The following is a 72089-nucleotide window of genomic DNA, read 5'->3' as shown; positions in this document are numbered from 1 at the left end:
GCTTCAGACTTCAAATACCAAAGGCAGGCCCAATATACCAGGCCCAAATGATCCTAGTAATTAAGCTAATGGATACCAATTAGCCTTTACGCATGGAGTAATTTAAACACTTAGTTTTCACCACTGAAAGAACTGCATTTTCAGCCAATATACATGGGCCATGCTAAGTTCAAAGGTGTCAAAGACACATACAAATAAGTAATTTCAGAAAAAACAAGATTAACTATGACAGGGTAGGATGACCTAAGTTAGCAAACTGCTACAAACAGCGTTTCAAAGTAGAATCAACCCAAAAAATTCCAAATAGTAGCTTAGAAGAATCACGGACAAGAAAAGGTAGGGTACAATCTTCATATGAGAATTTTGCACAACATACTAGTAGCACAGTTTGGTGAACATACTTAGTTGAATATGAAATATAATTGTAGCATAAGATTTTAAGGAACTCATAGTAGGTAGAAGAACATGTTAATTCTAGGTGGACAGGACAAGCAAACATTAGAATGCAACAAGATAGGTGATTATCTTAATGCCAATTGACCATATGCAAGAAGAGGCTAAACATTTGGATTCACCCTAGAAAGTCTTGGGCAACACTTAGAACCACATAATTGAGCAGGTCAAAGAGCACATATTAGAGTTACAGAAACCATGTCATACTCGTCTTAGAGGTTCAGGCAGTGATAACATTCAGAAATTACATGATCATTGAGGAAGTTAATGGTCTACACATGAATGACCTAGTAGAAGCAATGCATCTGAACACATTTAGGGCAACGAACTGGTTTCTCACAAGAATCTCAAGTAAGGCAGGGAAATAGGCGCAAGCAAATAGTAGGCGTAAGTAATCAGAAACACATAGAATAGTAAGATAAACACGATTAAGGAATCCAGGATCAGGGTTAGCAAACTAGGCGAGTTCTAGTGTTAGAAGAAGTTTAAAATCACAAAATAACTTTATAGAAATAGGACTATAAACAAAGATAGCATGGTAACATATTGGATGACAAAAGTTCATGAACACAAACAAAAGATGAAACTGCTAAGTTCAAAGGACTTACCAGTTACTAATTGACAAACAAGCAAATAAGAAGAACAATTTTAGCAGTATCTCAATCGTCAGTGGCAAAATGAGTAGTAGAACCCAAGAATCTTAGTTCGTCAGAGTTCCCAAGGGTTTCAGATGAACACCGGGCAGTGCTCACTATGGGCTGGTGCATTGGTCCGAAATTAACTCCAAAATTGGGCCATAGTTTAAATACACAAAATTATTAAAAAATAATTTATAAAGGTAATTAATAAATAATAAAAGTATTATTTATGTAGTAAGAATGTTTGAAAATAATAGCTTAACATTATAAAAAAAAATAAAAATGCTATTTTAGCATAAATAATGTAATAAATATAATTATCTATAGAATATAGGCTATTATTGCAAAAATTGTGTAAATAGCTCAAAATACAAATGTAATTATATGAAATGAAGTAAAATGTTATGAAACATACATGCGGGTGTAAATAATAAATTTGGATTATAAAGTCATCACGAAATAATTTGAAAAGATAATTAATAAATATTTGAACAATTTAAATTCAAGAAAATCAATTTAAAGCCATAAAAATTATGATAAATTAATGAAAGTCCTTATATGACTCTTATAAATTGGTTATGATGCAGAAATAATATTTTGAGAGTATATATGATATTCATAAAAATATGAGGGCAAAATTGGGTATCAACAGTTGCCCCTCTTTATCCAGGAATGATGAAAGAGCTATCGGGTAAAGCAAATGATGACCAATTTTGTCCGAAATGAGTGCAGATGATGCATTTATTTTTTTTTGGAAAAATAGGGGCCGAACCCTGGTTCTTGAGTTGCCTACATATCCCTGGTGTTATAAGAATCAAGCCATGTGTAGTTCTAGATCCAACGGCGAACAAAACCAATGGAGTTGTTATACGAGTGGTCGTGTGTTTCAAAAAGGATCTTTTGGATATGATAGTGTTCTGAATAACGGATAATTTCAGGTGGAGCTATGAATGCGAATTTTAATGTTACGGATGTATAAGTCAAATATTTGAGCGGTTACGGGATAAAGGGTAATCTATTGTTGATCATCGGCTACGTTTGAGATTATCGAAGGATGTGAATGTTGTGAACGGAAACCAGAGCGAGAATTGCTCCTGTTTGTAGGATGGTTACATCCTGAGTTACCTGCAAAACTTAGAACATGATACACACGAATATATGGGGTTATTGCGAAAATTTAATCATGATGCAAATTCCCTTCGGACCATGAGAGTTGTCTTTGGACGATGAGGATGATGTCCTTAGACCATGACATCTTGGGCCATGAAGCGCATGATAAGGGATTCGCAGGCCATGAAATGGTATCCTCGGGCCATGAGGATGGTGCCTCTAGACTATGACGCCTTTGAATAATGATGTGTAGTTTTGAGAGATCCCCATGCCATGGCATCATGTCTTCGAGATATGAGGATGATGCCTTCAGACTAAGACACCTTCAAACAATGTGGTGATGTTTCAGCCCATGAAATGCAAATATGCAAAAATATTGATCGTTCAATAGAGGGAATAGCTAATGCTTAGTTGCATGCAAGAACGAGACAAGGCAGCGCTTAGCCTTGTGTGTGATGAGGGCGGTGTTTAGCCATTTGTAGAGGAATGCAGCGTTTAGCCTTAATGATGGAGGCAATGCTTAGCCTCATGCAATGTAATGGAGACAATGCTTAGTCTCATGCAAGGAAAGGCAGTGCTTAGCCTTATGCAATGATGGAGGCAGTTCTTAGCCTCATGCAAAGAATGGAGACAATGCTTAGTCTCATGCAAGGAAAGACAGTGCTTAGACTGATGCAATGATGGAGGCAATGCTTAGCCTCATGCAGAGAATGGAGACAATGCTTAGTCTCATACAAGGAAAGGCAGTGCTTAGCCTTATGCAGTAATGGAGGCAATGCTTAACCTCATGCGGTGTAGTGGAGATAGTGCTTAGTCTCATTCAAGGGAAGGCAGTGCTTAGCCTTACGCAATAATGGAGGCAATGCTTAGCCTCATGCAATGTAGTAGAGACAATAATTAGTCTCATGCAAGGGAAGGTAGTGTTTAGCCTTATGCAATGATGAGGGCAGTGTTTAGCCCTATCCAGGAAGAGCAATGATTAAATATGAGAGGGAAAAGCGGTCCTTAGCTTCACACGTTCGTTCTTGGCAACTTATGTCGGTGTGAACATAATGATCTTATTGTATGTATATATTTGCAGATGCATTTATTATATCCCTCGTGCCTGTATTCAAAGAAAAATCATGAGTTTTGGGGGAAAGGTTGATTCGTGCCTTTTATTCTTCATTTCGCCTTTTCTCCTTGTCTTGATGCCTTGTTCGAATCACCCTGGGTAACACCTAGCTATTACAGAAAATGAAATTTTTGAAAACATGCATTTGTGACAAATCATTTATTTAAAAATGCAGCAGTCCAAAATATGTGATAATGCATAAAACAAATAAATTTTGAATCGGAGACTGTGACACGCTTTGAGACATTGCAACCTCCTCAACTCAAAATTTTGAGGACCTTCCTCAAAATTTTGCCCCTGTTTATATGCATACTTCTGGCGATACACTTCTTGGTAATCCTTGAAATAATGAGATTGACGAACTCGAAATCTTGCCCCAGTTTCTGACCATAGAAGCGAATGAAGATTTATTATGATGTGACTGAATTCACAGGGATGCCTACGTATCCCCTCTTAAACCGGAAATAGGTCAAGCATCAGGTTACATCAAATAGAAAGTGCAAATATAATCTCAAATGTAATATCTCTTGACTGCGTCTGAATTGATAGGTCTTGGCCATGTGTAAGGGCCTTTCCAGTTAGTGAGAATTTGCCTTTTGCTTCATCCTGATACGGGAAGATCTGTTTCAGCACCAATTGTCCCGGTGTGAATTACCTTGATCTAACCTTTTATTGAAAGCCCTTTCCATTATATTCTGGTAGAGTTGGTTGTGACACACTGCATTCATCCATTTACCATCAATGAGAGCTAGTTGTTCATACCAACCTCGTATCCATTCCGCGTTGCTGAGCTCGGCCTCTTGTATGATTCTTAAGGAAGGAATCTCCACTTCAGCGGGAATAATGGCTTCATACCGTAGACTAGTAGATAGGGGGTTGCCCCAGTTGAAGTACGAACTATGGTGCGGTACCCGAGTAAAGAAGATGGTAGCTTCTCATGCCATTGCTTGCAGTTGTCTACCATCTTCCTCAATATATTCTTGATGTTCTTGTTTGGCCGTTTCTATGGATCCATTCATTTGTGGTATGTATGCTATAGAGTTCCGATGCTTGATCTTGAATGTTTCACACATAGCTTTTATCAGACCACTGTTGATATTGGCATCATTGTCAGTAACGATTAACTTAGGTATCCAAATCGACAAACAATACGATCCCGGACAAAATCTGTTATGACCTTCTTAGTCACAGCCTTATATGAAGAGGCTTCAATCCATTTTGTGAAGTAATCTATAGCCACCAAGATGAACATGTGTCCGTTTGAAGTAGCGGGTTCGATTGGTCCAATGACATCCATGCCCCAAGTAGAGAAAGGCTAGGGTGAACTTGTTGTGTTGAGTTTGATGGGTGGTACTCATATCATATCATTATGTATTTGGCATTGGTGACACTTTTGAACATATTTGAGGCAGTCTGTTTCCATGGTCATCCATAAATACCTTGCTCTTAATATTTTCTTGGCCAGAACGAACCCGTTCATGTGAGGTCCACAAGTTCTGGCGTGTATTTCTTCAAGCAATTTAGATGCCTCCTTGGCATCAACGCATCGCAATAATCCCAAATTAGGAGACCTTCTATATAGAATTCCTCCGCTCTGAAATAAATGGTTGGCCAATATTCTAAGTGTGCGCTTCTAAGTGTGCGTGGCATTTTCTGGGTATTCCCCTTTCTCCAAATATTCCTTGATATCGTGGAACCATGGATTTCCGTCAAACTCTTCTTCAACATGAGCACAATAAACTGGCTGCTTATGAATCTCTATTGGGATAGGATCAATGAAATTCTTGTCCGGATGTTGTATCATAGAAGACAAGGTAGCTAATGCATCTGCGAACTCATTCTAGATCCTTGGAACATGCTTGAATTCTATCTTCATGAACCTCTTGATTAACTCTTGTACACAATGCAGGAATGTCAATATTTTAGTGTTCTTGGTAGCACATTCTCCTAGTACTGGTGAAGCAATAGATCAGAATCTCTGATTACCAGCAACTCCTGAACGTTCATGTCGATGGCCAATCTAAGTCCGAAGATACAGGCCTCATATTCTACCATATTGTTGGTGCATGGGAATCTGAGCTTTGCGGATACCGGATAATGTTGACCGATCTTTGATATAAAATAGTTCTGATGCCCACTCCCTTGAAGTTTGCTGCTCCGTCGAAAAACATCCTCCAACCATCATAAATTTCGGCAATATCTTTACCTATAAATGACACTTCCTCGTTGGGAAAATACGTCTTCAATGATTCGTATTATCCATCTACGGGGTTCTCTGCTATGTGATCAGCCAATGCTTGCCCCTTGACTGCCTTCTGAGTCATATAAATGATGTCAAACTCACTTAGCAATATCTGTCACTTTGCTAACTTACCTGTAGGCATGGGTTTCTGAAAGATGTATTTTAGAGGATCCATCCTTGATATGAGATATGTAGTGTATGCACAGAAATAATGTCTCAGCTTCTGGGCTATCCATGTCAATGCACAGTAGGTGCGCTCCAGTAAAGAATACCGGGCCGCGTAAGGTGTGAACTTCTTGCTCAGATAATATATCGCCTACTCCTTCCTCCCTGTTTCATCATGTTTCACCAGAACGCATCCAAAGGCTCCATCCAACACTAATAGATACAGCAGCAGAGGTCTTGCTGGTTCTGGCGGGACCAACATGGGTGGTTTAGATAAGTACTCCTTGATTTTGTCAAAAGCCTTTTGACATTCTTTGGTCCAGCTTGTTGCATCATCTTTCCTCATTATCTTGAAGATCAGTTCACATATCACCGTTGATTGTGCTATAAAATGGCTAATGTAATTGAGGCGTCCGAGAAAACTCATCACATCCTTCTTGTTCTTTGGCGGGGCAAGTCCTAAGTAGCTTTGATTTTTGACGGGTCTAGCTCAATGCCCCGGCGGCTGATGATGAAACCTACCAACTTTTTAGCAGGGACTCCGAAAGCATATTTTGTAGGATTTAGCTTCAAATTGAACTTTTGAAGTCCGTCGAAAAACTTCCTCGGGTCTGCTATATGATCTTAACCTTTCTTAGATTTGATGATAACATCATACACGTACACCTCTATCTTCTTGTGTATCATATCATGGAACGGGTCATCATGGCCCTCATGTAGGTGGCCCCAGTGTTCTTTAAGCCAAATGGCATCATTTTGTAACAATATACCTCCCATGGTGTGATAAAGGCTGTCTTTTCGGTGTCCACCTCATCCATCCACATCTGGTGGTATCTTGCGAAACAATCCATAAAGGATTGGAGTTCATGCTTGGCACAGTTGTTGATCAGTATGTGTATGTTAGGCAACGAAAAATCATCCTTAGGACTTGCTCTGTTCAGATCTCAATAGTCAACACACACTTTGACTTTCCCATCTTTCTTCAGAACCGGCACAATATTGGCTAACCAGGTCGGGTATTCAACTACTCGAAGGACCTGGGCTTTGATTTGCTTGGTAACCTTCTCTTTTATTTCAGATTTATATCTGGCTTGAATTTTCTGAGCTTCTGCTTTACCAGTGGATGCATGGTGTTGGTACGTAGCTTGTGAGCTATTATGGACATGCTTAACCCAATCATGTCGTCATAAGACCATGCGAAAATATCCTTGTATTCCTTCAGAAACTTGATATACTCTTCCTTCTCTAACGGTGATAGATGAATGCTTATGCGAGTTTCTGTTTCAGAATCCCCTAAGTTAACTGCCTCAGTTTCTTCCAAGTTGGATTTTGTTTTGTTCTTAAAATTCTCTATTACTTTGACAATTTCCTCAGGTATTATATCATCTTCCGAATCACTTTCCTGATGTTGTATTGTATCATTACACGTCACAGTCATAGTTCATCAGGATATGTAATAATTACGCTAAAAAAGAATGTAGAAAGATAATAATAAATACAAAAAGCAATAATGCATTAATAAAGCTTAAAATTGTCAACAAGTATGACTCGATGGCTCGAGTAATTATTTCAAAACAAAATACTGAAAATGTCTTAAATGCTCAAAAACAATTTAAAATAAGTCATGCTAATTTTGCCAGGCTACCCAGGTACTCGGCGAGCCCGGGATGGTGCAGTGGTCCAGTTCTTGAGAACAGCTCCTTCTCCCACTGTCTGAATGCTAAGGTCTTCCTCCTCCTCCTCCTCCTCTAAAATTGCACTGCAGCCCATGTCTTCCTTGTTCAGAAATAGCTTCCTCATACCAGCCAAAATCTCATCTTCCTCGAACATGTCAGTCTGGCGGAATGTTTGGTGTAACGGTGGTATGGGTTGTTCCAGCGGATAGTAATCGGTGCGCCATGGCGGTGTCCAATCCTGGTATTCTTGCACAGTATATTCATATCCGAGCCCAAAGGTCGTGCCATGATACTGCGATCGTATGGGTTCTGTGATCCCCTGAAGCTTTCGGTCAAGACCCTTACCTGGTTCATATCCCAACCATATCAATATGCTTTCTATCTTATTTCTCCACCGTCGATCTTTCTCAATTGCGTTTACTCACTCAATGCAGTGGTATGTTTCTCCTCCCAATTTCCTCCCATTTTCGATGACTGGCACGGTCTAGTTGGTGTAAATAGTGTTGCTTCCATCTCCATTAATGATCACCCCATGATGATTCCACTTGAACTTTACAACCTGGTGCAGAGTAGAAGCGACTGCCCCAGCTGCGTGTATCCATGGTCGTCCCAGCAACAGGTTGTAGGTGGCGGATATGTCTAGCACTTGGAATTCCACATCAAACTAGGTCGGGCCTATCTGTAGATTAAGGTTGATTTCTCCAATAGTGGCTCTCTGAGATCCATCGAATGCCTTCACATTCATGCTCCCCATCTGTATCTCATGCAGGCCTTTACCTAATCTTTTCAGAATGGTCAGCAAGCATATGTTCAGGATCGAACATCCATCTATCAGCATCCTGGCAATAAACTTGTCTTCAAATTGCACAGTAATGTGCAATGCCTTGTTGTGGATCAACCCTTCTGGCGGCAACTCATCTTCGTGGACAGTAATTTTATGACTCTCCAGTACCTATCTGACCATGTTAGCCATCTCCCCACTAGTGATACTGGTGGGTACATAAGCTTCACTCAACACTTTCATCAAGGCATTCTTGTGCGCGTTTGAATTTTCCAATAGCGACAAAATGGATATCTGGATGGGAGTCTTGTTTATATGATCAACAATAGAGTATTTCCTTGCATGTACCTTCCTCCAAAGATCGTCAGTGCTCATTTCAACGACAGATGGCTTAGATGCAGCTTCTTTACTTGTTCCTCCAAGATTCTTAGGTGTGTAAACTCTGCCAGTTCTAGTCATACCTTGCGCAACACTTGTCTCTTCCATCTTGTCTTTTCCCTTTCTTCTTGCCTCCGCAGCATAATCCCATGGGACGGCATCAAACTTATAATATGGTGTGGGAGCTACCATCACAGTGAAAGGTGTAGCACCTTGACCTCAAATGATGCCTGGGTTTGCACCACAATCGGCGAGAGGGTGACAGGAGATGTCTTGGGAGTACCACCCTCTCGAATAAGTCCAATGGATTCCTCCTGATCCCATTCTTCATCAGTTTCTATCACATTCACTCCCTCACCCCTATGATCTGGAAGAGGGTTATTACGGATATTTGGTACAGCTTCCTTTACTTGTATAACTTTAGTGTCAATTAGTGTCTGAATCTTGTCCTTTAACATACGGCATTCTTCAATGGTATGACCCTTCATGCCTGAGTGATAGGCACAAGCTTTGTTGGGGTTAACTCACTGGGAGGGGTTCTCAACATCATCAGCAGGAATAGGGGTGACGTTACCAGCGGCCTTTAGTCTCTCATACAGTTAGGCTATGGGTTCAGCAATTGGGGTGTATTGCCTGGGAGCTTTGCGGACAAAGATTGGTCTTGGCTTTGGGTAGTTTTGGCGGGCGGGTGGAGGTGAATGGTAATGTGCAGGTTGTGTATTATAGGTATGGTAGATGGTGGCAAGGTATTGGTATTTTGGAGGTGATGGTTGATATGTGGGTTGAGGTTTTTAGTATGTAAGGGGAGACTTAGGGCCCTGGGCCACCATTACGACACCCACTTCCTTCTTCTTCGAAATGCCCCTGATTGCAAGACTTCATTGGTGGCTTGCAGTGCCTCGAAATTAGTTACCATTCCGTTCTTAATTCCTTAGTTACCATTCCGTTCTTGATTCCTTCTTCTATCCTTTCTCCTAACTTGATGATGTTTGAGAACTTGTGATTCTCGATAACCATCAGCCTTTCATAGTACTGCAGATTTTGGGCTCTAACAAAAAACTTGTTCATCTGTTCTTCTTCAAGTGGTGGCCTCACCTTGGCGGCCGCTGATCTCCAATGAGTAGCATACTCGCGGAAGGTTGTCATTCAGCTTCTTCTTGAGATTTTGAACAATTCTCTATATTGAACTTGAATTTGTCCATTAAATCTGATGACATACTTACCCAATTCACCCACTTCTTCGGATTCCGGCTAATATACCAAGATAAGGCATCTCCTGGGACTTTGCATGAACAGTTTCATGTGGATTTACTCGATCTTACCCACTCCTACTAGCTTGTCACAGTAGGTTCTCAGATGCACCTTTGGATCACCAGTGCCATCAAACATCTCAAACTTGGGGGGTTTGTAACCCTCCGGTAGTTCTACATCTGGCTGGATACACAAATCTTCGTAGTTTAAACCTTCAACACCCTTACCACCTTCAACACTCTGGACCCTCTATGTCAGTTTCTTGACTTTTTCTACCATGTTTCAAATGAGCAGGTCCTTTTCACTCAACTCAGGTATGTACAGGGTTTGTTGTGAGGAATGGGGTAAGGTTTCTACGTATATCGGGTTGCCTTGATGGGTTCCTGGAACTTGGGTATATGGGTGATCATTGATTGAGGTTTGAGGGGGATTGGGTTGTGGTGCATTTTGAGGAGTGTGATAAGTGGTTGTTTGCGAATATTGGGTCGGGTGATGGTGGTGGTGTTAAGGGGTTTGCACTGGTAGTGGGTTAAGGTTTTGGGGAGGTGTGGGATTGTGATACTGGTGCGGTGCGGGAGGATTCAAAGCTATGGATGGTGGATTCTTGTTTTGTGTGGTTTGTGGTGGTGTTTGGTTCTGAGTGGTTGTGTTTTCCTGATTGATGTCAGGAACATTTAGAGTAAGGGAAAGGTTTTCCAGATTTTGGACCTGCTCAAGCTCACCCTGCAGCTCCAGGATTTTCTGCTCCAAACATAAGACCAACTCATCCTGTCCTGGCGTACTTCTCCCGTCTGAGGTTTCAACATTCTCTACCACGGTAGCATTGTCTTTTTGAATACCACTTAAATCATCCATCTTCCCTTTGCCTTTGTTTTTCTGATCGCTAGGTGGATGAGGAGGTGGAGGACCTCTAGATCTGGTGGTATTCTGATGATGCTAGTATGCACGAACCAACCTTTGGGAATGGGAATAATCAAAAGGAAATAAAAACAAAAGGTAACCAAGTTAGTAAGACGACGTAAAAGAGTGTTTGCAATATTTAAACATGTATCACATAAGGTCATGCAATAATTTGCGTCCTAACTTTGGGGACCTCATTGTGCCTGAGGTAGGCCTAAGCGACACATAGACTTGGAAAAAATTCATGCCAACGTTTGCTTCATTTCATTACTGTGAAAATAATCCAAAATAATATTTTACTAAATCGACAATAATAATAAAGTCACTAATGGCATTAAGCCTTATTACATCGAAATCTAATCTAGAAAGTAGTAAAGGGCATTATCTCCTAATCTACTTGGTCCCTGAAGGACCTTTTCCATGCTTGGCTCTCTTGACCCCATCAATCATGTTTCTCAGATCGCGCATGTCCAGTAGCAACTAAGCCTTTGCCAGCTTCCCTCCTTCATCATCGTCCATGACTTGACAATCCCAAAGTCTCTTTCTCATCTTCCCTTCTAGCTATATCAATCCTTGCTCTAGATACTCTAACCTCTCTATTGACTTATTGGCAATCTCTTTCCATTCCCTTATCACCTCCATGTTCACTTTATGTTAATCCAGATGCTTAGCTTCGGACTAGAACACCCTTTTGCGTAGCCTCTTATACTTCACTTGTGCTTCAGCCACCTCATCTATGATCCTATCTTTCAGATTGACTCCTAGTTTGACGTCCCCAGCTATGTCGTCTTCCAACTATGAGAGATAGTAGTACATATGACTGGCGTGATACTTGTCTGGTTCAATAGTTCCTCCTTCCATTATGATCTTTTTCTTCCACATGTGTTGTGCTTCGAACATGAATGGGATGACATCCCCTTTGAAATTTATACTAAACCATGTTGGAAACCCAAGGTATGACTTGTTTCCTTCCAGCTTGCCTCATTACCCTTATAGGACTGTAAGGGTAGATGCCTCACAGCCCGATCAATACTAAGTGAGTAGTTACTTTGGATCTGATAATGAAATCACTACTAGGAAACCATTCAAACATCCAATGCACTTGCTCGTTTGTCAGATTACTAAAGAAACACACCCAGCCTATAGCATTTCCAGGCTTTGCAAACCTGTCTGGAATGAATGTCATCTTCTTTGGATGATGACTAGCTATGTAGTCATTCAGTGGCCTTCGCAGAAGCTCTTGGCGATAATCACCTCTCTGAAAGTGTTCCAGAAGCCAAATTTGTAGCAAGAGATTACAACCTTCAAAATGTCCGGACCCATACTTTCACCGATCTAGAGCACGGTACATCTCAGCTAAGATCATTGGGATGATAGTGTGCGTTTGTCCTTCGATGCCATCCATTAAGGTCCTGGCGACCATGGCTAAGCGAGTATGAATTCTTCCCCCTTGCATCGGAAAGACCAACAAGCCCAAGAAGTAGACTACGAAAACATAAACCCGGTGGTGCACCCATCCCAAAGAGGTAATGGCTAGCTCCTCATGATGAAGGAGATATGATTTGCTATGCCCATAACACTCATAGAGAAATTCAAAGGGAATGTATGATTTATTCAGACAGACCCGCTCATCATTCTTCTTAAAACCCAAAATTTTCAGAAAACTGCGTGGAGTGCGATTCTCTGGCACAAATAGTCCTGGACTATCCCATGGTAACTTGGCGAAACTGTAAGGCCCCATAGAATTTCACCTAAAACTTGGGTTTTCGTGGTGCCAAGGTTGACTTATGTGCTGATGATTGTATAGATTCTTCGCGGTGAGCTTGCTCGCTGCGGTATGGACATTTTGGGTTGAACAGTGCATTAGGGAGTTAGAGAAAAATATTTGTAAAGCAGGGCATTTCTGCGGTCCATTATGCGGCCGTGGAATCACTCTGCGGGCCGTAGATTAGCCGCAGAGTGAAGTAGAGAAATAGCCCATTTTTGGAGGTTGTTTTGCGGCCCATTATGCAGCCGCATAACCATTTCACAGGCCACACAATCCATCACAGATCCAGCATGAAGATTTCTAGAGGGGAGTTCTGCGACGCATTATGCGACTGCAGAACTGGTCTGCGGACTGCAGACCTGCTGCAAACCCGACCATAATAGTCGAGTTCTTGACATCACTTATGTGGCCCATTTTGCGGACCGCATATCCATTCTACTGTCCACTCTGCGACCGCGGAGCTGTGTTCGGAGGGTCCATTTTTTGGTTTTTATAACCCGGCCGTATTTCGATATATAGACGTTAAGGGCCATTTGTAAAGTAAAAATCTGATATTTTGAGAGTGAGGAAGTGCTCTAGAATGAGAGGGGGTTCCTAAACTAATTGTTCATCAATTCTTACTCAAGGCTTGGAGAATTAACAAGGAAAACTCACTAGGTCTTCATCCTAGAGGTAAGATTATACCCCCTAGCCCTCAATTTCAAGATTTAACTGAAAATAGGTAATGAGAAAAGAAATTCTTGTGTGTGGGAGTTGTTCATTATGCATGTATGTACTATCAAGGGTTGTGGGAAGATTGTTGAGCTCAATTGAGTAGACTTTAGGTAGTGGGATGAAGGAATTCACCATAGGAGGACCTTGAAATCATAACGCCCATCTTTGATAAAATGCTCACATATGTTGGAACCATGAACTTCTTCCTAATTTGTGTTCAATTTTGTTATATTTCTAAATAGATCGAAGTGTCTAAGATTTTCAAAATATTGTAGTAAGTTAAGAAGCTCAAGACGAGGTATGTTGGCTAAACTTTTATCTTAGAATTGAATCCCACGATGTCCTTGTAAGTCCCGGTGTTGTTCATTATAAATTGACTATTCCGAATAAGCCCTGTGTCAAAAGATATATGTTTAATTTGTATTCCAAATTCTCTTGTTATGTTATGTTATGTTACCATTTGAGAATGTGTTCAAAGTACGAGTCATATATCCAAATGTTATAACTTCAAGTCGTGTTTCAAATGAAAGCTATTATGCCAAATTGTGTAAGAAATCTCAATGTGCTTAAGATTCCTATTTGCTCACATGTGTACTTAAAGTCTTGAATAGAAATGTTTTGTTGTTGATGATCTGTGATGATGTTTGGAAGTGAAAGAGGTGAGCATGAAATATGAAATACGGCCAACGTGCCAAGAATGATATTACATTTGGGGCCACTAGTGCCAATGAAATTAAGAGACGTGTAAAAGATATTGAAATGAGTTATAAATACTTTAAATAATAAACACCTTGGGAGTATCATTAGTCACCGAGGAAGGGTAGGTTGAAATAACCTAACCCCGAAACTACACATACCGGTGTAGGAGTGAATTGTGATTATTCCCCTTATTTGGGATGAGATTGATGTGATGAGAATATCCCCCTTTATTGGGATGAGATGATTGATAAAAAAGGGTGATATCAATCCACATGGCATTGTGGTGAGACGGCCTAGCCGGTCGGGTCGTGATCAGACGCCATTCCACACACATGGTGGTGATTGTACTTGAAATTGTGATTGAGATAAGGATTGAGGTTGTGATGGTTATTGCGATTGTGGTTGATGTCTTTGGGTGAGACGGCCTAGCCAATCGAGCTGTGATCGGACTTCGTGCTAAAATCACGGTGGTATATCGGTGCTAAAGATCTCCTAACCTAAAATATGGAAATTTACTTGAAAACTTGTCTCGTTCCTAACTTGATATTTTGGTACTCTTAAAGGCTCCCATTGGTTTTATGATTGTTCTTCCTTGTGTTATTACTCGTTCTATTGAGATCGTGTTTAGTCATACATACTAATACTATTTCATATGTACTAACGTCCCTTTTACTAGGGGCGTTGCATCTTTAATGGAAGCTGGTGGTTCCACAGCTGGCGGCTTTGATCATTGATAGCAGTACACCCTCTTCCCAGCTTGACTTTGTAAGCCCCACTTCATTTCAGGGCCGTGTATCTTTTATTCCTTGTATAATAAGTTTTGAGGTATAGTCGGGGCCCTGTCGCCGGCACTATCATCGTACTCTTTTGTATCTATTAGAGGCTCCGTAGACATAGTGTGAGTTTTATGTTGGTGTTGGGCAAGCCAAACTAGTAATGTTGTATTTGTGCCACACGTTCCACATCAAACTATGAAAGTGTATGTATTTTGAAACTTATAAGTGATGTAACTAATGATAATGAATTGGTGTTGTTCACATGGTCCTCCTCATTGTCTAATTAATGCAATAGATCTTCTCTTTATTCATGAGTGAGTTTTGGTACAGGCTTGCTCGGCCGGGTTACCCTAGTTGAGCGCCGGTCGTGCTCCCCGAGTTCGGGGCGTGACAAACCTTGTATCATATCCTAAGGTTATAAAGTGTCCTAGGATGTCTCGAAGCCGTGTCTAATAGAGTCCTTCTTATCGGTGTGTTGTCGACCACATCTATAAATAAGAGGCTACTTGGGTATTTAGGAATAATACCCTTCTTTGATGTTCTAGATCGTACGATAAAGCTGATTGTAAGATTGTCCCTCCTCTAACTCATGCATTGCTCTAATTTTAAGTACATGGCGCCTAGGAAGAAAGCAAGAACTTGCCAGGGAGCCAATGCCACCCCAGAAGTGGCAGTTGATTCTTTACTTGATGATGCGGGTGAGCACCCGAAGGGTGAGAATATTCCCCCGACTACTACACTTCCTGATTCTACTACACCTGATCAGACTGCACCAGTTCTTGCACCTACTGAGGGTGCAACGATCCCTCTAACCGATATTCCAGTTCCACCTCCAGCGCCAGCTTCCGGTCCCGATGTTTCTGAGGGGGATCTAAGGGGATACATATAGATGTTGGCTCAGATAGTGGCATCTCAGGCCCAGAGATCGAATGTTGTGCCTACTTCTTCTAGTCAGCTAAGGAATTCTGCTAGTTCCAGGGTGAACAAGTTCCTTCAGTTAGATCCTCCAGTGTTCACGGGTACTAATCCCTAGGAGGACCCCCAGGACTTCATTGACGAGATGCACAAGACTCTTTCGAGTTATGCGTATGACTGAGATGGAAGTAGTGGAGTTGGCTTCCTACCGCCTGAAAGAGGTGGCATATTCTTGGTTTGAACTGTGGTAGGAATCTCGTGAGAAGGGTAGCTCTCTAGCGAGGTGGAGTGAGTTCGTCGATGCCTTCATTGGTCACTTCTTGCCTGTCGAGACTAAGGCAGCCCGTGCCACCAAATTTGAGAGCCTGAGGTAAGGTAGCCTGAGCATATGGGAGTATCATATGAGGTTCGCGTGCCTATCCAAGTATGTTATATACATGTTGCCCACTATAGAGGATAGAGTACGTCGGTTTGTACAGGGCCTTAGCCCATTGGCTATTAATGAGGCCGTTAGAGCTGCCTTGAATTATGATATGAACTATGGGAAGATGGTGGCATTTGTTCGAGCTATAGCGAACCGTAAATTGAAGAATTTAATAGAGCGAGATGAGGACCTACCCGTATGCTACGGGTGAGGGCTAAGGGGCCACATTTAAAAAGATTGTCATTAGTCTCGCCAGGGTATGGGCAGGGGTATGGCACAGCCATCCAACTCTGCAGCTACTACACCCACAGCAGCTCCTCCAGCTCGAGGCACTCCAGCAGCTGCAGGGCGTGGTGCGGATAGGGGTGGTACACAGAGTTCGGGAGGACCAACTGTTTCTATGCTATGAAGGGTCGCCAGAGTTCAGAGGCTTCTCCAGATGTTGTCACAAGTATATTGACTGTCCAATCTCATGATGGGTATGCTCTTATTGATCCTGGTTCCACTTTGTCATATGTCACTCCTTAGGTTGCTATGGAATTTGGGATAGAACCGAAACAGCTTCATGAGCCGTTCTCTGTATCTACACCGGTTAGTGAATCTATTGTGGTCGCGCAAGTTTATAGGGATTGTGTTGTTATGGTGTGTGGCGGGACACCATCGCCGACCTCATTGAATTGGGGATGGTTGATTTTGATCTAATAATGGGGATGGACTGGCTTTATTCATGTTTTGCCAAGCTTGATTGCCGAACCAGAACCGTTAGGTTTGAATTTCCTAATCAGTCAATTATTGAATGGAAGGGGGATGATGTGGTGCCGAAGGGTAGGTTTATTTCTTACCTTAAGGCCACAAAGATGATTAACAAAGGGTGTATTTACCATTTGGTCCAGATTACGGACACCAATGATGAGGCACCAACACTTGAGTCCGTGCCAGTTGTGAACAAATTTCCGGAGGTCTTTCCTGATGAGCTCCCTGGGATTCCACCAGACAGGGAGATTGATTTTGGGATTGATGTGAGGCCGGGCATGCAACCTATATCTATTCCACCCTATAGAATGACACCAGTAGAATTGAAGGAGCTAAATGAGCAATTGAAGGATTTGTTAGAGAAGGGTTTCATACGGCCAAGTATGTTGCCTTGGGGCGCACCGGTTCTCTTTATAAGAAATAAAGATGGGTCACTAAGGATGTGTATTGACTATCGGCAGCTCAACAAGGTCACAATCAAAAATAAGTACCCACTACCAAGGATATGTGACTTGTTTGACTAATTGCAGTGTGCTAAGTACTTCTCCAAGATTGATTTAAGATCCGAGTATCACCAATTGAAGATCAGGGAGCAGGATATTCCGAAAACAGCTTTTAGGACCCGGTATGGGCACTTTGAATTTCTAGTAATGTCTTTTGGACTAACAAATGCCTAGGCAGCTTTCATGGATCTTATGAATCGAGTCTTCAAGCCTTTTCTTGACTCCTTCATGATACTGTTTATTGACGATATCCTTGTATATTCACGAAGTCGAGAGGAACATGTCGACCATCTCAAGGCAGTTCTACGGACTCTATATCAGCACCAGTTGTATGCGAAATTTTAGAAATGTGAATTCTGGCTTGAATCTATCACGTTCTTGGGTCATGTCATCTCCAGAGAAGGAATTAAGGTTGATCCTCAGAAGATTGTAGTTGTGAAGAATTGGCCTAGACCTACAACTCCAACAGAGATCCGCAGTTTCTTCGGCTTAGCTGGGTATTATCAGGAAATTTTTGGAGGGGTTCTCTACTCTTGCCTCCCCGTTGACTAAATTGACGCAGAAGGCGGTTAAGTTCCAATGGTCAGATGCCTGTGAAAAGAGCTTCCAAGAGTTGAAATCAAGATTGACTACGATGTCGGTGTTGACCTTACCATGTGGATAAATTCACGGACCATAGGAGCCTTCAATGTATTTTCAAACAAAAGGAATTGAATTTGAGGTAGAGAAGATGGCTTGAGTTACTCAAAGATTACAACATCAATATCCTATATCATTCGGGGAAGGCTAATGTTGTGGCAGATGCTCTTAGCCAAAAATCTATGGACAGTTTGTCTCACTTGGAGGAATATCAAAGGTCGTTGGCCAAGGAGGTTCATTGGTTGTCTAGTTTTGGAGTTCGTCTTGCGGACTCTAGTGAAGGAGGGGTGATTGTGCAAAATAGGGTTGAATCAGCGTTTGCGTGGAGGTCAAGGAGAAGCAATACAACGATCCATTGTTGGTACAATTGAAGGAGGGATTCATAAACATAAGACCGTGGCCTTTTCTCTTGGCATGGATAATGGTACACTAAGGTACCAAGGGCGGCTATGTGTTCCAAATGTAGATGATCTCCGAGAAAGAATCATGACTGAGGCTCACACTTCTAGGTATTCCGTGCACCCAAGTTCTACGAAGATGTATCATGATCTCAAGGAAGTCTATTGGTGGAATGACATGAAAAGGAATGTGGCGGACTTTGTGGCAAGATGTCCGAATTGTCAGCAAGTGAAGGCCGAACAACAACGGCCCGGTGGGTTGGCACAAAACATAGAAATTCCAATGTGAAAATTGGAGATGATCAATATGGACTTTGTGGTAGGACTACCTCGCACTCCTCATAAGTTCGACTCGATTTGGGTGATTGTGGATCAACTCACGAAGTAATCTCACTTCTTACCTGTTAAGGCTACCGACACAGTAGAACAGTATGCTCAGTTGTATATTAAGGAAGTAGTCAGGTTGCATGGCACTCTAGTTTCTATTATCTCAGATCGAGGGGCACAATTCACGGCTAATTTTTGGAAGAAATTTCAGCAAGGTTTGGGTACTCAGGTGAATCTTAGTACATGCTTTCACCTGCAAATTTATGGGAAGACAGAGCGGACTATCCAGACGCTTGAGGATATGTTGCGCGCTTGTGTTCTTGACTTCAAGGGTAGCTGGCATGACCATTTGCCACTCGTAGAATTTGCCTACAACAACAGTTATCATGCTAGCATTCAAATGGCACCCTTCGAGGCTTTATATGGTAGGAGATGTACATCACCCATTGGATGGTTCGAGATTGGAGAAGCAAAGTTGATAGTGCCATACCACATGCATCAGTCTATGGAGAAGGTTATTATCATTACAGAACAGTTGAAAACTGCTCAGAGTCATCAGAAGTCCTATTCGGACGTGCGTCGTAGGGATTTGGAGTTCAAAGAGGATGATTGGGTATTCTTGAAGGTTTCCCCCATGAAGGGTATAATGCGGTTTAGTAAGAACAGAAAATTGAGTCTGAGGTATGTCGGACCATACATAATCATTCAAAGGATTGGTCAGGTGGCTTACAGGCTAAAACTACCTCCAAAGATGTCTTTATTGCACCCGGTGTTTCACGTATCCATGTTGAGGACGGTGGTAGGAGATCCGTCGCTTATTGTTCCAGTTCAGACTATAGAGGTTAATGAGGAATTGACTTATGAAGAGATTCCAGTTGCCATTCTTGATAGGCAAGTCCGAAAGCTAAGAAATAAAGAAATTGCCTCCGTGAAAGTACTATGGCGAAACCAACAGGTCGAAGAGGCCACCTGGGAGGCCGAGGAAGAAGTGAAGAAGAAGTACCCTCATTTGTTTGAATAGCTATGTATTCATGAAGTTGTGTTCTATGAAAATGCTGAGAGTTTACCTTCTATGAATTATGTTTCACTTGTACAACAGATTATAAGAGTGTTCATTTTTGGTAATGTATTGCTCATGAGGCCACGGTTGGTGTTGTTTCCATGTTATGTTGCATTTTTTGATTTTATATATGCTGTTAGGTTTGGTTTTTGGGGTTCTCTCACAGATGGATAGGCCCAGTTACAGGGGAAACTCTGGTAAAATTTGTGGAAATTTAGGGAGTTAATCTAAAATTTGGAATTACTGGTGTGTGAAATAGCAGTTGAGTCACATTGGATGCTAATGGTAAATTTTGACCCTCATTCGAGGACGAATGATCTTAAGCGGTGGAGGATGTTAGGCCCCATAAAATTTCACCTAAAACCCGGGTTTTCGTGGTGCCAAGGTAGACTTATATGACGATGATTGTAGAGATTCTTTGCGGCGAGCTTGCTCGCCGTGGTACAGACTTTTTGGGTTGAAGAGTGCATTGGGGAGTTGAAGAAAAATTTTGGCAAAGCATGGCATTTCTGCGGTCGCAGAATCACTCTGCGGGCCGCAGATCCGCCGCAGAGTGAAGAAGAGAAATGGCCCATTTTTGGAGGTTGTTTAGCGGTCCATTATGCGGTCGCATAACCATTTTGTGGGCCGCACAATCCATCGCAGATCCAGCATGAAGATTTCTGGAGAAGAGTTCTGCGGCACATTATGCGACCGCAGAATTGATCGGCGGACCGCAGGCCTGCCGCAAACCTGACCCGAATAGCCCAGTTCTTGACATTACTTCTGCGGCCCATTTTGCGGACCGCATATCCATTCTGCGGTCCATTGTGAGACCGCAGAGCTATGTTCGGAGGATCCATTTTTTGGTTTTTATAACCCGACCCTATTTCAATATATAGACGTTAAGGGCCATTTGTAAAGTAAAAATCTGATATTTTGAGAGTGAGAAAGTGCTCTAGAGTGAGAGGGGATTCCTAAACTAATTGTTCATCAATTCTTGCTTAAGGCTTGGAGAATTAACAAGAAAAACTCACTAGGTCTCTATCCTAGAGGTAAGATTCTACCCCCTAGCCCTCAATTTCGAGATGTAACTGAAAATAGGTAATGAGAAAAGCAATTCTTGGGTGTGGGAGTTGTTCATTATGCATGCATGTACTATAAAGGGTTGTGGGAAGATTGTTGAGCTCAATTGGGTAGACTTTGGGTAGTGGGATGAAGGAATCCACCATAGGAGGACCTTGAAATCATAATGCTTATCTAGTGCTTGATAAAATTCTCAAATGAGCTGGAACCATGAACTTCATCCTAATTTATGTTCAATTTTATTATATTTCTAAATAGATCTAAGTGACAAAAATTCCCAAAACATTGTAGTAATTTAAGAAGCTCAAGGCGAGGTAAGTTGGTTAAACATTTATCTTAGAATTGAACCCCACGATGTCCTTGTAAGTCCCAATATTGTTCATTATAAATTGACTATTCTAAATAAGCCCTATGTCAAAAGATATATGTTCAATTTGTATTCCAAATTCTCTTGTTATGCTATGTTACCATTTGAGAATGTGTTCAAGTATGGGTCGTGTATCCAAATGTTATAACTTCAAGTCGTGTTTCTAATTAAAGCTATTATTCTAAATTGTGTAAGAAATCTCAATGTGCTTAAGACTCCTATTTGCTCACACGTGTACTTAAAGTCTTGAATAGAAATATTTTGTTGTCGATGATTTGTAATGATGTTTGGAAGTGAAAGAGGTGAGCATGAAATATGAAATACGGCCAACGTACCAAGAATGATATTACATTTGGGGAAACTAATGCCAACGAAATTAAGAGACGTGTAAAAGATATTGAAATGAGATGCAAATCCTTTAAATAATAAACACATTGGGAGTATCGTTAGTCACCGAGGAAGGGTAGGTTGTGAAATAACCTAACCTCAAAATTACACGTGTCAGTGTAGGAGTGAATTGTGATTATTCTCCTTATTTGGGATGAGATTGATGTGATGAGAATATTCCCCTTTATTAGGATGATATGATTGCTAGAAAAGGCAGATGTCGATCCGTACGGCATTGTGGTGAGACGGCCTAGCCAGTCGGGTCGTGATCGGATGCCATGTCGCACACAGGGTGGTGATTGTGATTGAGATAATGATTGAGGTTGTGATGGTGATTGTGATTGTGGTTGATGTCTTTGGGTAAGACGGCCTAGCCGATCGGGCCGTGATTGGACTCTGTGCTAAAATCACGGTGGTATATTTGTGCTAAAGGTCTCCCAACCTAAAATATGGAAATTTACTTGAAAACTTGTCTCGTTCCTAACTTGATGTTTTGATATTATTTGAGGCTCCCATTGGTTTTATGATTGTTCTTCCTTGTGTTATTACTCGTTCTATTGAGAGGGTGTTTAGTCAAACATACTAGTACTATTCCATATGTACTAACATCCCTTTTGTCGGGGGCGCTGCATCTTTATTAGATGCAGGTGATTCCACAGCAGGCGGCTTTCATCATTAATAGCGGTACACCCTCTTCCCAGCTGACTTGGTAAGCTCACTTCATTTCAAGTCATGTATCTTTTGTTCCTTGTATATTAAGTTTTGAGGTATAGTCGGGGCCCTTTTGCCGGCACTATCATCATACTCTTTTGTATCTATTAGAGGCTCCGTAGACATAGTGTGGGTTGTATGTTGGTGTTGGGCAAGTCAAACTAGTAATGTTGTATTTGTGCCACACGTTCCACATCAAACTATGAAAGTGTATGTATTTTGAAACTTATAAGTGATGTAACTAATGATAATGAATTGGTGTTGTTCACATGATCCTCCTCATTGTCTAATTAATGAAATAGATCTTCTCTTTATTCATGAGTGAGTTCGAGTAGAAGGTACTGTATAGGCTTGCTTGGCCGGGTTATCTCGGTTGAGTGCCGGTCGCGCTCTCCAAATTAGAGTATAGTTTTCTAGAAAGGTCTAGATTGGTACTCTCAAGTGGATAACTCGAGAGGGAAAGGCACGGAACCATTGACTGCACCGTTGATCGACTAGTCTACCGCAAATAAGCCTTTCCGGTTTACAAGGGTGATTTCAAAAAGCGCGGATACTCATCAAGCGCCGCTACGTTGATAATAAGCACGAGTGGAATATGTATGGAGCATACTTTATGTAGAAATAGTAACAAGTTCCCAAGTATTTGCATGATAAAAGTGCATGAAAACAGTAAATAATATGGTAAAGATGAACAGGAGGAGAAAAATAAGGGAAAAGAAAAGAAAGACAAAAAAGAGAGGTCAGTTTAACTCATGAAATGTGCGAGAACATAATGAAGCAAATAAGGAAATTGGACGGGAGATTCATGATATAGCAATCATAGACAAGATGAAAAAAACGGGGAGAGGACGTTCATGTCACAGCAATTTAAACATATAAAGGAAAATAAGGGAGGGGATGTGCATGTCATAGAAAATAAAGGAAAATAAGGGAAGGGGTGTGCATGTCATAGCAATTTAAAAAAATAAAGGAAAATAAGGGAAGGGGTGTACATATCATCAATAACCCACATAAATCAACTTCTTTATGTTAAGAGCCTAAATGTAATTCTCCAGCATAGTCGCCATGTTGTCGCGCACCGTTTTCTCGCGAAAGCGGGTTTCGACATGTGACAACTCTTTTAAAATGAGTATTAAAAGAGAAGAGTCGACATCTAATGATTTTAAGGTGCGTTAGAACACCTATTTGCAAATAACTCTATTTTAACTAGTCTGTGTCACCAAAGATCGGGTAAGGGCTCAAGTTACCTCAAAGAGAAGGTGTTAGGCACTCTTCGAGGTCCATAATTATGAGTCCCGACCGAAGTTTACAGCGGATTATATATTATAACTTTCCTATGTGATCATATAAGCGAGGGAAGACAAAGAATTTAAATGTTCTATTGTGAACAAGTGTGAGGAAAATCGGACAACAGTTAAACTATATAGATAATCAATACAAGTCTTTAGTGGTTATATAATACAACTTGATTAGTCTATATTTGATGACTAAGTGCGAACAGCAAACATATAAAGAAAAGGGGGGTCCTAAGTTTTTTAGCCTAAAGGATCACCCCGTGCAACATAAATAATACTTCACAACTCCCTTTAAGTTGGGGTTGCTCATATTTTTCTGTGAGCACAGACTATCATCTCCTGCAACCCGATTACTATGCTAAAGTTGTTTATCTAAAGGCGCTCTAATTCAATTCTAAGTCGTGTCCTATGCATGCATTACCCATCTCATGTCTATGGTCCAGGAGGCTTTGGACCTACTATTAGGTGGTTCTAGACTCCACTTAAGATGCTCAAAAATAATAAAACTATCACGCATTCAAAACATATATGACTATACATAAATGCAAGAAAAGGCTCAAGTTAACCTCCACACATAAATAGCAAATTGCACGCAGGCATATTCAGCAATAGACGGCTTTTAGAATTAAGACGCATTATTTTCGTAAAGTCCTATAGGCATAATTTCTAGGCAATTCTGATTTTCAACAGTGTACAAGCAGTGTTGCAACTTTAGGCTAACGGATTTGCAGATTAAAGGCACTACAAACCTATATGCATGATCTCTAATTGTTTGTGTAATGAGGTAGTAAAATGATCCCAGAATTCTGAATTACCAGTGCTAATTTTTATAGACATGCTCCTTAGGCAGGTGACACTATCCTATAGGCAGGATTTCTAATAGTTGATAATTGAAATTGATTTTATAATACTTTATCCCTATAGGCATGTCGTCTAAGTGTGGCAATACAGCAAAGTAACAAAGTAGTTTATTAAAATCCTATAGTTATGATATCTAAAGGAGCAGCGTACTAAGAGCAATAGAAGCAGTTGATTGACTGATTAATTGAAGTCCTATAGGCATGGTATCTAGATTAACGAAGCATATGTTGTTATATCCTATAGGCATATTTTCTAAGTGTGCACAATAGTAAACATAGAAGCAAGTATGGAAAATACTTGGGCTAACATGCTTGAGTGGAGTACAAGTGAAATGTGCATGATCCCTATAGGCATGATTTCTATGAGTGTGTACAATAGGAGCATATCAAACGAATAGCAAGCAAAGCAGTTAAATCCTATAGGCAAGTTTTCTACCCGTTTATGCGAGCATTAGAATACCCCCAGCCCCACTCTTTTCACTAACTTCACCATTATTCAGTTTTACAAGTGACTACAGATCACATTGAATGATTACAGGCCCAAATACAAATAAAGAACAACCCAGTAACACATCTGGGCCTTCAAATATGCTTAGAATTTCATGCGGACAGCAGGCCCAAACTCCAGGTGCAGACAGTGTACTTCAGATTCCAAATACCTAAGGCAGGCCCAATATACTAGGCCCAAACGATCCCAGTAATTAGGCCAATGAATACTATATTAGCCATACAGGCAATAGAACTACGCATGGAGTAATTTAAACATTTAGTTTTCATCACTGAAAGAACTGCAGTTTCAGCCAATATACATGGGCCATGCTAAGTTGAAAGGTGTCAAAGACAAATACAAATAAGTAATTTCAAAAAAAACAAGATTAACTATGACAGGGTAGGATGTTCTAAGTTAGCAACTGCTACAAACAGCGTTTCAAAGTAGAATCAACCTAAAGAATTCCAGATGGTAGCATAGAAGAATCATAGACAAGAAAATGTGGGGTACAATCTTCATATGAGGATTTTGCACAACATACTAGTAGCACAGTTTGGCGAACATACTTAGTTGAATATGAAACTTAATTGTAGCACAAGATTTTAAGGAACTCATAGTAGGTAGAAGAACATATTAATTCTAGGTGGATAGGTCAAGCAAACATTAGAATGCAACAAGATAGGTGATTATCTTAATGCCAATTGATCATATGCAATAAGAGGCTAAACATTAGGATTCTCCCTAGAAAGTCTTGGGCAACACTTAGAAACACATAATTGAGCAGGTCAAAGAGCACATATTAGAGTTACAGAAATTATGTCATACTCGCCTTAGAGGTCCAGGCAGTGATAACATTTAGATATTACATGATCATTGAGGAAGTAAACGAGCTACACATGAATGACCTAGTAGAAGCAATGCATCTGAACACATTTAGGGCAACGAAGTGGCTTCTCACAAGAATCTCAAGTAAAGCATGGAAATAGGCCCAAGCAAATAGTAGGCATAAGTACCTAGAAACACATAGAACAGTAAGCTAAACATGCTTAAGGAATCCAGGATCAGGGTTAACAAACTAGGTGAGTTCTAGTATTAGAAAAAGTTTAAAATCACAAAATAACTTCAAAGAAATAGGATTGTAAACAGAGGTAGCACGGTAACATATTAGATGACAAATGTTCGTGAACATAAACAAAAGATGAAACTGCGAAGGTCAAAGGACTTACCAGTTACTAATTGACAAACAAGCAAATAAGAAGAACAATTTTAGCAGTATCTCAATCATCAGTGGCAAAATGAGTAGTAGAACCTAAGAATCTCAGTGCTTTAGAGTTCCCAAGGGTTACAGATGAACCCCGAGCAATTCTCACACTGAGAAAGGTCCAATAAATAAGTTTCAATGGCATTGGCTTCCAACAGGCCAAGAAATTAAGTTTCAGAGTAGTATAGGACAGGTGAGAGTGAGAAATAGCAGTAGTTGTTAAGATTGTTCAGACCTAGAGGGGAACGGGGAAAGGGGGTTTATATTAGCCAAAATCAAACATCCAAACAAGGAAACACAATAAATCAAATATAAATAAGGAAAGAAGAGCATGCAGAATCGATTAAGAACCAAATTAAGAGAAAAATCATGCAAACCCTAATTTTGCCTGGAATCACAGATTGGCCGAAGAATCTTGTCAAATCGGACCCGTATGATCTTGCTACGGACGTATATAGACGAGAAACCGTCTGAATCTTGAGGAGTACGTCTAATTTCTCTTTATACGGAAGATTGATAGTTACCAAAAATGAGAAAGTACTATGTAACACCATAGTCTTGTAAGAAATAATGAGATAATCCATAAAAGGTAAGTAAATCACAGAGGGAATCCATGACTTAATCGGATTTGGAGAAGATTTGGGAAGGCAGCTAGGGTTTCTGAAAAAGGGAGAAAGAGAGACGAGAGAAAGCGGAAGCAGCTGGGCAGGGGATTTATCTCTAGAGTTTGGGTTAGGGAGATATAAGGAAAGGGGAAAGGCTATTGTGGACCGTTGATCATCTAAGATCAACGGCCATGATTAAAGGGGAAGCGGAGCGGATCATAAGGCGGGTCGCGATCGGGCTAGGTGAATGGGGTTGTTGGTTTGGGTTGAGACCTATTGAGCTAAAGTTTTAGGTCTGGGTTGGTGTATTAGGTCCGAAATTAACTCAAAAATTGGGCCAGTTTAAATACACGAAATTTATTAAAAAATAATTTATAAAAGTAATTTAATAAATAATAAAAATATTATTTATATAGTAAAAATGTTTGAATATAATAGCTTAACATTATAAAAAATATAAAAAAGCTATTTTAGCATAAATAATGTAATAAATATAATTATATATAGAATATAGGCTATTATTACAAAAAATGTGTAAAGAGCTCAAAAATATAAATGTAATTATATGAAATGAAGTAAAATATTATGAAACATATATGCGGGTGTAAATAATAATTTTGGATGATTATGTCATCACGAAATAATTTGAAAGGATAATTAACAAATATTTCAACAATTTAAATGCAAGAAAATTAATTTTAAAGTCTTAAAAATTATAAAAATTTACTAAAAGACCTTATATGACTCTTGTTAATTGGTGATTATGCAAAAATAATATTTTAAAAGTATATATGATATTTATAAAAATATGAGGACAAAATTAGGTATCAACAGGCCTGAGTAAGTTTGGTTTGATGATTGACAAAGAAACACATGCATGAACCAGGTCCATACACAGTATACACAGGGCACGGGCAGATTCAAGCACAAAGCATACACGTGAAGGGGATAAGCACAACTGGTTATATTTAATATCTCCTGAACAAAAAGTTTGCATAATTGATAAGGAGAAGGACTCCTTACTTGAAGAGAACTCCATCCTAGATAAGGAAGGAGTTAGAAGTTGAAGATAACTAGAACTCTTCCACCATGGAAGAGTATAGCATTAGAACTCTAGTTGATCCTATTCTACTAACTCTATATTTTTCAGGATGTTCTCTTTTACAGACACGCACAAACGTTGAAGTTAAACAAGAGTTGAGAGTAAAATAGCAAGGCATTTTGCAAGCAATTCATGTGTGTTTCAAGTGTACGAACCTGAAGCTACATGAACCAGATAGAAGAACCAGTTCCAAGTGTCTGTCTTTTATTCTAGTTTCATTGTAGTAGGACTTTTGAGTTGTACTTTTCAATTTTCTCTAGAAGCATTTGTACTAGGTACCCTCAGTGTATTGTTCAAGTTAGAGTTAACTTGAAGTTGTCGCAACAGCCTGAGGTTGGCTGCCATAGAGGGTTAGAGATAATCCTTAGGTTTATAAGAGTTTTGTAAATGCTGTCTTTGGCTCAGTGATTTAGTAGAGTGTTGGGAAAAATCCTACTGGGAAGTAGGCTGTGGGTTTTTCACCTTTTGAGCCAGGTGTTTTTCACGTAAAAATATTTGTGTTCTTCACTTTCTCCAGTTACTATTCCGCAATTGTAGTGTAAAATTGAACACCACACAAATCATCTCCTTTTCCCATCTTGTGTGGTATTGAAGTACAAAATATCAAGAGGAGTGGTAATCAATAGTGAAAAAATCCATGAAATAAGAGAAGATGGTATCTTTGATGACATCTTGATCATGAATCTAGTTCCTTACATCATCAACTAGAGCTAGATCTTATTTCTCCTTACCTATTGAGGGTTGAAGTGTGAAAGAACTTAGTACTAGCATTACTGTGGGTCAACGAGAGGATTTTAGATTTTAATTTCCAGAAAAGCTCTTCATTTTTTTGAAAAATAGAGTATTCTGATTGGAGTTTGCATGTCGCAATAAAAGCTTGATTCGAGGTGTCAGAAAAACACTGCCGTCTGTTCCAAAAACTAACTTTTAGCTCCAGTACATAAAACTTGAAAGCATAGCTAGGGGACATCTGGATACCAGCTAATCTAGCTAGGAGCTGCTTTTTCTTGTGAAAGATGTTTCCAAGACTTTTTTGTACCAGATCATTTCTTGAGACTGAAAGTTCTTAGTTGCATGCAAAAGATTGCTAGAATACTTAAAGCAATAATGTACTAATGATGGAAAATCTTGGTGGCTGCACCACATAGTTTCAAACCTGAAGGGCTTGGTTTCATTATGAAATTGGTGCATATTCGGGTTGACAAGGAGTGGATAGCGGTCTGAGTGTGTTCTAAGGAGGTGAGTAACAGTAGTGTCATGGTATATGGATATCCATGCATCATTGTCAATGTTGACACGCAATTTTGGCTCATAATATATAAAAATCACTTTCTGCAGGCTTTGTAGTCATTAACTGCAAAGTATAATCTTTTACACATTTTAATATTAATGAAATTTATTGAAAATTAACCATATTTTATAAAATATGAGAATTTTTATCATGTTATTGAAGTTATTCCAAATCACCATTGTTGCACATTTTCTAAATTTCAGAATAATTTATTGATAAGTTTTCTATTTTCAAAATATTAGGATTTTTCTATAAATTTATTTTTATTTAAAAATAAAAATAATAATTACTACAATATTATTTTAGTTATTGGTATATTTCAATAAATACTACAAGTCATATTTTTTAATTAAATATGGGAGCAAATAGAATTTATATTTTAAACGCGAATCAAATCTAGTCAAACCTATATCTTGTCAACTTTTTGTATAATATTTGACATGACTAGATGTTGACTTTATTTTGTAGTTAATTGTATTATATCTTTTTGATAATAGGAAGTTTAAACCATTGGATAGTAACTAAGGGATTATAGGATTATTTGGGGGACAAGTGGTTTAGCTCTAATATCCATTGGTCAAAAAGGGGGAGGGTTAAAATATATTATAAAAAGGTTGGGGTAAATTTTAAAAAGGGGGATTAAATTTTATTTTAAGGGGTTTTAACCCTAAGTTTCTCTCCCTCCCTCATTTTGGAGATTGGATGTCGTTCACCTCACTCCCTTCCTGACTTCACTGCCGCTATCGGTATTAGTCACTGATCGAGTAGAAATCAACTCACGTTCCCCCTTCCCCCCACGGCTGCCGCCAGTGCTGCTCTCATCCCCCTCTCTTACTCTTCTGTCTCGTTAGGCAAGGGATTCGCTAGCGAAGAGAACCCATCTGGATCTAGTCGGAAAAAGAGTTGCGGCAACCCCCGTTTAGCTTTCTTGTCCACTTCTCATTCTTTGCTTCCTTTTACAGGTTAAAGACGGCCCAGATATAGCTGTATTTAATTAGATCTGGGCGGAAGAAAATCAAGCGACCCTTCTCTGCCTTTGTTCATCCGACATCGTTATTCCGGTGGACACCGCTATCGTAGCAGGGCTGCTATTGCGAATATATTTTGTTGTACTATGTATTGCTATTTTGCTACTTTGTAACATGAATTTGTGTATGACATTTCGGTAATATAAAAACAAATTATATCGCTAAAAGTATGGACGAAAATAATTATTCGGCGAGTTCTCTAATTTTAGAATTGTTATCTTGGTTTGTTCATTGCTGACCTTGTGATTCTAGAATGAAAAATCCCATTTTTGGTTCAGATTCACTAACTTTACAATGTTAATATTTTCTCTTTACTTTTATGCTCTTTTCACCGGTGACATATCGAGACTCGTAGATCCTTGGTTTCTTCGAGGATATCTCCGCTAGAAAATAATATTTTCATTACCTTGATCCATTCAGATTATATTGTCTCTGTTCGGAACATCGTTATATCACTGTGGCTGCTTAATCGTTGGTCTTGATAGTGTAATCTTGTAGATTTACTGTAATTAGTGGCCAATAAAAATAATACAAATTATTGAGGCCACGACTCGATTTGTCCCTTCGAACCAGGCCCAAAAAATAAAGAGGCAATGACGATAACCATCGGAAAAGAAAAAAAGACGAGAAGTACGATGAACCGACACTTTGGACGGTAACACAGTTGGCTACCATTAATCGCAACCAAAGCGGTTCCTATTCTCATGTCTAGACAAAATAAAATATATAATTCGAGCCTCCCAAAAATATTTTCAAAGAGACTTTTTTCAACAACACTGCTTCCGTATTTGATCCACGTAACAAGTTTGAATATGTTAGCATTGCACTTGATGGACCTTTTAGGGAGAAAAAAGGGAAGAAAATAAATGATGAGGTGTATGCTTATATGAATTCTTTGTTTAAAGAGTATCGTAGACAACAGTCAGTTGTTTCACTTCAGTAAGAGGTAAGGCAGAAAAAGGGAAAAGGTTCTTTTCGTTTACGTGGCTACATACTTGTAGCGATCAAATGGCATATTTATTATTATTTATTATTTATATAAGAAAAAGGTAATTGTATGGGCCTTTGCTTCGAGAACAATCGTATTAGCGCCTTCGCAGCCTGCCTTTCCATTCTTCGAGTGCAGTTCCTTCTTGAGCCTTTTCTTTTTGACTCCTACCGAAGCAAGCCTCTCAAGTGCTGACCTTTCTTCCCACCTTTGAGCGAAGCAAGCCTCTCAAGTGCTGACCTTTCTTCCCACCTTTGAGCGAAGCAAGCCTCTCAAGTGCTGACTTTTCTTCCCCCCTTTGGTGAGCTGACCTAAAAAGTATTCAACAGGATCTTGTCCTCAATCTCCATCTAGATCTACTTCATCTGATAAGATATCTAATATATCTAGTGGGAGTATTATAACTGCATCATTAATAAGTATGAAGTTTCACTTGAAGAAACAAAAGAAAGACAATGGAAGTGGGGGTGCTAAATCGGACTTGGATAAATATATTAGTGAAGAACAAGAGCCTTTTAGTGAAAAATTTGATATCTTAAGTTGGTGGAAAACACATGCTCCTAGATTTCTTATTCTTCCAGAGTTGGCTCATGATGTGTTGGCCATTTCAATTTCTAATGTGGCGTTGGAATGTGCATTTAGCACCGGTGGCCGTATTCTTGATTCATTTAGGAGTTCATTGACTCCTAAATGCGTGCAAGCTCTTGTTTGTGTTCAAGATTAGCTTAGAGAAGAGAATAATTCTATTAGTGTTGAAGAAGAGTGAGAGTATCTTGAGGAACTCAAAATTGGTAAGCTTTTAATATTTTGTGTGTTTTAGTTCAAAATATATTGTAACACCCCGGAAAAAAATATTCGAAGAGTTTTAAGACCATTAAGGAGATTGGCGGGTGCTAATTATATTAATTCGGGTATGAACAAGACTGCTAATTTGAATGATATCAATTGATAATGATAATATATGTATGAGGTGCATTAAGAATAGTTTATGGTCTAAAAAGAGCCCTAAGGCTAAGTCAAGTTAAAAATTATATGATGGGATAAAGTTTCAAGTGAGTTCGCACAAGACCTAACTTCAAACGAGCATAAATCTCAAGATATGTAGAGTTATATGGTGTATAACCTATCAAAAGAAAGGTCTATGTGTCTAATTTCTAATGATTTAAACCGTTTCTCATTTGAAGATTCCTACAAGAAGTTACGATGTTCTTACTAAAGGGTGGCAGAACAGCTACGCGAATCTTGCGTAGCCTATGCAACATTACAGCGTAACCTACGCAAAATTGCGTAGGCAAATCCAGTAGCATCAAGGGTCATTTTAAGAGCTGAAAACGTGGGTTTAGAGAGAGAATGGGTTAGTTCTTCATCTTGGAATGAATTTCTAGAGAGAAGGAGGAGCTCTTCCACCATGGATACACTTCAAGGTAAGTTATTTTGGTACAAGGATGATTATATAACATCATTTAGTGATAACATTAACATTATTATAGATCAAATTCATAGGAAATGGGTTGAATCTTCAAGAACATCAAAAAGCGAAAAAGTTAGATTCCTCCACCAGAGGTAATCCCTTCACTTGAGCTTCATATATATGTCATATTGGAGTATGGGTAGCATGTTTATGAGTTTTATTTGAAGTTCTAATGGGATATTGTATGAACTCTAAGGGAGGGTCTTAAAAATGATATTTTGGGCAAAGAAGAAGATGAATTGATATACAATGAATTGTTTTGAGTTTCTAATAATTCCAATAGACTTGATAACTTAATTGATGAACGAATTGAATAGGGAATTACCATTTTGACAAAATACAACACTACTTCTTGAAATGGGTGTTCTTAAACATAGGGTTTTGTTAGAGAAGACAATGAATAGTGACTTAATGATGTTGGGTAATTAACATAGTATTATTAATGACTCCAAATGAGTATTAAATAATAAGAATGGAATTGAATAGGCTAATAGATGAGCCTATTGGATAATTTGGGATGGTTGAAGGCTTGTTGCAAATTATGAAGCCAAAATGGATATTTATGAATCTTTTCGTATTTATTTTGATATAGTTGGGATATCTAATGGTAGATATTGAATTGTGGGTTATATTTGGACATTTTAATCAATTGGAGCATTGTAGTATTTTCGGAGTTTGAAGATTTGAGGGTCGAGTTGAGGTCGGATTTTGGTAAAATTGGTATGACTAGACTCGTGATTGAATGGGCTATCAGATTTTGTAACTTTTATCGGGTTCCGAGACGTGACCCCCACGGGTAATTTTTGGGGTGTAATTTCGGATTTTGTGAAAAATATTAGTATTTTGATATGGAATTAATTCCTATAATTTTGTGGACTGAATCAAATTGATTGTGGCTAGATTCGAGCCGTTCGGAAGTTGATACGCGCAGAATGGAATTTTTGAAGCATTGTTTAGCTTGCTCGATATTGGATTCGTCTTGTTCGGGGTAAGTAACTCTTCTAATCTTGGAGTTGAGGGTATGAATCCTGAATATATGTATTATGTTAATTTTTGGGAGGTGACGCACATGCTAGGTGACAAACGTGTGGGCGTGCACTATAAAAATTGTGACGTAATTGTTTCCGTAAAATTTTGTAGTTAAATAATCTTGACATTTTCTATGTAGTTTTATGTGTTGAAATAATTGAGCTGAGAATCATATTAAAAATCATGTTGAGGCTATGTGGCAGTATTATTGGGATCCACAGAGGTCGTATTGTTGTGAATTATTTATTTTAAATTGAAAATTCATGCTCAGTCATATTCATGTCATTACATATCATATCTCAATCTCTGTTGTTATTCGTTGATACATCATATCATCATTTTCAGGCTATTTTCATGACATTGTGAGCCTATGAGCCCGAGAGACTGGAGAGATTGATGACTGAGTGAGGTCGAGGGCCTGATTGTGAGGATAATTATGGGATCGGGCTGCATGCCGCAGCAGGCCATATTGGCTTTATATACTTTATTATTATGGGATCGGGTTGCACGCCGCAACAGGCCAGATTGGCTTATTATAGCACGTGAGTTGTCCGTGCGGATCCAGATATTGATACTATAGCACGTGAATTGTTTGTGCGAATCCAGTTATTGATGTTATGGCACGTAAATTGTCCGTGCAACACGTGAGTTGATCGTGCGGATTATAGCGCTTGGGCTGTAGGAGCCCCTCCGGAGTCTGCACACCCCCAGTGAGCACAGTCGACTATAAACAGGGATCGGGCTACACACCGCAGCGGGTATTGTACAGCGCTGAGTGATTGTGTGTGCTGAGCATAGTGAGAGAGAATGTGAGACAGTGAGATTGAGTACTCTGAGAGTGTGAATACATGAATAAATCTCTGAGATACATTGTATTAATATGCACACATGACATACAGGCATAGAGATATATTTTTCTCATGTTGTACGGTATCACATCATTCATGATTTCTCACGCATTTTGACAAATGGACATAATGATGAATTTGTTTCACACTGGTTATCTGGAAAGAAAATGAAACATCTTATTTATTATTGAAAGGATTTTGGGAAAAATTATTATTTTCAAACTTATTCATATTTTTGACAACTCCAGTAAACGATTTGGGTTTTCATTGATGTACTTGAAAGGCAAAACTAGTTTCAGAAATCATGTTTATGTAATATGACATATTTGGTCGCATTATCTTTAGATATAGAAAATAATGGAAGCACTACTAGCAATGTTGATGTATAGTTGTAACTTGAGTTGTAAGTTTAATACTTTATTTGTTTGGTGATATATTTTTGTAGTTTTGTTCTTTTATCATCAAAAAATTATATTCTAATTTTGATTTTATTTTCTTTCTTAGGTTCAAGTTCAATCATGTCCCGTGCTTCTAAAGTGCACTAAGTGCACTAACATATTTGAGAACACTTTGAGGTGATAGAAGATAATGGAAAAGTTCGCAAAGTAGAGTGCTTACACTGTGGTTGAGACTATAATGTTCATCCAAAGAGGGATGACACATATAATTTAAGAAAGCATATAGGGGTTGTCTTGAGCGTTTTTCAAAAATTCATATTTAAGTTAATTTGAGACAATTTGTGTTATTTTGATTTTGAATTTGTTAAGACTTATTTAAGTTTAATGGGTTAGATACTTAGACTTATGGGCCAGTGTTCTCATGTTGATGTTGCTGCTACTTGTTAGTTACACTTTAGCTTTATGTTTGGCAAAATGGAAATAGGTTATATAGCTTTATGTTTGGCAGAATAACAGTAGGTGTGCATAATGTTGCTGTTGTAAGCATGTGACACTTTAGTTGTCATTTGTACAAAATACATAAGTTACCACCTGAATTAAGTAACCAAATCCCTCTTACACATTTTGTGCGGAGGAAAATCACCTAAACACTCCTCTATCTTCTTCCTAACCTCAGTCAGTCATTTTCCATGGTAATTTCAAATGCATCTTCCTCCCAGCAACAATAAACACTGAAGAAATTAGGGTGGCACTTTGATTAAGAAAGAGAACCAGTTAAAGAATTTTATCATTTGTCATCTTAATAATCGGAATTGGTCGGAATTGAAGCCGAAAATACTTAACTTTAAGCCGTCGGTACTCCAGCCTATGTTGCCTCCTCCATAGACCAATATAATCCTTGACACCTTCCACAGGACAAACTCCAAATCAACCCCAAATTTAAAATTTAAAAAAAAAAAAAGAATGAAGAAGAAGAAGAAAAAAAAACAAACTAGAAAATTCATTCTTCTATGGTGGAAGGTACCAGCGTGAAAGCAAGCAAGAAAGAGAGAATTAAATGGGTCACTTGTGTGGTAAAGGAGGATATGGATAAGATAAGGAGGGAGGGTAGTGGCAGGGACGAAGGGGGAGGGTAGCGGCAAGGACGAAATGGGAGGGAAGGGTTTAGATACTTTTTTCTTCTATTTATTTAAAAGAAAAATAAGGAAAAAAAATATTTGGACTAAATAATTATCTTTAACACGCTCAGTTACATGTGTAAGGTTATTTTCGTCCACCAAAAGTATATACCACGTATTTGAGGCATAATTTGGATGGTAATTTATGTATTTTGCCTTGTTACTAGTGTAAACTTAATTCTTTTTGGTAGGTTTATGCCCTCTCGATTTTTGTTGCATCTGTGTAAACTTGAATTCTGCTGCTGGCCTGCTGCTCGTTAGATTCTGACACTGGGCTACTGCACGTTACTACTAGTTGCTCATATTTCCCAGTTCCTTATCAAACTTTTGGCCTTCTTGCTTAGTGTATTGACCTTTGGGTTTAGGTGTGGCAAATATACTCTACGAGATTTTGCAGAACTTAATTTTGGATGAAGAATCCGATATTCATGGTGCATGTAAAGGTTCACTAAGAGCTCATAACATGACACCAATAGAAGTGTTAGTATGCAATAATACCAAGGAAAAGATTAAAGTCAGTCTCGCTTCATAGACTTCATTTGTTTTATTTAAGATACAACTAAATCTATATATACATCAGAATATTAAAATGTGTATTAAGATTAAGACATCTGAACTGAATAGACATAATATTAAGATAGATTTTATGATCTGAATACTAAATGATTAAGACTTTTTGTTTTTTAAATTTGAATATATAAAACTTATCTTTATTTAGAAATTAATAAATATAAACACAAATTACTAATTTTATATATATATATATATATATATATATATATATATATATATATATATATATATAGTAATTTCGGAAATGATGATTAACGGTGGTGCTTGTGAATACTGACTAGAGGCAGTGGTTGGTGGTGGTTTTAGTTGATGGTGGTGGTTCTGGGTAGTAGATAGTGGTGATTGGTAGCGATAGCGATTATGGTTGAGGATGTTGGTGGTTGGTAGTGATAGTTAATAATGGTGGATGATGGTGGTGGTTGTGATTGAGGAAGGTGATGGTGGATAGTGGTAGTTTATAAAGGTGGGCGTTGCAGGCTATAGCAGACTACTATAATTAGGATGGGGTGATAGTTAATAATGCAGACTACTATAATTATTTTGTAATAGCCCATCAATGCTTGTGATCCCCTTCCTAGTTCCTCGTCCTCCACCTCCCACCTGCTAGCTTAGCAGTGTTAGCACAACATGACTGTCCACTCTCCATTTATATCATCTATCCATGTTTGTAAATGATTTCCTTTTAAAAGGAACAATTCCGTTAATGTATCAAACGAAAATCGTATCAAATCAAAATAAGAAATATCGAACCATAACAAACCACTTTGGTACAATATTTGATATACACAATTGATAAACCGAATATTAATATAACAAATCAAAGCTCTTAAATATCAAACCTAAATACCGAATGCCGGCCTCTAAAGGTGATATATAGATCAATGAAAAGTTTCAAACGCAAATTACTCATTAAAATCATGAGATTACTCATCTGCTCATAAAATCAAAGAAAAACTTTGAGTCTAAGTAGTAGTAAAAAGTCAAAGATGATAAGCGATCAGAACCTGTCGAGATTTCACTGTTAACATCGCACAAATTAGTCAGTGGATTGACAGACTAATGAATTCTATCGTCAAATCGCTCTCTTTCTTTCCCATGAAAAGAGTAAAAAGGACCTCAAAAGCAACAAGAGGAAAATATAAAACTGGTTAAAAAGTGAAGACTTCAGAACTTCGTAGAGAGTTGTGTCTATGGTACACATTTCAAATTTCAAGTGAAGGCCTCAGAACTTCGCAGCATCCAAAAAGTAAATACTTAAGAAACATGAGAACTCATTGAATTAAAACCAAAACTAAAACAAAGCAATTTAAAGGAAATTTAATGGGGACTCAGTTTATGGGTGGTGATATATCAGGATGGTCGGCAAGGTGGATTTACACCATTACGACGAACGAGACCAATCTGAAAAGTAGTCGTCATTGTCCTCATAACACTTTTAAATCTCAAAATAATCAAAAGCAATTTATAACGAAAACAATTGGAGAGTCATCAGATAGGAGCGAAAGACTAAAGTAGTTTTATAATCACAAATAACTTCATGTGAACTATGCTACTAGTCATCATTTGACCCACTACTGCATACACAGAAGAAGCAATTATCAATTATTGAATTAAAAGTAGAGAAAAACTATATAAAATTTTGATAAAAGGGCAGCCTCAGAAGGAAGGCAGTAGTATAGTCGTAATCATGATTTTCTCATTATCGCAAAACAACTACATCATCATCGGCAAAAACTGAAACCAAAACTTAGAAAAAGATAAAAGAAACAAATAATTTTCTCTGAAAATCAAAGGGAAAGAATGTGAAGGATTTAAAGAGACATAAAACGGCCTCATAGAGAAGATTAGAGTATTCAACATGAGAAAAATTCAGACATATGCTTGTCTATTAAATAAATCTAATCATTGGCCAAACACCTAGCAAATACAACAGACGAAAAAACAGAAAAAAGAAAAGAAATAGAAGTTTGCGTCGAAGCTATATAGAAGAACGGGAAAAGCTTACTAATTGAAGATCGGAGGGAGGCCTATAAAAACAAAAGCAGTCAGAAAATTGAATCTGCGTAAAAACTACGGGAATGAAGGAGCTTATATAAAGAGGAGAAATAAAGGCTAGGGTTTTACGAGCGCCCTTAGAGGAGAGCCCTCAGCCCAGCAGCCTCCTTTCAAATTTTAGCCCAATTTTGAATGGAAACCCCGGCCCATTAATAAAAGGAAAACTTTCATAACTACAACTTTAGTCTTTATATAAAGAAGGAATCTTTACACAAATAGCCGGCCATAATTATTATTTTATATTTTCTAGCCATATACATAGTTTATACATTAATTATACACATGTAATACATAAATTATGCATAGATTATATCTCCACGGGCTAGTTTTGATTTAAGTGGTTGGGTGGGCGGCTATTTGGGTTAATTCTTCTATAAAGAACATCATGTTATAAATAAAGACTGTAAAGTAAAGACAAGTATAGAGAGAAACTGATATTTTATTCAAACTTCAAACTTATGTTCATAATGAACTGCAAAACTCATCTATTTATAAAAGAAAGAAAGCAGTTACGAGGCTTTTCAGGAAGCAGCTGCAAGGCTTTTCTTTAGCTGCTTGTAAGCTGTCTGCATGAGCTGCTTGCAACCTGCCTGTTTAATAAGAAGCTGTTGCAAATCATTTCATTGAGTTGCTTGCAACCTGCCTGTATCAGCTGCTTGTAAGTTGTCTGCATGAGCTGCTTGCAACCTGCCTGTTTAATAAGAAGCTGATGCAAATCATTTCATTGAGTTTCTTGCAACCTGTCTGCATCAGCTGTTTGTAGATAAATTTCAACAGAGTACTAAATGAAAAATCTTCTTCAGGAAGATTATCTATAGCGGAGTAATGAATGGACATCCACATTATAATACTTTCATAACACTCCCTATTGGATGTTCATTAAAAGACAATGTGCCTCGTTAAAACCTTACTAGGAAAAACTCAGTGGGAAAAATCCTAGTAAAGGAAAAAGAGTACACATATTTAGTAATACGCATTTTTAGATGCCTCATTAAAAATCTTACAAGAAAAACCCTATGGGAAAAAGCTTAGTAAGGAAAAAAGAGTACATCGCGTATTTCACTACCCCTGATGAAAACCTTGTTTCAAATATTTGAGTCTTCGCATTCCAATCTTGTATACCATATTCTCAAAAGTTGAAGTTGGCAAAGATTTAGTGAACAAATCTGCTGGATTGTCACTTGAACGAATTTGTTACACATCGATGTCACCATTTTTCTGAAGATCATGTGTGTAGAATAATTTTGGTGAAATGTGCTCGTTCTATCTTCTTTTATATATTCTCCCTTTAATTGGGCTATGCATGCAGCATTGTCTTCGTATAAAATTGTGGATCTTTTATCACATTCCAAACCATATTTTTCTTGAATAAAATGAATCACTGATCTCAACCATACGCATTCCCTACTTGCTTCATCGCCCTTCTCCGGCGCATCAGAATCGTCACTATGAGTTGCCCAGGTGCCACCGGGTCTTTCCTGATGGTCACTTTGTCTGCCTGAAACTTTGCTTTTTTCTTCACCATGCCATCCGCATTTGGGTTCTCATGCACCCTTGCTTCCTGGCACAATCTAGTGACCAGAGAGGGGAAAAGGAACCCATACCTCTTCTGTGGTGAACGGACGAACGTCTCAGACTGAATAATCTTGGCCACATCAAAATCGTGGCCATTCACGAAGCACCAGATCAAGGCAGCTCTCGGACCATTTACCTCTGTGGTGTTGTGGGACGGCAGCAAGCGACTGTTGATGATGTCCAACCAGCACTTTCCTTCAAAAGTGAGTGAGGCAGAGTGTAGCTTCGATCCCGGCACAACCCATACTACCTCTTTGTCTGGTGCACATATAGTTCTGAAAAACCTGTTCCATGTGATGGGTTCTCGCTTGTAAGTATCATAGAAATCCTCCTCCCCATTGAATACAAGCAATCGATACACTCTGCTGATGGCTTCTATCGAAGCATCCACCCTCGTGTGTCGCACAGTGCATATTCTATCCTCATGTTCAGGGCAGTTGGCATAGAACTCCCGGACAAGCATCAAGTTACCCTCCTCTGGCTCTTTGAAAAAGTTATCCAACCTGTACCTGATCAACTCCCGATACATATTAAGGCACTCATCCTGGAGGGACGCCCTGTCAATACCCCTTTCTGGTACAGGTTTTTTAGTGGCCTTCAAACTGAAACGGTCTTGGATAGCTCTGGAGACAAACCTGGTACAATTAAACTGAGCTGTACTGATCGGTGTCCGTGCCCGGGATGAACCTCCATAACCACTTGATGAGGCTCCGATGATGCGTCTCTTCTTTGAAGGTGCCATGGTACATACACAACAAACACTACTATCAGTAATCGGCGGAATATGGGAACCAATGGCGGTTACTCAGACTTCACTCGCACAATTGGTCACAATTTACATTCAAACTCATTGTGGCAATTCAACAAACACTTAAGGTGCATATACCCCCCAAGTTACCCAAAGCCCTAATTGAACTTCCATTCCTCACAAACTCAACAATGTCTTCCCCCAATTCAACCAAATCTATTAGCCTCACATGCCACATATATACTACAATCCTAAACCAAGACAAGAGTACCCATGATTCTACTATCCTACACATACAATAGCAAAGGAAAAGAATGGGAAAAATAAAAAATTGAAAACAAAACAAATACTAAGAAAGAGGAATAGAATCATGTTACTTACTTGGAGATCTTGGGAGGAACGGAGATTGGGGATTGGTTGAATGGAGAAGAGGAGGAAAGAGAATAAGCTTTGTTGATGAGAGAAATTTTGAGGGAGAGGGAGAGGGGGCATGTGTTTTGGTTTAGGTGAAGGGGGAAAGGTTTTAGATTTTGTTAAGGGGGAGGGAAAGAAGAAGTGGGGGAGTGGGCGGTTGGGGGAGGGGGGGATAAGTAAAAGAAACTAATTAATAGGAAAGAAAAGAAAAGAAGAGAAAAGACAAGAAAATAAAAGAAAAAACAATAATAATAATAATAACAAATTCTGAACCTGGTACCGCCTCATCCGCGGTCGATCGCGTCCAATCCGCGGCCGCAGATGAGGAATAATGAGGGGGACAAAATCCGCGCCTCAATCCGTGGTCAAGTCCATGGGCGCGGACTTGCGGCAGTGAAGGTAGTAAAATCCACGGTCGACTCCGCGGGCACGGATGGGGGGGCAGTGGTCTGTGCAAAATCCGCGGCCTACTCCCCGGTCCAATTCGCGGTCGCGGATATCGATCTCCAGCAAATTTTTGTCTTTTTCACACTTTTACCTATCTCCAGGTTAATTTCATCCCCCGAATCCTTCTGATGCGCATAATTTTATCCCTGCAAATTAGTAGCTCGGTTAATGTCATTCAAAATCAATTACAAAAACAAGAGTAAAGAAAAATAATGGGTTGCCTCCCAAAAAGCGCATGAGTTAACGTTGCAGCACGACGATTTACAACAAACCATGGGTTGCCTCCCAAGAAGCGCCTGATTTAATGTCGCGGCATGACGCAGGCTTTCATTATTACTCCGGGTTGTATAACAACACTAGATCTCCAGGTTTGAAGTTCCGATCTAGAATGTGCTTATCATGCATCATTTTCATCCTTTCTTTGTACAATCTTGCATTCTCAAATGCATGGAACTTGAATTCCTCGAGTTCATGTAACTCGGTGACTCTGCTGGTGCCTGCGGTCTCCATATCCAAATTCAACTGCCGCAGTTCCCAAAGGGCTTTATGTTCGAGCTCTACCAGAAGATGGCATACTTTTCCAAACACCAACTTGTATGGTGACATACCAATTGGAGTTTTGAATGATGTGCGGTACGCCCATAATGCATCATCCAGTTTCTTTGCCCAATCAGTCCTTGTCGCATTCACTGTCTTGGTCAGGACACTTTTGATTTCCCTGTTGGACACTTCAACTTGCCCACTCGTCTGTGGGTGGTAAGGTGTGGCTACCTTATGGTGAACTCCATACTTTTCCAACAGTCGTGCGAATGCTCTATTGCAAAAATGGGTTCCGCCATCACTGATTATAGCTCCCGGGGTGCCAAAACGCGTGAAGATATTTTTCTTTAGGAAGCCTGTCACCCCTTTTACATCATTGGTTGGGAGAGCCACCGCTTCGACCCATTTGGAGACATAGTCAACTGCTACCAATATATATTTGTTACCATACGAGCTGGCGAATGGCCCCATAAAGTCAATCCCCCACATGTCAAAAACCTCCACCTCTTGAATTGTGGTCATCGGCATCTCGTGACGTCGAGATATGTTGCATGTCCTTTGACACTCATCACAACTTTTTACCCAAGCATGGGCATACTTGAACAGAGTTGGCCAATACAACCCCGATTTCAACACTTTTGCTGTTGTCCGGATTCCTCCAAAGCGTCCACCATATGGTGAAGCATGGCAAGCCTGCAAAACAGAAGGTTGATCTTTCTCGGGGATACACCTCCAGATCATGTTATCTACATATATTCTAAAAAGTAGAGGTTCATCCCAATAATAAGATCGACAATCGCGAAAGAACTTTTTCTTTTGAATTGAAGAGAGTTCATAAGGTACAATATCGCTTGCTAAATAGTTAGCAATATTAGCATACCATGGCGACTCCTCCATTGTCACAGCGATTAACTGTTCATCCGGGAATGTCTCTATTATATCTTCAACCTCCATCTTCTTTTCAGCTCCTTCCAACCTTGAGAGGTGGTCTGCCACTTAATTGTCCGTCCCTTTTCTGTCACGAATTTCCAGATCGAATTCTTGTAGCAAAAGAACCCAACGGATTAAGCGTGGCTTTGAATCCTTCTTTGCTATCAAGTACCTAATTGCTGCATGGTCAGTATAAACAATAACTTTTGAACCAATTAAGTACGGCCTGAATTTGTAGAAGGCAAACACTACAACCAATATTTCCTTTTCTGTTACGGTGTAATTGAGCTGTGCACCACTGGGCGTCCTGCTTGCATAGTAAATTGGGTGCATCATCTTGTCTTTTCGCTGCCCCAAGACTGCTCCTATAGCATAACCACTGGCGTCGCACATGAGCTCGAACGGTTGCTCCCAGTTGGGTGCAACAATGATGGGTATAGTTATCAGTCTCTTCTTCAGCTCTTCAAATGCCAACCTACAATCATTAGAAAACACAAAGGGCTGATCCTTTTCAAGAAGTTTACATAAAGGGTTAGCAATCTTAGAAAAATCTTTTATGAATCGCCTGTAGAACCTGGCGTGCCCAAGGAAACTTCTCACTGCCTTGACCGCAATGGGCGGTGGCAATTTCTCAATCACATCAACCTTAGCATGGTCGATCTCAATTCCCTTACTGGACACTCGATGCCCCAAAACTATTCCTTCTTGTACCATAAAATGACACTTTTTCTAATTCAGCACCAAATTTGTCTCCACACATCTTTTGAGCACTCTTCTTAAATTGTGAAGACAATCTTCGAATGAATCCCCCACCACGGAGAAATCATCCATAAACACCTCCATAATGTCTTCAATCATATCAGTGAAAATGGCTAACATGCACCGCTGGAATGTAGCTAGCACATTGCAAAGTCCAAAAGGCATTCTCCGAAAGGCAAAGATGCCATACGGACAAGTGAAGGATGTTTTCTCTATGTCTTCAGGGGCTATTGAGATCTGGTTACACCCCGAATATCCATCCAAGAAACAGAAGTGAGACCGCCCAACTAACCTATCCAACATCTGGTCAATGAAAGGCAAGGGGAAATGGTCCTTCTGGGTGGCTGTGTTTAATTTCCGATAGTCCATGCAAATTCGCCACCCCGTGACTGTACGAGTCGAGATCAACTAATTATTCTCATTTTGTACGACCGTCATTCCTCCCCTTTTTGGCACACACTGAACAGGGCTGACCCAGTTGCTGTCAGAGATGGGGAAGATGATACCCACATCCAGCCACTTGATCACTTCCTTCTTCACCACTTCTTTCATATTCGGGTTCAGCCATCGTTGATGCTCTTTGGAAGGTTTGTGCCCCTTTTCCAAGAGAATCTTGTGCATACAAAAGGCTGGGCTGATACCCTTTAAGTCTGCCATAGTCCAACCAATGACAGTCTTACATTCTTGTAACACCTGCAAGAGTTGCTCGACCTACACAACTAGCAAATCAGATGATGTAATAACATGCAAAGTAGAACTAGGCCCTAAGAAAGCGTACCTGAGGTGAGTTGGAAGCGGTTTCAGGTCCAACTGTGGTGGCTCATCTATTGATGGTTTTGCAGGTGGTGTTGCTCTTTCTTCTAAGCGTAGGGGCTCGAACTGAGGTTCCCTTTTCCAGAACCCTTAACCCTCGATAGCCATGACCCACTCCGCCAGCCTTTCACCATCCATCTCTTCCAAATTCATCAAACATGTTTCTAGCGGATCCCTGACATTAAGGGTCTCATCCTCCTCTTACAGTATCACATCCACGGCCTCCACTAGCGAGCAATTTGGAAATTCGTTGGGTCTCCTCATGGATTGTTGAACGTTGAATATTATTTCTTCATTGTTCAACCTCATTTTCAACTCTCCAGTCTCACAATCAATCATTGCTCTCCCAGTGGCTAAGAACGGCCTTCCCATAATGATGGGTATCTCTTCATCCACTTGACAGTCAAGAATAACGAAGTCTGCAGGGAATACAAACTTCCCCACTTGAACAAGCACATCATCAAGAATTCATGTCGGTCTTTTGACTGTGCGATCAGCCAATTGCAATAACATTGAGGTCGATCTAGCTCTGCCAATGTCCAATGGCCCCCAAGTCACACAATGCTTCAGCAAAAGCATAACTCCCAATGGTGCATGGGATAGTGAAACTACCTGGATCAGACACTTTTTGAGCCATAGGTCTTGTCACTACCGCACTGCAGGTTTGCATCAGAATTATAGTGGACAAGTCCTGGAAGTCAAATTTTTGCGACATCAGATCCTTCATCATTTTTGCATACCCTGGAATTTCCCTCAAATCATCCATCAGTGGAATAATCAATTGAATTTATCGAAGCATTTCCATGAATTTCCTGTATTGATCATCTTTCTTTTGCTTTGCCAATCTCTGAGGGAATGGTGCAGGAGTCAATCTCTACCCACTGCTTGGTGTCTTTTCTTTGTTGGAAGCTTTTTCTACCACCTGTTCTGAGAGTTGTTCACCTTCCTTCTCCTTACCCTTGTCAACCTGTGCTTGTTCAATTACAACCTCGGTGAGCTCTGCTGACTCATCTGTCTCTAATGTAACTGGAGTAGTTGGCGTAGTCTCTCTCCTAGATTGAGCAACTTCTTGCTCTCTGTCTAAATCTCTTCTATTCCTGAAACTCACTGCCATTAACTGATTTGGGTTCTGTTCCTTTGGGTTAATATTTGTATCTACAGGCAATGTTCCTTGTGGGCGATTGTTCAAGACCATAGACAGTTGTCCCAATTGAGTTTTAATTCCTTTGATTGCCGAATCATGTGCTGCTAACTTTTCTTGTATCTTACTATTTGTCCCAATGAGTTATTGTAGCATGCCCCTAATTTCTGTCATGTTGTTGTCCTGCTGTTGATGAGGTGGTTGGTAGGCCAACTATTGTTGGTGCTGCTGATTATAGCCATGTTGCCTTTGATAAGGCACGACTTGGCCTTGTGGTCGTGCGCTTCTTGGATTGGGGTTGTGTTGTGGCTGGTTTGGTCTGTACTGTTGGTTTGGTGTTGGTCCCCATTGCTGCCCACCTTGCCTCTGACCTCCGAAATTGTTGACATAATTCATGTCCTCTCTGAAGCCCTGGTTGTCATTCTCTCCATTCCACGAGCACACATATGACTGGTTTATGCAAGGATTGCACAAGCCTCCATTTGTTGTATCAACAATGTGCACTTGCTTTGTACCCATCTCATCAATTTTCTTTGTCAGCAAGCTTATTTGGGTCATGAGAGTGGCTATGTTCTCTGCATTGGAATTGTTTGGGTCAAGAGCAACAGAATGCACTATTGGTGCAAGTGTCGTACCTCTAGTCATCCAGCCTGAATTTTGAGCCATCTTGTTGAGAAGAATCTTGCACTCTGTGAACGTTTTGCTCAAAAATGCACCCCCAGCTGAAGCATCTACATTGGCCTTCAAACTATCTACCAAAGCCATGTAGAATCTCTGTCCCAGCATCTGAGCTGGAATGCCATGGTGTGGACACTTCACTAGCATACCCTTAAACCTCTCTCAGGTTTCTTGCAAGGTCTCAGTCGGTTTCTGCCTGAACTGCAATATATCATCAATTTGCCTTGCAGTCTTGTTGGAAGGATAAAACTTGTTTAAGAACTGCTTGACTAATTCTTCCCAAGTAGCAATGGAGTTTATTGGGAGCGAATTCAGTCAAGTTTGAGCCTCTCCAGTCACTGAGAATGGGAACAGTAATAGCTTAATTGCTTCAGGAGTCACGTTCGGCTGTCTTTGAGTCACACAAATTAGTAGGAAGTTCTTCAGATGTTGTTGTGGGTCTTCGATGTATGACCCGGAGAACAGTCCCTTATTCTGTAACAGGTGCAGCATGTTGTTGGTAATCTGAAATGTCTCCGCTTGTAACTAAGGAACAGCAATGGCGGTGGCCAGGTTATCAGCAGTTGGTTGTGCCCAATCATAAAGAGTAGCTTCCGGTACAAGAGGTGCCACCACTCCATTGTTTGGGTCAACACGATCATTCCGATTGTTTCCATTGATGTCGTCCATATTGTCCATTTCACTTTCGAGTTGGTCTTTTTGTTTTAACTGTTTGTTCTTCTTGTTGGCCCGATTCAATGCCCTGAATGCTTTCTCGGGGTCTGAGAGTCCTTCAAAAAGTTCACCAGTCCTCAAAGAGCTTCTAGGCATACACCTGAGTCACAGAAGAGTTTAAACGTGAGAATTTCAATGGAAATTTTTAACACCGTAGGAAATTGATCTAAACTAAGAATCCTAGCAATTTTTCTAAGTTGTAATAAATAACACCATTAGTTCCCCGGCAATGGTGCCAAAATTTGATCACGCCCAACTATGCCTTGTAAAAAGGACTAAGCGGTCGCTGCAAATATAATCCGGTTCAAGTCCGGAGTCGAATCCCACAGGGAACTAACCTATTTACTGCAACTTTTAACAATGCTAATGATAAGCTCAAACAATTTTCGGATGTAAGATTTTTAATAGAGCATAAGTGAAATTTATTTATCTAATGAAAAATGACAACAAAATTAGCAATAATCAAGAATAAGGTTGAACTCAAAGGTAAAAGGATCTAGGGCTATTGATTTTCCCAATTGCCGGACTAATTCCCGACACGTTAGCTATAATCTCGCCGCAATACTCTATGAGGATTATGAGTTCCGGGCTACCATAATTATCTCTCGATTAATTACGATAATTTACTAGAAGCATTCTCTCGAACTACTCTAGTTAACAATTAATGCAACTCAGAATTATCCCACCAAAGGTTCGTTATCTCTAACCCCGCTTTTAAATTCAAGTAATTAATCTCTTAACTTACCCGAAAGTGGAATTGTTCAACAACAATCTAACCAAGTATTCTTTCTCAAGCAACACAAGGTAACTAGACACGATTAATCAAGGGCCCTTTCAATTAATCACAACACAACACATAGTTGAACAATCATAGAATAAGAACGACTCAATTATATCTAAACATAGTCAAAGCTTCATCTAACAATTGGTTCCATCAACCCTAGATGATGGGTTTAGCTACTCATACTAATGGATAAAAATTCACTATAACAATCCATAATCAACAATGGAAGTAAGAAGAAGAAGATGAAAACTCTTAGGAAATTCTTCGTCTTCTCTCTCTTGTTCTTGCCTCCAAAAACTCCTAAAAATAGCTCCCCTTCTCTTCTGGGCGAATTAGGCTTCATATAGGTTTAGGTTAGTCGCCTTAGAAATTACATAATTGCTCCTGAGTTGTTGGCCTCCGTCCGCCCGTCCGCGGCCGCGAATTTCAGCCAGTGTTCTGCCTCCAGTGCGCGGTCCAATTCGCGGTCAACTCCGTGGCCGCACATCTGGAGGGGACCCCCCGCTTGCTTTTCTCGCTCTTTTCGATCGGGCTAACCTTCGATTGGCCTTCCACACTCCATATTGACTCCAAAACACTCTTTAGTTTTCTCCTAGCTCGGAGTGGCTCCTGCAAAGCATAAAATTCTTAATTAAAGCATTTTGTTATCTTTTAGCATTCAAATATCAATAAAGTGCAGCTAAATTAGAGTATAAATAATGTCTAAATTGCATAAATATAGCCTACTATCAATCAACTATTTTGATGTTTGCAATGGGGTGTAGTTTGTCTAGACATGCTTATCCAGCATGTTCACTCATTCTGTAATCTATAATGCATTTGGATCCCATAAAGTAAATTTGCACTAACTTTTGTCTCTGAGACACATATCCACCCCCAAACATCCCACCCTCAAAAGAAGAGAAAAATGAGCAAGGGAAAACTAAGCACCACACTCTTACTAAACATCTGCCACATTTAATTCAATGTGTCTTCAGGAGGAAAGACCAGTTATGCAGCATTATCTTCAAGGTCATAACCCTCGCCAGAACTGAACAGGATCACACTATTTCTGAAATGAATGTATTTGTCATCAGAAAAGCAAAGTGGGAAAAACATCGCCTTCTTCCTACAAGTGCAATACTTAATGGTGGCTTCCTAAAACCACTTTAGGTTTCCAATACAGTAAAGGTGACCCCAAAAAGTTAAGCCTACATCTAGACCAAAGGATATTTGAAGAGAGAACCATTCTTACCATCCGGTCATGAATTTTTTAGAAGCCCAGCTCCTAAAAACTTTATAGAACGCCTGCAGTAACCAAAAAAAGAACATAAAGTTTTTATCAGGAAAACATAAGAGAAGCAAGCATGAAATATCAATAAGAAATTGCATCAGAGTATTTCCAGTTGCCAGTTTAGTCACTACATAACCAAGCTTAAGGAAATCACAAGTTTTAAGCTCTGAAAGTTCTACTTGCAGATATCATTTCTGGACCTATGTGATGAAGGTGCATGTATTAGACAGAGAGGAAGAGGAAAGAAAACAGATGGGAGGTAGGAAGAAAGAGAAACAAAAATTTCTGAGAGCAAAGACCAGAAAAAGAGGACAGTACTCCTAATCAGCCAGAGAACTATGGTTGCAAAAGCTCAAGGTTCAGAACAAAATAAATTTTACATGATTTGCAGCACTGAAGAAAGAGTAGTTAGTCAACTAGTCAAATACGGTACACATGAAAATTGTTAGATGGGAAAAAAGATCTTTTACTTTAAGGTTCCATTTCGGTCTCTTCAGGGACATCCAATACAACAACAATAACCCTGTATAATCCCACAAGTGGTGTTTTAGGATGGTAGTGTGTATGCAGACCTTACCACTACCCTGTGGGATAGAGAAGTTGTTTCGATAGACCCTCGGCACAAGAAGATGAAAAAAGACAATAGAACAGTACCAACAACAGAGGCCAAAAAGATAGTACCAGCGATCTAAGAATAAAAAAAATAAATGAAAAAAGCAATATCAATAATTAGTAACAATGGCAAGGTACTAGGAAACCGGAACGGAAAAATAATCTGAACACAACACGTACCACTAGCATACGAAAACAAGACACTAACACACTAGCCTTACATCCTGTACGGAGTAGAAAAATGCTCAACTACTACTAATCTACAACCCTAATGCTCGACCTCCATACCTTCCTATCACTGGCCATGTCCTCAGTGAGCTAGAGTCGCGCCATGTCCTGCCTGATCACCTCTCCCTAATACTTCTTAGACCGTCCTCTACCTCTTCTCATACCCGCCAAGGCCAACCGCTCGCACCTCTAACAGGGGTATCTAGGCTTCTTCTCTGCACGTGCCCGAACCATCTAAGCCTCACTTCCCGTATTTTATCTTCCAAGGGAGCTATGTCCACCTTCGCCCCGATATTTTTATTCATGTGAAGGTGGGTCCCCATGCAAGGATGGCACACACAAAACAAGAAATGGTTTTTAAGAATCTCTGTTGGATGAGGTAAAGTTTTTTCCTCAGCTATTCAGTGTTTGGTTGGTCGTATATGTTGGCAGCATGTGACAACAGAAGGTGAGAGATGGGGCACAAATTCAGTGTTCTGCTGATGGTCTTGAATGGTAAAGGGCGAAAATAAGTAGTGCCTTAGATATAACTTATTTTTTACCCAATTTAAAGAACCGTATGTTTTATTTGATAAGATAAATTTATTGGGAATAATGTACAACATGCCAAGCAGAGAGATCAATTTTGTAAGTTACTCATTCATACAGCATGGATAAGGACAAGATTATGATTACTAAAAATGAATAGCTGCAAGAAAAAGTCAGACTATGCAACTTTGACAAAATAATGCATTTTTTTTTCAAATAAGCTAATCTAACCAAAAATCATCTAGTTTAGAGAACCTTAGCTATCCCCTCTTCTCCTTGTCTTCTCCTTATCAGTATTATTATCTTATGCTACCTTTATCTTATTTTTCGATTTTATGACTACTGTTGTTGTTTACTCTGGTTAGTTTTACTATTTTTTTGATTGTCAATATCTTTCTATCCGACAGTTTTTTATCATAGCTTTTCTACTCTTGTATTTTCCAAACCTGTCTTGAAAATGCTTTTCATGAGCCGAGGGTCTATTGAAAACAACCTCTCTACTCCACAAAAGTAGGGGTAAGATCTGTATACGTTTCACACTCCCCAAACCCCACTTTGTGGGATCATATTGGTATGTTGTTGGTGTAATCAATAGTAATAGACATAGGTAGTATGAAGGAAAAAGCCATTACTTTATAAAAACAATCGAAAAATACATGCTTTAACAAATATTTAACACAGAATAGGATGAACGAAGAAAAAATTAACACATAATACATTTAACATGGCATATGTGGTGAACATGCTAAGATTTCAGAAATATACATGCATTCTAGATATAAGATTGACATCATTACACAACATCAAAATGCCATAAAGAATATGTGTTTTTATTATTTGATCAATATATATTTATTTTCTTTTTTAATATACTAATCCAACATAATCCTTGACTCAAAGGGAAGAGATAGGTTGGAACTGAAGAATCCTACAAAATGCATGACAATATATGATAATCAAAACTGACATGAAGAATTAAACATATATCTGCAGTCATGCCCACAAAAAGTCAAACTTTAATAGTATCTCCTATTAACGAATTAAGTTGTGTTACTGATAAAATGCTAAGAAATTTTCCTTTCACATCACAGGATAGAACCTCTCCAGGTAGTAAAATAGAAAGCAAACAAACGCTTCTTGAAGCACTTCTGATGCAAGAACAGGAAGATGCAGAATTAGCAACTGACGTGGCAAGTTAGTTAGGAACTGTTAGAGTTAGTTATAACTGTCAATAACTGTCATGGTGAAGGGATCGAGTGAGCCATTTGTGTGAGTTGTTTTAGTTTTATAAATACATTGTAATCAAGCTAATAACATTCATTCAGAAATAAGATCTCATTCTACTTCTCGTCTCTATTCTTCTTCCCAGCTAAAATCTCGAAAGTTCCCTGTTTAGCTGCCATTGTTCTTTGAGCTAAGCTCCTAGTTCAATCTTCTCATTCTCAGTTCTTCATTGCATCATATGGTATCAGAGCCGACGTTCCTCGGCATTAACATGAGTAGAGATAAGAATCAAGATAAACCTACAGAAAGTATGGAGGGCAAATTCTCAGAAATCCAAGACCAATTGCAGAAATTAATGGAGGGCTTAACTAGTATGAATGTCTGGAATGCACAAACAGATAAAGAATTGCTTGAGATTAAGGAGGCAATTGGGTGTCACGACCCAAAATCTAACCATGGTCGTGATGACGCCTATCGTGTTACAAGGCAAGCCTATTTCCCAAAATATTACTATTAAATCGATTATAAGAATTTAATAAAACATTTTCAACATTTGAATTTTTCCTAAACTAAATCAACTCTAAATATAATTATAAAAAATACGAAAACGAGCCCCAAACATCGAGGTGTCACTAAGTCATGAGCGTCTAAATCTATGAACTAAGAAATAAAACTATCTAACTGTCAATACAGTCCAAAAGAAGAAATGATAAAAGGAGTAACAAGGTCCTGCGGACGCTAGCAGCTACCTTACAGTCTCCAACGATAGCCGGCCTGAACTCAACGATCGTTGCGCTCTAACTCGCCTAGATCTGCACATAAAGTGCAGGGTGTAGTATGAGTACAACCGACTCAGTAGTAACGGAAATAACTAAGGAACTGAGTAGTAGTGACGAGCTAAGTAGAACAATTCAATTATTTCTTTATCACAATTTAAAATAAACAGGAATAATCAGGTAAATTCCATCAACTTAATAAATGCTACAAAGAAATTAACGGGTAAAAATGCAGCAAAAGCAATAAATCCTCACAGCAATGTCATTCCATCACTCAGCACTCGGCTCTCGGCACTCGCACTTAGCACTCAATATTCAATAGGTACCTGCGCTCACTGGGAGTGTGTACAGACTCCGGAGGGGCTCCTAAAGCCCAAGCACTAAGCACGGACAACTCACGTGCTGCACGGACAACTCACGTGCCATAATATCAATCCCTGGATCCGCACGGTCAACTCACGTGCTACGCGGACAACTCACGCGCTATGGTATCAATACCTGAATCCGCACGGACGACTCATGTGCTGCACGGACAACTCACGTACCATAACATCAATCAAATACCTCACAACAGGCCCTCGGCCTCACTCAGTCATGTACCTCTCTCGCCTTACCATCATCAACAAATAAGGAAAACACAACTCACGTCAAGTATCACAGCATATTGGCAAAATAATAGGGACTGAGGTAAACATGTATAATAATATCTATGACTGAGTGCAAATAATGTGAGCATGAATAAAGCCTAAGCATGATCTCTAACATGAAGGCAAACAAGTTCAACAACAAATCAACACATAACCACAGATAATAGCCATTAGGCCTCACAGCCTCACGGGATGGACCAAGTCTCAATCCCTCACGGTGCACACCCACACGCTCGTCACCTAGCGTGGGTATCACTTCCAAACAATCACGTGATGTCAAATCTCCGAGTTTATACCCTCAAAGCCAGAGTTAAAACTATTACTTACCTTAACAGCGTAAAATCCTACTCCGGGATGCCCTCGTCTCTGGACTCGGTCTCCAAAAGCTTCGAATCTATCCATAATCAGAATAATACTATCAACATAGGCTAAAGAATCGAATTCCACAATAAGAACTACATAAATAGGCCAAAAATCTGAAATCGGCCAAAACCCGGCCCCCGGGCCCACGTCTCGAAACCAGTCAAAAATGGCAGAATAATAATCCTCGTCCTCTCCCGAGTCTAACCATTTAAAATTCATCAAAATCGAATTCCGTTTGGTCCCTCAAATCCTCACTTAAAACTCTCCAAAATTCAAACCCTAACTCCCTCAATTTCACCCTAAACCCCTACTAATTTCATGGCTAATCAGCGGGAAATCATTAAAAACATACGTAAATAAATCCAAGTAACTTACCTTAGTGATATCTCTTATTTCTCTCTTGGAAAACACAACCCTAAGCTCAAAAACCGTTCAACAATGGAGGAAAAAAGGCAAAAATTCGAGAAGTGTGATATATGTAGGTTCTGCCCAGGGGTTCCGCACGTGCGACTCCATATGCGCATCTGCGCTTCCGCATCTGCGATCCCAGGTGCGCACCTGCGCATTCCACTTAACCGACCAGGCTTCGCACCTGCGGCAGATCCCTCGCACCTGCGGGCTCGCAGGTGCGATCCTCTTTTCGCATCTATGACTAAGATCTGTGCCTCCATTTTCCGCATCTGCGACATGCCATCCGCACTTATGATCATCGCACCTGCGACTCCCCATCCGCAGGCGCGGCCACACCAGTAGCCTTACACCAGCAGCTTCCAGCTGCATTTCTCAACTTCCAAACTTCTCGTTCCAAACTTCTTGTTAACCATCCGAAATCATCCTGAGCCCCTGAGGACCTCAACTAATAATTCTAACAAGTCATATATCACTACCCGAACTCAGTCGAACCTCCGGAACACCCAAAATAACACCAAAACACCAAATCAACCTCGAATTCAAGCCTAAGAACTTTTAAACTTCCAAAATTCACCAACGGCCCCGAAACCTATTAAACCACCTCTGAATGACCTCAAATTTTGCACACACGTCACAAATGACACGGCGAACCTACTCTAACTTGCGAAATTTCATTCCGACCCCGATACCTAATTTTTGACTGCCAACCAAAATCGCCAAATTTCTAACTTTCGCCAATTCAAGCCTAATTCTACCACGGACCTCCAAATTATATTCCAGACACACTCCTAAGTCAAAAATCACACAACAAATCTAACCGAATCATAAAATTCCACATCCGAATTCGTTTACTCATAAGTCAACTTCCGGTTGACTTTTCTAACTTAACTTTCTAACTAAGAGACTAAGTGTCTCATTTCACTCCAAAACTACTTCAAACCCAAACCTACCAACTCGATACAACTCAACACAGCTGAACAATACATAAATAAGCAAAAATGGGGAAAACGGGGCTACAACTCTCAGAACGACCGACCGGGTCGTTACATCCCCCCTCTTAAACAAACTTTAGTCCTCGAACGAGTCTAACAGAAGAACATACCTGAAATCACAGCATCTGAAGCAATAATGTCTAGCCTTGGATGGGAGGGAATAGAAACGGGCCTGACCACCCCCTGATCTGCCTCCCCCTCTCGGGCGACCCATAGCTGACTGGGCTCCGCCCCTAGCTGGCTGAACTCCACCCCTAGCTGGCTGGGCGGGTGGTGGAGGAACTGGTGCTGGTGCCGTAGGCCGAGTACTCCGCTGTGGAGTCCCACCCAACATCCTAGGGAAATATATCGCAATGTGACTAAAATCCCCGCACTCGAAACAACCCCTCCTCTGACGAAACTGCTGCTCCTGATGCCTAAAAGAATTACCCGATGATACTTGAGCGGGCGGGGCATAATGAGAACCCTGCGCCGGCAATGCACTGAATGATGACTGACTCTGCTAAAACTGACCTCCCTGAGGAGCACCACTGAAATCACCCTGACCACGAGGCTTCTTAACCTCCCTCTTAGCCCTCTCCTGACCTCGAGCCATCTTAATCTGTCGAGCAATGTCGACAACCTCATCAAAGGTAGCCCCAGATAATCTCTCCCTGGTCATAAGCAATCGAAGCTAAAAACCGAGGCCATCTATAAACCTCATGATCCTCTCTCGGTCTGTGGGAACCAACCAGACCGCATGACGAGATAACTCGGAGAACCGCATCTCATACTGTGTAACAGACATCTCACCCTGGCGAAGCTGCTCAAACTGCCTGCGCAGCTCCTCTCTGCAGGACTCAAGTACAAACTTCTCCAAAAAGAGAACGGAGAACTGCTGCCAAGTAAGGGGTGCTGCGCCAACAGGCCTATGCCTCTCGTAAGTCTCCCACCATCTGAGTGCAGCCCAAGAAAACTAAAAGGCAGTGAATGAGACCCCGCAAGTCTCCAGAATACCAGCAGTACGAAGTATCCTCTGACACATGTCCAAGAAGTCCTGAGCATCCTCTCTCTCTGTGCCACTGAAGGGTGGTGGCTAAAGTCTCCCAAACCTCTCCAACCTACGCTGATCATTCTCAGGCATAGCAGGAACCACATAATCCTGTGCAGCTGCAACCGGCTGGGCTGGTGGTGCCTCCGGTGTCTGAAGTCCCTGAACAACCTGCTCGGGTGTGCGAGCGACGGGAGTCTGAGTGCCTTTCCCATCCTGAGAAGTGGCTGCGGCCGTCGACATAGAGACCGCCTGAGCAAGGCCAGTACATGCTGTCATAATCTGAGCTAGGGCCTCCTGAAGGCCTGGAATCACAATATGCACAGGTGGTGCCTGAGCTGGTCCCGCCGGAACCTCTACCTCCGGGACCTGGTCCTGAGCGGGGACAACTGGGGGATCCGTAGGTGCTGCCCCAGCTGCTGCGTTGGCGATGACTCCGCCCCTACCACGGCCTCTACCGCGGCCTCCGCCTCTTGCGGCCCGAACTAGTGGCTGTCCCTCTTGATCGGTAGCACGAGTCCTCACCATCTGTGAGAGAATGAATAACAGATGTTTAGCTACTAGAATACACAAGACGCATGACAAGAATCCAATAATGTGAAATTTTCCTAAAGGTTCTGCAGCCTCTCGAAGATACGTACAAACGTCTCCGCACCGATCCGCAAGACTCTACTAAACCCGCTCATGACTCGTGAGACCTATGTAACCTAGGCTCTGATACCAACTTGTCACGATCCAAAATCTAATCATGGTCGTGATGGCACCTATCGTGTTACAAGGCAAGCCTATTTCCCAAAATATTACAACTAAATCGATTATAAGAATTTAATAAAACATTTCCAACATTTGAATTTTTTATAAACTAAATCAACTCTAAATATAATTATAGAAAATATAGAAATGAGCCCTAAACATAGGGGTGTCACTAAGTCATGAGCGTCTAAATCTATGAACCAAGAAATAAAACTGTTTAACTGTCAATACAATCCAAAAGAAGAAATGATAAAAGGAGTAACAAGGTCATGCGGATGCTAGCAGCTACCTTGCAGTCTCCAACGATAGCCGACTTGAACTCAATGATCGCCACGCTCTAACTTGCCTAGATCTGCACATAAAGTGCAGGGTGTAGTGTGAGTACAATCGACTCAGTAGTAACAGAAATAACTAAGGAACTAAGTAGTAGTGATGAGCTAAGTAGAACAGTTCAATTATTTCTTTATCACAATTTAAAATAAACAGGAATAATCAGGTAAATTCCATCAACTTAATAAATTCTACAAAGAAATTAACGGGTAAAAATGCAACAACAGCAAAAGCAATGAATCCTCACAGCAATGTCACTCCATCACTCAGCACTTGGCTCTCGGCACTCGCACTCAACATTCAATAGGTACCTGCGCTCACTGGGAGTGTGTACAGACTCCAGAGGGGCTCCCAAAGCCCAAGCGCTAAGCACGGACAACTCACGTGCTGTACGGACAACTCACGTGCCATAATATCAATCCCTTGATCCGCACGGTCAACTCACGTACTACGCGGACAACTCACGCGCTATGGTATCAATACCTGGATCCGCACGGACAACTCACGTGCTGCACGGACAACTCACATGCCATAATATCAATCAAATACCTCACAACGGGCCCTCGGCCTCACTCAGTCATGTACTTCTCCCGCCTCACCATTATCAACAAATAAGGGAAACACAGCCCACATCAAGTATCACAGCATATCAGCAAAATAATAGGGACTGAGGTAAACATGTATAATAATATCTATGACTGAGTGCAAATAATGTGAGCATGAATAAAGCCTAAGCATGATCTCTAACATGAAGGCAAACAAGTTCAACAACAAATCAACACATAACCACAAATAATAGCCATTAGGCCTCACAGCCTCACGGGACGGGCCAAGTCTCAATCCCTCGCGGTGCACACCCATACTCCTGTCACCTAGCGTGGGTGTCACTTCCAAACAATCACGTGATGTCAAATCTTCGGGTTTATACCCTCAAAGCCAGAGTTAAAACTATTACTTACCTTAACAGCGTAAAATCCTACTCCGGGATGCCCTCGTCTCTGGACTCAGTCTCCAAAAGCTCCGAATCTATCCATAATCAGAATAATACTATCAACATAGGCTAAAGAATCGAATTCCACAATAAGAACTACATAAATAGGCCAAAAATCTGAAATCGGCCAAAACCCGGCCCCGGGCCCACGTCTCGAAACCAGTCAAAAATGGCAGTATAATAATCCTCGTCCTCTCCCGAGTCTAATCATTTAAAATTCATCAAAATCGAATTCCGTTTGGTCCCTAAAATCCTCACTTAAAACTCTCTAAAATTCAAACCCTAACTCCCTCAATTTTACCCTAAACCCCTACTAATTTCATGGCTAATCAGCGGGAAATCATAAAAAACATACGTAAATAAATCCAAGTAACTTACCTTAGTGATATCTCTTATTTCTTCCTTGGAAAACACTGCCCTAAGCTCAAAAACCGTTCAACAATGGAGGAAAAAGGGCAAAAATTCGTGAAGTGTGATATATGTAGGTTCTGCCCAGGGGTTCCGCACCTGCGACTCCATATGCGCATCTGCGCTTCCGCATCTACGGTCCCAGGTGCGCATATATGCATTCCACTTAACCGACCAGGCTTCGCACCTGCGGCAGATCCCTCGCACCTGCGAGCTCGCATGTGCGATTCTCTCTTCGCATTTGCGACTAAGCTCCAAGCCTCCATTTTCCGCATCTACGACATGCCATCCGTACCTGCGGCTCCCCATCCGCAGGTGCGGCCACACCAGTAGCTTCCAGCTGCATTTCTCAACTTCCAAACTTCTCGTTAACTATCCAAAATTATCCCGAGCCCCCCGGGACCTCAACCAATAATTTCAACAAGTCATATATCACTACCCGAACTTAGTCGAACCTCCAAAACACCCAAAACAACACCAAAATACCAAATCAACCTCGAATTCAAGCCTAAGAACTTCTAAATTTCCAAAATTTACCAACGACGCCGAAACCTATCAAACCACGTCCGAATGACCTCAAATTTTGCACACACATCACAAATGATACTGCGAACCTACTCCAACTTCGAAAATTTCATTCCGACCCCGATACCTAATTTTCCACTGCCGACCAAAATCGCAAAATTTCTAACTTTCACCAATTCAAGCCTAATTCTACCACGGACCTCCAAATTATATTCCAGACACACTCCTAAGTCAAATATCACATAACGAAGCTAACCGAATCATAAAAATCCATATCCGAATTCGTTTGCTCATAAGTCATAAAAATTCACATCCGAATTCGTTTACTATGGAAAAAAGCCGCTTCCTCCTTGAAGGCATAAGAAAGAGCCTATTCACATACAGTTGATTCTCGAACGAAGCGAAGAATGACAGCGACTCTCTCTTCCCAGTATATAAGGTGGATCATGTTTTTTCTATGGATGAAATTGCTTTTGAAGAAAGGGTGAAGGTTGCTTGTATTCATTTTGATTGGGATGCCATTGTATGGCATAAGTCATATATGAAATCCAGGAATAGTGATACATTTCCCACTTGGACTGAATATGTTTTAGCTTTACATGATAACTTTGGGGAAGGGTTTGAAGATCATATGGAAGCTATTAAAAATCTGAAGCAGACCGGTTCTGTGAAGGATTATCAAACTGAATTTAATAAGCTGTTTAATGAAGTAAATTTGTCGACTGAGAATGCCATTAGTTGTTTCTTAGGAGGACTGAACTCAGAACTTAATAAGGCTGTTAAGATTCAAGCACCTAGAACACTTATGCAAACCTACAAAATTGCTAGACTGCAAGAAGGTGTTTTTGATGCACAAGCTCAGTCACGGGGCCTTAAATTTGTTAGCAGATTACATAATTCCCTCCTACATAACCCCAGCATGTTAAACCCCACAATTCCCAAAAGATTCCTTTACAAAACTCAACATACAAGAAACCCCTTGAACCTAATTCCAATATACCCGGTAGATCTTCTGGTAACAATTATGGTAGAAGACTATCTGCTGCTGAGATGGATGAAAAAAGAGCTCAAGGACTGTGTTTTTTCTATGATGAAAAATACGTGCAAGGGCATAACTGCAGAGCAAGGAAGCAATTGTTTCTAGTGGATATAGTGGAGGAGGATACAAAAGGTGATGAGCAGTCTATGGAGTTAGTACAGGAGATCACAAATGCGAGTGATGAGTTTATGACTATCTCCTTACAAGCGTTTACTGGGGTCAGTGACTATCAAACTATTAGAGTGACTGGCTATCATGAGAAGAGTCCTCTACAGGTATTGATTGACACTGGTAGTACTCATAATTTCATTGACCAAGCAGTAGCCAGGAAGTTGGGATGCAAAGCTGACTCTATAGTTGAACAATCCATTAGTGTGGCTGATGGCAGGAAGGTACAAACAACTGTATGTAGGAACTTACAGTGGTTACTACAAGGTACTACCTTCTCCTCAAATTTCCTTCTATTACCTTTGGCCAATGTTGATATAGTTCTGGGAGTATAATGGTTAAGCACATTGGGCAGAATTTTATTTGATTTTGGCAATAGAACTATTGAATTTATGTATCAAGGAAAGAAGCATGTGTTAAGAGGGGCTAGTAACTAACTAAAATCAGCTAAGGCAAGAGCAATGATTAAGAAAGGAGGGGAAGAACAACAACAACAACAACAACAATAATCCAGTATAATCCCACTAGTGGGGTCTGGGGAGGGTAGTGTGTACGCAGACCTTATCCCTACCCTAGGGTAGAGAGGCTGTTTCCGATAGACCCTCAGCTCCCTCCCTCCAAGAACTCCCCACCTTGCTCTTGGGGTGACTCGAACTCACAATCTCTTGATTGGAAGTGAATGATATTTACCACTAGAGCAACCCACTAGTGAGGGGAAGAAAACCTATTTTTCATGATGACAGTACTTACTAGTGAGGCAGAAGACAGTCAGTGTCATAGTATACAGGTTGCACCCAACAAGGAACTGTCTCCATCATTATCTGCATTGATGACTGAGTATTCTAGCATATTTGGCATACCTACTACATTACCTCCTCATAGAGGGTCTTTTGATTACAAGATACCTCTAATAGAGTCTGCACCTCCAGTAAGTAAAAGACCTTACAGATACCCTGGGGTTAAGAAGGATATCATTGAAAAGTTGGTACAAGAAATGTTAGAACAAGGGGTGATACAACAGAGTACTAGTCCTTATGCCTCCCCAGTAGTGTTGGTAGGTAAAAAGGATGGGAACTGGAGACTTTGTGTTGATTATAGGGAGCTTAATCAGTTAACAATCAAGGATAAGTTTTCCACACCTATAATAGAAGATCTTCTTGATGAATTGGGAGGAGCAGTAGTCTTTTCCAAGATAGATCTCAGAGCTGGATATCACCAGTTGAGAATGGCAGAAGGTGATGTCCATAAAACAGCCTTTAAGACTCATGAAGACCACTATGAATTCTTAGTTATGCCTTTTGGCCTAACTAATACACCATCTTCTTTTCAAAGTCTCACGAACTATGTTTTTAAACCATTACTAAGGAAATCAGTTTTGGTATTTTTTTTATAATATACTGATATACAGTAGGAGCATGACTGATCATTTGGCTCATGTGAAGGCAATTTTTGACATAATGAAGAAGCACCAGCTATATGCTAAAATGTCAAAGTGTGCATTTGGGGTGCCTAAGGTGGAATATCTTGGTCATTTTATCAGTGCTGAAGGAGTAGCTACAAACCCAAAAAAGATTGTTGTTGTACAACAATGGCTTGTCCCTAGTAATATCAAGCAGCTAAGAGGGTTCTTAGGTCTTACAGGATATTACAGAAGATTTATTAAGGGGTTTGGATCAATATGTAAGCCATTACATGAACTACTTAAGAAGGATGGGTTCATATGGACAACAGAGTCTACAACAGCCTTTGAAAAGCTTAAACAAGTTTTAATATCTGCACCTGTCTTAGCAATGCCCGATTATTCTAAGCCATTTGTGGTAGAGACGGATACTAGTAGATCAGGTATTGGAGTTGTCTTGATGCAACAAGGGCATCCAATATCATATATCAGCAGATCATTAGCCCCTAGACATCAATCTATGTATGTCTATGACAGGGAGCTTTTGGCACTCATTTTTGCTGTCACTAAATGGTCACACTACTTATTGGGAAGTCAGTTCATTGTCAGAACAGATCAAAAGGCCTTTAAGCATTTACTAGACCAGCATATACATACTGATTTCCAGGAGGCTCGTATCTCCAAACTTATGGTTTTTGACTTCTCTATTGAATACAAGAAAGGGGTGGAAAACAAAGTTGCTGATACTTTGTCTACGCAGCCTAATGCTGAATTGCTGGCCATCTTCTTATTAACACCAAACGACTCTTTATTTGAGCAAATTAAACAAACTTGGTGTACTGATGCAACTCTCAAGGAGATCATTGATAAGTTACAAGTACAACCATTCAAATCCTTTACTTGGAGTAATAACCAGTTGCGATGGAAGGGTCGATTGGTAGTAGGTGATGATCCACAGCTACAGAAGACAATTATTACATTGTGGCATGCTTCAACTCACGGAGGTCACTCTGATATGGATGCAACTATTAAGAGATTTCAGTCTTTATTCTATTGGAAGACTCTTATTCAAGATACTAGGGACTTCATCAACAAATGTGATATTTGTCAAAGACATAAATATGATGTAGTTGCTTATCCTGGTTTATTACAGCCATTACTAATACCAGATGGGGTTTGGACTGATATTTGCTTAGATTTCATTGAAGGTTTACCAGCATCTAAAGGAGAGGATGTGATATTAGTAGTGGTGGACAGACTGAGAAAGTATAGTCACTTCATGAGTTTGTCCCATCCTTATACTGCTCAGTCTATGGCTCAGAGTTTCATAGATAATGTTTTCAAGCTCCATGGTATGCCAGTATCCATAACTAGTGATAGACATCCAATCTTTCTCAGTACCTTTTGGCAGGAGTTGTTCACATTACAAGGGGTTCAGTTACAAAGGTCCACAGCCTACCATCCACAAACAGATGGCCAGAGTGAGGTCTTAAACAGAACTTTGGAGATTTATTTGAGATGTTTTTGTTCAGATAAGCCTAAGGAATGGTCTTCCTACTTACCTCTTCTTGAGTCGTGGTATAATACCACTTATTACTCTACCATTAAGTGCACCCCATATGAGGTCTTGTATGGTCAAAAACCACCAATACATCTTCCTTACCTGGAAGGTGAAGCTGTTAATGAGATGGTGGATAGAACTTTAGTTGCTCGAGAAACTATCATTCAGCTTCTAAAGTTTCACATCTCAAGAGCGCAGCAAAGAATGAGAGACCTAGCTAACGAACATAGGTCTGACTGAAGTTTTGCAGTAGGAGATTGGGCGTATTTGAAGTTACAACCTTATAGGCAAGTATCTGTAGCCACCAGACCATTCAACAAACTAGCAGCCAAGTACTTTGGTCCTTATCCTATTGCTTCTAAGGTTAGTGCAGTTGCCTACACCTTATTGCTACCTGCAAATGTCTTAATTCATCCCACATTCCATGTTTCTCAACTTAAAACGATGTTTGGAAGTTCCAGATGCCATTAACAACCCCCATGTCTTCCACTTATCTAGCCCTTATTGTCCTATGCCTGAAGCTATATTGAGCAGGAGATTAGTTAAACGGGGCAACAAAGTTGTATGTCAGGTTCTTGTGAAATGGACAGGAATTGATGATTCTCAGGCCACTTGGGAGTATTATTCTGATTTGCAACATAGATTTCCTTCATTCCACCCTTGAGGTCAAGGGTGTTCTTTAGCGATGGGTATTGATGCAAGACCAGGAAGATGCAGAATTAGCGACTGACGTGGCAAGTTAGTTAGAGTTAGTTATAACTGTCATGGTGAAGGGATCGAGTGAGCTGTTTGTGTGAGTTGTTTTAGTTTTATAAATACATTGTAATCAAACTAATAACATTCATTCAAAAATAAGATCTCATTCTACTTCTCTTCTCTGTTCTTCTTCTCAGCTAAAATCTCGGAAGTTCCCTGTTTAGCTTCCATTATTCTTCGAGCTAAGCTCCTAGTTCAATTTTCTCATTTTCAGTTTTTCATTGCATCAACTTCAATCGCACTCTATGATCATTTAGAAACACCAAACAAAGAACCAATTTCCTCTTAAGGCCGCAAGTGCTTGACTAAAGAAACAGAAAAAATAGAAATTAATAGAAAACAATAATAGCTTGTACCATAATTCCCCTTTCCATAACCTTGGTCTCTTATAAGTAAAGAGCATAGAAACAGTATAATAAATTAAACTTGCAAATTTGCAATTAAGATTCAAATTTTTCTTTCCTGAAACATAGCTCTAACTCCTCTACCCACAACAAATTAAAAAAACAAATTAATGCCAGAAGTTGACATAACCCTAATATATTCCAGCAGAACAGCTGATCAAAACAAAACACATCCTAATCCTCTCTCTATGTGCTCTTCTTTTTTAAATTTAATTTTCTGTATTTTTAAATAAAATATTGTTAAGTCTTTAACTTTCTATTAGTCTAAAGGACTAAAATCACACGGTTATATTAATTAAAGGTTTAATGTGCTTAGTCAAATAACACATGGACCAAAACCAAAATATTGCAATAATTTAGGGACTAAAAATATTATTTCCCCTATTTCAAACAACACTCCTCTTTTCCACTCACCCTCACCTATACGTATGTATATCTACTAATTTTATTAATTAAAAAATTATATATATATATATATATATATATATATATATAAGCACAATGTCGGTTTACAAAAATAATCTTATAATATTAAGTATAATAAAAGGATATAACCGAAATTCTAGATATTAGCCATATAATCCTATTAGTTTTAAGACATAATACTACACGTTAGGAATCCTACATGATTACCTTTAGAAATCCTATTAATATAATTACTTTCGGGCTGTCTAATTCATATAAAATTGAACAAGTAAATATCTTTAGTCATGTAATTCTATTTACTTTTAGGATATACTTCTTAAAAATTTCTATTACTAATTTAATTTAAAAACGTATTATAATATCCTATTACTAATTTAATTTGAGAATATATTATATTGTCCAAATCCATTTAAAAAAATGAGAGCCTATATTATTATAAAAATATAAATACAATATTAATATACCAAAATAGTCCTAAAATATTAAGCGAAAGAACTCATAGGGAAAAGACATAACTGTCACAACCTATTTTTTGGACTACAATACCTTCTATGCCATTTTTAATATTTAAAATTTTAAAATTAATAAAATTTGGTCTATTAAATTCTTATTAAAAATATGTAGGAAAGTTTAATAAAATTAATTTCATAAGAATCCTCCGTATTGGCAATACATTACCACTCCATAATATCCAATACCAAGAAAAAATAAAAGTAATATTAAATAGACTGCATAAAGAGTTAAAATTGAGAGAAAAAAATACCCTCACGATAATATATTTTTATATTATATTTGAATTATTTTCTTACTCAAATAATATATTTTTAATCAATTTCTTGTGTAATATTGGAAAATACTCAATTATTAAACAACAACTAAGAAAATATTTAAGAATATAAATGTGTGAGAAAGAGAAAAAAAATGGTTCATAATAGTCAATATCACTAATGATTTTACAAACATAACAATCTAAAAATAAAATATCATATCAATCTTTTACTCTTTGAAAATAAAATGTATGGTGGATAAAATTATAATTAAGATTAAATATTCAAAACAAGAGATGAACTAATATTAAGATCTGAATCAACATAGAATAAATTATTTTTTATGTTAAAATTAAATAATTAATTCTTTTAATTAATTATTTAGCAAGAGAATCCAATTCAATTATTTTTAAATTCATCATATGAGTAAAATTCTTACTCAAGTTAAACGAATTCTTATGGTTTAAAAATTTATTCCATAAAAAGAGCGTTAGAACACAAAGTAAAAATGTTGGTCTATTATTAAGAATCAAAATACTAAACAAGTGTCTGAGGAAGCACAATCAAAACTAAATCCTAATCAAGAACAAGCTTTCAAGACTATATTATAAAGAGTCAACTCTGGTATAACGGGATTATTCTTTGTAGATGCCTCCGGCGGAATCAACATAATATTTCTTTGTCATGCATTACTTGCAAATATCATATCAAGAGGCATGCCACTGTTAGCAATAATAGCAAGTGGTGTACCAATAACAATTTTATTGTGAGGTCACCCACTTTAGATTTGATATACCTCTTCAAACAACTTAAATAACCATCACAAATATATCAATGCAGAGCAATGTTGCTAAATTTATAAAGAAAACAAAATTGATAATATGGGACGAAGCACTTATGGCTAAGTGACAAACGATCAAAATAATTGCCCGGAGTTCTAGAGATATATTGGATATTAATGAATCGTTTGGTAAAATATTAATGGTTTGGGAGGTGATTTCTATCAAGTACTACCCATAGTTCCAAAATCGACAAAAGCAGAGACGATAAAAGCTAGCTTGCCAAAGTTATACTTCTAGCCTCAAATGAAAAATATTCAACTAACAAGAAATATATATAAAGTAATAACAGATCAAGTATTCAGTGTCTTCTTGCTTCGTGTCGGAAACGAAGAAGAGCATCCAATAAAAGATGATTTGGTTCTTCGTGAACACTTGGTTATCAATCCCAATGGTAATGGTAGTGCATTTAATAAGAGAAATATTTCTATCATTAGATTAAAACGCAACTTGTGCAAATCACATGATATAATTAAAAAGATATCTTAGCTAGCAAAAATAAATATGTTGATCAACTAAATAAAAGGTTGATTGCAAAATTTTATAGTAAAAATAAAATATTTTTCAGTTTTTGACTCAGCAGAAAATGATACCAATAATTACTACCAAGAATAATACTTAAATACTTTAATACCAAATGGTCTTCTACCATACATGTTTGTTGTCAACTTTCTTATTTCTTACTATGTTGGTGTCACCGTATATATAATAGACTAAGTTAAAATTGATCTTCCATTGTATATAGATTAATTTTGAAGAAAAATATGCATGTGATGCTACTGAAAAACTTAGATACGCCGAATAGCTTATGTAATAGCACACATATGATATATAGAAGTTTTGACAATAACTTCATACATGCAAAAATTATTATACTGGTCAATGTGCTTCTAAGTATATTCTTATTCCTAAATTCGACTTTCGTCTTCTGAAACTAAGGAATATCCTTTTAAATTTGTGTGAAAATAATTTTTAGTATGTTTATGTTTTGCAGATATAATAAATAAAGCACAAGGACAAACATCCTAAATATTAGACTATATTTACCGCAATATATTTTCTTGCACGAACAATTGTATGTTGCACTTTCAAGAGGGATATCAAGATCGACAACAAGAGTTATGGTTAAGGCAGAACAACCAAAGCATTAGGAGAAAATATACAAAAAAATATTGTCCACAAAGAAATGTTCGTTAAGATACCATCACATTAAATACTTTTAAACTATAATACATATTTATCTAACTAACATGACAAAATTGATCATTTGTGTAAGTTTTGATGATGTCCTTTTATTTTAAATTCATGTATTATGCTAATGTAATAATATTTTTCGATATTTAGATGATTGTTGTATTATTATACATAAAATCTCTTTCATTAATTAAATTTTATTGTTCGTTCATATAAATAAATATTTAAATTATCACATGTCATTATTAACGTGCAACGCACGTTCATAGATACTAGTATATATATATACGAGCGAATTACTGTGACAATGACATCTTTTATGTTATTAATTATTTTTATTCTACTATGCGTATATTTGGCCATAATCGTACTTGCTCCATAATGATCCATTGGGAGGGAAAGAGCTGTAACTATAATAAATAGATATGTTTTATTATTTTAATGTATATCTTTTTGAGTTGAGCAACTTGAACTGGGAGTTTTGGTTGGGTGTAGCCACTAGCCAGTTTGGAATTGTTGTTATAATGCGGATTTGTCTCCCATCATTTTATGCCAACTCCACTACTTGGTTAACAGTCTGATGAATTGGTAATATTCGCTTTGGACAGTTCATCCTAATTACTTTAAAATTTAGCATGATCCACCACATTAATTGGAATTATCGAGTAAATTAACATATTAGTCGGGGGCTACTATGTTGAAGTAAGATTTGATATCTCATATACGAACCTTTGTATTTATCAGGTGGTGCAACTGAGTACTGCTTGCCTTATCTTGCTATTAATGTGATACGACTACAATTAATAATATCATATTATTTGCTTACAACATACAAGAAATAGTACGCGACAAAATTGTATCTTTAAAGCCTTTGTTTTTTCTTCTAAAAGTCTTGCGATGCTATCCTTCTTATTTACCAAAAAGTTAATAAGGCTTGTAAACTTCATGGAGTGCGTCTCTTCACGAGGATAATTTAAGTACAATAAAATACCTTAAAGTTGAATATTATTCGGGAAGCGTCTAGCCTATCGATAATCTTCCTCTTTTGGATTATCGCTCGTAAAGCATCCCAAGTAGTTCTCCAAGCACCGGTTAGCTATCCCCCTTACAATTTGCATGAGCCGGAAATGTGTGTTTGTGGGCGATGAATATTGCAGACCAATGGATCATGTGGTTGATAATCATGGAGATTGGGGAATGGGTTGAATAAACTACTTTAGGGCCAGAAAAATAACAAATGAAGCTTTACGGAGATCTCTAGAACGTAAGACAATATCACCTTCGCGACATTGGACTATATTTTCATCATTTTTAGAAAGTGCACGATAATCACCATTTCTCCCTATATATTCATTAGATAAGAGATTGTTGATTTGTTTTTAGTGAGGACAACAGGATTGGGACAATCAAGTCGGTTGAGGGCAGCACCACACCTACAGGTTTCCTTCGAGCTGGGTTTGACCCTTTAAAAAACTAGTTCTAAAAGTATTTTTGTCTAGACCTAGACTAATATTCATTTTGATGATGACAAATCACCATCAGTTTGTATAAAATTACTCGATCACATTTCAACCTCGATATATTGAATCATCATGTGCCATGTGTATTAAGATTGTTTGGAAGACACGATCCAACACCGATAAACTTCATGTTACTAGGTGGGTTGCGGGAAGCACTATAAGTTAGTTGACTTCTCGACCAAATGTAGCATAGCTCAATCATCAAGCAATTTCACCAGGTCCATGTTAGAGAAATCAAGACAATTATTACATTATTCGTGCAGGTCGTTATGATTCGCAGGTCGTTATGATAATAGGGGTTTAGGATAGGAAGGGTCCCCTCTACAATCTTTTGCCCAAAAATCTAGGGAGGTCGGCTCGAAAAGAAATAAAAGAGTTTACTCTTTGAGGTCAATAATAATAATAATTTTATGTTTTATAGGCTTATCATATTTAGTCGGATGAGTTTAGGTAATGCTTACAAATATTTTTTTATGAGAGAATCTATGCTATTCAGGAAGAATCACAACTTTCCCCTATCTCTCAGCAACAAGGTGAAAACGTATAGCAACTAACAAGGAATAACTATATATCTACTAGTTAGGTACGAGAGAAAGGCCTTAGCTCTTGGAAAGATTCTGATAGTCCATGCGTGTGAACTCATCATTCATCTCATCAAAGGCATGACAGATTCAATAAACACTCATGAATAAATAGTTGCAACAATTAAGTTTCATTTCTTTTTACAGTATTAAATTGTGGTGCTTTGCAATCAAGGAAGAGAATGTTTTGTGCTCTTTATCCTTTTTCCCAATAAACTACTTTTTTAACATTCGTGTTTGCTTATTTCTTTTTTCTCGCGACCTACCATAGATTGCGTTTGAGAGTAGTGTGATTGGTGACTATCAAGCACGGTTAGGAGAGGACTTTTAGTATGTAAATTGCATTCAAAATGAACTTCACCCCCTCTAATATTGATATCCAATTTTGCCCTCATATTCTTATAAATATCCTATATACTTTCAAAATATCATTTTTGAATTATTACCTAATTTACAAGGGTCGTATAAGTAGTTTCTATAATTTTTCATAATTTTTAAAGCTTTAAAATTATTTTGCTTGCATTTAAATTGTTCAAATATTTATTAATTACCCTTTTAAATTACTTTGTAATGACGTAATCATTAAAATCCATTATTTACATCTACATATATATTTTATAATATTTTACTTCATGTCAAATAATTATCTTTATACTTTTGAGCTATTTACATAATTTTGCAATAATAGCCTATATTTTATGCATAATTACATTTATTACATTATTTATACCAAAATAGCATTTTATATTTTTATAATGTTAAGCTATTATTTGCAATCATTTTACTGCATAAGTAATGTTTTATTATTTATAAATTATTTTAAATAATTTTTGTGTATCTAATTTTATAGCCCAATATAGGGATAAGTTTCGGACCAGACTAGGCCCAAACGCTTAGCCCATTTCATTTTCACTCTTCAGTAGCCCAAACCAAACAATCCAATTGACTTAACCAGGTCGGAACCCATCTCCTTGACCCGCCCCAAATTCTTTTAGTCTTGTCTGCTGAACTATTAATATCAACGACCCACAATAAACCAATCCTTTTCCTTATATCCCCACAACCAAACTCTACAGACTATTCTCCCAAACCGGCCGCCTTTTCATTCTCTCATATCTCCACTCCCACACTAAACCCTAGCCGCCTCCTCCAAAATCCCTTCAAAACCCGGCTAAATCTTAAAATTCTTTCGCGATCTACTTACCTTATTTGCACTATCCCGTTATCATTCATACACTCGTGGTATTACTTAGTACTTGCCCAATTTTGGCAAGTATTACCTCTCTGAATCGAGTGCAATCGTACTCAATCTACAAGATTGAGACGAAAATCCATCTGTATACACTCTCAACAAGGTTGTATGGGTCCGATTCACCAGATTCTTGGCTAATTTTTTATAACTTGTCAAACTAGGGTTTGTCCGATTTTTACCTATTCTGATTCTGAATAGGCTGTGCATGTGATTTTCCTTTTCCTTGCTTGAACCTGATTGATTTTCTTTCCTTGTTTGTCTGCTTAATCGACTACTATATAAACTCCTCCCCTAATTCCCTTTAAACAGACCTTAACAATCACTATTATTTTCTCACTCTCACTCATTATATTCTTAAACTTGAGACCTTGGCCGACTGAAATCCAAGGCCATTAGAATTCGACTGTGTTCTCTTCTTAATGCGAGAACTTCCCGGGGTTCACTCGTAACCCTTGGGAACTCTGACGCGCTGGGAGTTTGGGGATTCCGCTGCTCTTTGCTACTGTTAATTGAATTACTGCTGGAAATTGCTCTTCTCATTTGCTTGTTCATTAATTTGTAACTGTAAGTACCTTTGACTCTCGCTATTCATTTTCTTGTGCTTGTATTCATGCTCTGTATATCTATGTCGCTTAAGCTTCGATGAACCAATATGCTACTATATTGTCTCTGTTTGTGGTCCTCTTTGCTTTGAAGTTATCCTGTAGCCTTGTGTAGCATCAAAACTTGCCTAAACTCTAAATTTTGATGTATGCTCATGACCTCTGACTGTTTTAAGCCGTCTTAGCCTAGTGTGTTTGTGTATAGCTGAATGTTATTCTACTGCTTGTCAGGAGTTCATCTCCCTGCTTGTTTCAGATTCT

General features: G+C 39.1%; 1 long non-coding RNA gene and 4 other non-coding genes across 6 annotated transcripts; all 5 read right to left on the bottom strand.

Annotated features, from left to right (window-relative positions):
• Window positions 1-37624: 37624 nt before the first annotated feature.
• Window positions 37625-37712, bottom strand: LOC142164498 (small nucleolar RNA snoR14). The gene has a single exon (XR_012695264.1). It is a non-coding gene; the product is annotated as a small nucleolar RNA snoR14 (small nucleolar RNA).
• A 243-nt stretch (window positions 37713-37955) lies between these two features.
• On the bottom strand, window positions 37956-38055 carry LOC142164488 (small nucleolar RNA Z43). The gene has a single exon (XR_012695255.1). It is a non-coding gene; the product is annotated as a small nucleolar RNA Z43 (small nucleolar RNA).
• Window positions 38056-38111: 56 nt separating this feature from the next.
• LOC142164487 (small nucleolar RNA snR60/Z15/Z230/Z193/J17) lies at window positions 38112-38203 on the bottom strand. The gene has a single exon (XR_012695254.1). It is a non-coding gene; the product is annotated as a small nucleolar RNA snR60/Z15/Z230/Z193/J17 (small nucleolar RNA).
• Window positions 38204-38283: 80 nt separating this feature from the next.
• LOC142164494 (small nucleolar RNA U83) lies at window positions 38284-38361 on the bottom strand. Its single transcript, XR_012695260.1, has one exon. It is a non-coding gene; the product is annotated as a small nucleolar RNA U83 (small nucleolar RNA).
• A 9952-nt stretch (window positions 38362-48313) lies between these two features.
• On the bottom strand, window positions 48314-49945 carry LOC107824581 (uncharacterized). 2 transcript variants are annotated; one of them, XR_012695142.1, is made up of 3 exons: window positions 49821-49945; window positions 49464-49516; window positions 48314-48838 (listed from the first exon to the last, which is right to left on the bottom strand). It is a non-coding gene; the product is annotated as an uncharacterized LOC107824581 (long non-coding RNA). The 2 variants fall into 2 exon arrangements; XR_001656884.2 differs by having other exon boundaries at window positions 49464-49933.
• Window positions 49946-72089: the final 22144 nt, after the last annotated feature.

Source organism: Nicotiana tabacum, chromosome 9, assembly GCF_000715075.1.
Source record: "Nicotiana tabacum cultivar K326 chromosome 9, ASM71507v2, whole genome shotgun sequence".
NCBI classification, from domain to species: domain Eukaryota; kingdom Viridiplantae; phylum Streptophyta; class Magnoliopsida; order Solanales; family Solanaceae; genus Nicotiana; species Nicotiana tabacum.
The sequence above is the reverse complement of the archived record's forward strand: the minus strand, read 5'-3'. Positions and strand labels throughout refer to the sequence as shown.